Raw genomic sequence first — 70000 nt, 5'->3', positions numbered from 1 at the left:
CTCTCCTTTTATCTTTAAATGCTGGCTTCGATGATCCCTTGTTGAAGTGCCTTTTTGTGAAGTAGGCGTGAAGTAGATCTTCTTTTCCTCTTCCAAAAGAGTTGCAGTGATGTTAGAAGCTAGTGTTGGAGAAAAGTTGGTGAGGGTATGTTGCCATAGTCCTCATGGGGCAAACTTTTTAACAATAATGTGATCCCTGCAAGCTGTGTGGTTAGGCTTCTCATCAGAGTCTAGGTGAGAAGCAAGAGGTTGTGCCCTGTTTAACTTAAGTTCAAAGAATTGAATTAGAAGGCTAATCTTGGAGCTTCTCATCAGAGTCTAGGTGAGAAGCAAGAGGTTGTGCCCTGTTTAACTTAAGTTCAAAGAATTGAATTAGAAGGCTAATCTTGGAGCTTATTTAAGTTAATCCTTGCTACAAGCTGTGTGGTTAGGCTTCTCATTGGAGTCTAGGTGAGAGGCAAGAATTGAATTAGAAGGCTAATCTTGGAGCTTATTTAAGTTAATCCCTGCTGCAAGCTGTGTGGTTAGGCTTCTCATCGGAGTCTAGGTGAGAGGCAAGAGGCTCTTTCCTGTTTAACTTTAGCAAAATTTTGCTACTAGGTAGTAAAATTTTGCTGCTCTAAAAATGCCTAGGTAGCAAAATTTTGCAGCTAAAAATGCTTTTGAGCAATGCTCCTGCTCAATAGCAAATATAGTAGCATTTCTAGTAGCAAAATGACCCCAACATTTTCCAAGGCTTGTAGCTATAAAAACCTTCTAGAAACGCTACTATACTCTCATATTATTATAGTGTGCATGGATGTTTTATTCCTCTTTCAATCATATATACATGAAACTCCTTTGGCATATACTCCCCCCCTCAAACTTTACAAAGGCTGCTGACTTTACATGTAAAGACATTTTTGGCCATAGAAATAAAGTGTCTAAAGTATGTAAAAACCTCTGACTTTTCCTACAATGGAGACACTAAAAATGTTGTTGAGCGGTGATAAGAGACCTATATATAAAAAATTTGGGAAAGACTGTAGAGTTTCATAGAACTCCCCAGTCTACCCCAGTTTTTTTAAAAAAAAGCTATTTGTTTGAGTTTTTTTAAAATAAAGAGAGTGTGCTTAAGATCTTCAAGCTCTTATGCATAAACCATAAGATCTTTAAGCTGCATGAGATCTTATGTATAAAGATCTTATGCATAAGAGCTTATTTAAGCTCTTATGCATGAGAAGTTATGAATAAAGAGCTTGCATGCATAGCTACAATGAAAGAAAAGTAGAACTTCCATAACACCCGAGGGTGTATAATTAGAAAGGAGAGTTTATAGTTTATAGTTTATAGCTTACCATTAAGGAGATGGATAATATGTCGGTAAAAAAAGGCCCAGAGAGAACCTACATATAAGGAGAACCTTTGGGCTATCAACACATTAAAGGAGAACCTTTGATCCATACCATATGCTTAAGTATTAAGCCATATGTCTCCTTGTACCCTGCAAGACAAACTCCTAAGCACTCTATGGCACTATATACCAAGGTACTCAAGGGCACTATATAAATAGAAGAATGAAAGTGAAAGGAAAAGGAAAAGAAGCATCAACCTATATGTAGACTGAGAAGAGGGCTCCTCTGGGCTAGTGTGTTGAGAAGATCTCTTAGGAGAGTTAACGTACAATACATTTTCAAAAAAAAAAAGAAAAGATAAATTTTGAGATATTTTATTTATATAGACAAAATGATATGGATTAACAAGCTGACATGCACTTCCACCTATACAAGAAAGAGAAAGAGGATATATTACACCTAAAGGGCCACAGTGCATGTTAACCTTCTAATCCATCCTTCACACAAAGCGATAAATCTCTTCAAAGCATTAGAAAAATTTTGGACTCAAAAGAGAGCTGTTTCAATAATAATATAATAATAGACACATAGATTGAGTGACATGAAATCTACCACCGATATTCACCGGTGGTGGGACCTCTGTACAAACCCACCTAAAATGTGGAGAAACTCTTATCTTCATGAAATATTAAAAAAACCATCACCTTGTTTTAAAATATTTTAAATCGTTTTTTCGTCAGCACCCAACACAATAAAAGAATGTTTTCCACATTCCTGTGTGTTAGACGTGGAGCACTAAAAAATTCTTTCCACCACCCCTAGAACTAATGATTTTGAATGCTTGGAATAGATAAATACACAATCTCCTGTTATTCCCTCAACTTGGTTCCACTTTTGAAACTCGAAACATCTTTGGCGCCCAAAAGAACACACCGTCCCTCATTTCTTCTTCCCTCCTTGATCCACAAAAGTGGTTAGCTCAGTCATCCACTTTTTGCTACTTCTTCTTTCTCATACGTCTGTTAATCTCTCATGGCACCCGAAAGTGGACTGAAACGAGCAAGGAGCAGTATCTCATCTGTTTTGTTGTATAACATAAAAGACGAGAACGAAGAATAGATTCCCCAAGTATACAGGAAGTACTCTTGGGTCACTATGCAGCCAGGAAAACGTGGCCACTACCGAGTGAAGGGAAAGGCATCTAAAGACTTGGCCAAACATTGGAAAGGAAGGATCCTTGACTTCAAGATGGCACTAGGAGGGAAAACTGTCAAAGAAGTGTTGATCCAGCATGTATTCATGCAAAAAGAGATCAACGTGGGACCATTGGAAGGACTTCCAAGACACAGACCACATTGTAAGTGCTTGTGTTTTGTATTCCAATGTTGCAAATAAGGTGATTGATATACATTTTTTTGCCTTGCACAGATTTGTACCCATCCAATCTTCAGGAGTGGGAGCCTACACAATGCTTGACGGGATTCTTGAATGTTGTACATGGTGAGGTGGGGGAACTTCAATATGAAGGTCGTGCACCAAGTGATCTCGCAAGAAGCAGAACATATTTCTATGACTCATTTTATACCTTGCCCACTCAATCGAGTTGACATGGAAAGTTGGAACGTATTCCTTTGCCTGCACTTGATAGTCCTGAGTGGCCATTGCTTGATACAGAAGTGATAGAGTCATACAGGACCAAAATGTTTAATGATATTAAATGTGCTATGAAGCCTAGCATTGGTGCAAGAAATGTCCACTTAAGTTTGTTTGTTCCAATTGCATGCTTTGTTGATTTATTTTCTAATTGTAAACAATTAAGAAAAACTAGAACAACTTTTATGTGTAAAGATGGCTTGATCATTTGTTTGACAAAGGTTGGAGAGTGAAATCATTAAAGGGAGATGATTTGATCGAATGTCGATTGAACACCTCCGACATTGCATTTCGGTTGAGTGTTATAACATTCAAATGTCTTTTTGTGAAACAGTTACAAAGCTTATTTGATTATACTCAAGAAATTATCCTAACGATATTTTGGAATCAGATACTATATTGCCAGGCAACATCTATGCATGTCATTTACTTATAGAAGGTGGCGATGGATCAACAACAACTGGGAAAGCATGGACCAAGACACAAGAGATGGTAGCCACTCTTGCTTGATAGATATAGTTATGATTCGACAGGGTCACCCATCATTGACATTAGAAGTGGAAGAGAATTGGACTCTCGAATATGTTAGGAAGGAATTAGAAGTAGCTATTCAGAATCCTCCAGATCAATTTTGCTTCAAGCTCAATGGTCGGAAGGGAAGTAGAAGAAGAGAGCATGAGATCATTTGTAAAGATGTTGCAGCCCCACATGAATTGGGGGCACTAGAAGATATATGATGTGACCATGTATATGTATACGGTGACAATGTATTTTCCATATGCAATAAACTTATCTATTCAGAACATTGCTTTTGTAATGCTTTATTGTTTAAAACAATGTATTGAAGGCAAAAATTCCCCAATTGAATTTTTATGTACACAAAAAGGCCTAAAGTAAGAAAACAAGAAGTGAAGGAACACAGTAGCAAATTTGATCCTCTGATTTTCAAATTAAAAGTGCATTTACAATTGATGTTCTCTCTCCAATAACACTAAATATGTGCAAAAGAATATAAATGTACATGTGTAGTTACATATTTACAAAGAGCATGTTACAGAGTGGAGTACATTTGTTGGAAGAAGCAATCCAACAACACATCCATAAGGAAAAAACTATTTATTACTGGAACCCATAGGACTGGGCTTCAGGATGGAGCCATGGCTCTTCTCTCAAGTACGGAGCCCATGTAAGAGGCTCAGGGGGGCCTATCCCCCCTCGTGGATTGGGCGGGGATGAAGTCGGCCGTCTGAAGGCATTACTTCTGCGACCTCGATCATTTTTGCAATCGTTTCCTCCCTAAACGTTTGGATGTCTAGGTCCACGTAACGAGACATGGATGGAAACTGCCATCACAATTCATCAAGGCATAAGATCAACATGACAATATACAAGAAGATAAACAAGAGTACGCATGCATATGGGAGCTGAAAAATGCTTACATCCTCTGAAGGGAGCTGAAAAATGCTCCATAGCAGCAATAATGCATTCAGAGCAACCCTCCACCCACAGCTATAACCATCATCTTGTTTGGGCACACTAACCCTTCGAATGGTCACTCGCTCCAGGGTGTCGATCTCCATGCTCAGGCTCTCATAAGCGGCCATTAGTTTCCTGAAACCACTGCAAACAAAGACCAATCAATATCCTGATCAATCCGGACTTCTAACTTAAACAATAATATGCATCGTAATGATTTTAACTTACAGCAAAACATTGCCATGGACACCAGATGTCGAATTTGCAAAGGTAAATAACATTGTCTTGCACATCGACTAGAACAAGACTCCAATGGGCACTGCATCACATCCAAATAGATTTCTATTAGTTTCAAGCCATATGAAAAACAAAATGCCTCCTCGCATTGTGGTGAATCGATTCACTGTGAAGCGAGAGCACGTGCCAAAGGAAGCACTATATAACTCGTGTATGGTGATTCGTATAAACATCATGCAAGAGAGATACACAAACAAACTCACTTTTCATGATATGCCAAAAAAATTACTCGAGCATCATCCAGCTGGACCTCCCGAAACCAGTTCAGCACATCAAGGTAGGAAACTGACTCTACTAGCAAAAGTGTTGACACTAGCGAATCAATCTGGAACACCCGATGCTGTACATCCTCGGGCAATTGCGAAATAACAAAACTTCACAAGAAAACATATCAAGAGTTAGGCATAAAATTTTAAGAGCCAAGAATGAAAGTGGGAGGACAGAGAAAAGAGTATACCTTAAAACACATCTGAGCACTTTGTCGTTGACTTCAGTTCTAGGATCAAACAAAATGTTTATCTCCTCAGCATGAATCGGGAAATAACATCTTTGCTCTCTCTAATATGATAGGGTACATAGAACTCCGCGTTGACTTCAGTTCTAGGATCAAACAAAATGTTTATCTCCTCAGTATGAATCGGGAAATAACATCTTTGCTCTCTAATATGATAGGGTACATAGAACTCCGGCAACAAAAATTGAAGCGCCTCCTGATTCATAGCGTGGAGTGCGTGAATATTTTCTCTTTTTGTTTGCAATGCAAGCATTGCCACATGATGTTCCCTTTGAGCGCTGTCCAAAAATTTGCCCGAGTCTCATGTTCATGTTCTGGAACTCTCTCTGTCACCTCTTCAATTCTCACTTTTTGAACGGGACGGACATCCAAAATTTGCACCATTCGTGCATCAGTAAATGTAACTGGCCTAAGTAACTTATCATATCTAAAACGAAGGGCTACTAGGCTGAAAAAATCTTTGTTCATCACTGTGACCCTGTGTGTGCATGGGCCGCAAGAACGTAACTATCCAAAAAAAATTCAATCATCCAATCCTCTGAGGCCTCTTGCAAAGCAAAACAGGGCCGATGCCTTCCACCTAAACAAAATTCCATTTCGCTCGCAAATTCTCCTGACAAGCCTCTGGAAAGGTAATCTTGGAATAGCAGCAGTCGGGTGCTTCATAAATCGTGTGATTTCTCGCAGCACTGACGAATGCTCTGCGAAACGCCTTTGTCTAGGCTGCAGTTTGGATAATCAGGAAGGACTGCTTGATTTCCTCGATCTTGAGGCATTCAGAGTGCCCATCTTCTTCCCACTAGATGAGAGACCTGCATTGTCCTTGGGTCTAGCTGTATGCCTTACACGAGCCATCTGAAAATGCAAGCAAGTGCAGAAAACTTAGCTATTCAGTAGTACACGATTAACAATTCACCATAACGCGAGAGAGGGTGGCCAAGAAAGCAATATGCACTTTCTTGCGTTATGTTGAATCCATTCACCATAACGCGAGATGAAGGGCCACTGAAAGCACAATAATCCTCCTTGCATTATGGTGAAGTAATTGACACCAATGCGAGGTGGATTATCGTGAATCCTTTGCCCTTTGATCTTGCGTTATAGTGAATTGATTCACCATAATGCGAGACTAAGGGCCAGTTAAAGCAAAACAATCCTCCTCGCGTTATAATGAATCGATTTACTACAACGGGAGGAGGATTATCGCGAATCTCTTACCATTCCATGTAGCTTTTTGGTGATTAGATTCACCATAACACATGGAGCCGTATTGAGATTCTAATGGCCCGTCGTCTGCTTTAAGGTGAATCGAATCACCATAAAGCAAGATTCAATAGCAGAGGGCAAACAGTCGAAGAAAAAACAAAACAATCAAGTAATATATAAAAAACTCACAAAACAATCAAGTAATATACAAAAACTCACATTTCATGCGTGGGAATGGATGGGGACTGTCGTGTAGGAGGTGGAATATCGGTTCAGTAGTGTGGGGGTAGTCGGAAGTTGGAAGGAGGCAAACAGGAGGACAGACAAGGCGAAATCGATAAGAGGACGAAAAGGTGGCATGATTAACGGCTTTGATTAGTCTTTAAAGCGAACACACGTGCTAGGTACATGGCGGGCTGCCACATGGCATTCTTGGAATGGCGGGTGAAAAGGCGACGCTGACGTGTCACATAGCATTAAAAACGGTTTTTAATTGCCTCTCTTGCTTTGATTAGTCTTTATAGCGTGTACACGTGTTAGGTACATGGCGGGCTGCCTGGAATGACGGGTGAAAACGCGGCACTGACGTGTCGCATAGCATTAAAATCGGTTTTTAATTGCCTCTCTTGGATACCCATCCGGTCCTATTACCAACGGCCTTCATCTCCATCAACGACTATCTCCTCCAACCCTCCTTCATCAATCATCCTCCTTCATCGTCCTGTATCAAACGACAAAGACAAACCTCCAACCTCCTTCATCTCCATCAAAGATAACTCCAACCTCCTTCATCTCCATCTCCTGCGACGTTTGTATACGATTCGTTTTCGTGGTATTTTTATCTCTTTTGTGCTTCCTTCTTCTTTTGTTATTTCGTTCTTTTGGTTTCATTCGTGCAGAACTCCTTGCTTTGTTTTTTCATGATAGAAACATTATGGGTGAATTGAAAACCTATGACTCCTCGCATTATGGTGAATTGACTCACCACAATGCGAGGAAGACTTTAATTTGTTTGGCACCTCCTCTCTTAGTATGGGTACTTGAGAAGTATCTTTATTTGTAATTCACCATAACATGAGAGGCGGCGCCAAAGGATGAAAAAGTTCTCATGTAGCGGTGAATCAATTCACCATAACGCGAGCGAAGGTCCCATAGGAAGCACAATATTCCTCCTCGCATTATGGTGAATCGATTCACCATAACGCGAGAAGAGGTCCTTGATGAAGCTATAATTTTATTTGCGTTAGGGAAAATAGATTCACTACTACAACCGCGAGGAGGAATACCTGGCTTCCTCTGGCATCTCCTCTTGCATTATGTTGAATCCATTCACCACACAGAGATTTGGTGTTTAAGACCGACTGTCTCTTGATTCATTGCTTGAACTAATAATTTCCATGTCTTATCTACACCCTTGAATTTAGCCATGGTGCAAGTTCAAGTCGAGTTTGATGTGGATGAAGAGATTAAAGAAACACCTGCAACTCTGTTGTATGACTTCCTCTACAAATGTGGACGTCATGATTTGCACCCTTCGATTTCGTTGATGTTCAATTGTAATTTTTCTTTGGAGGAGGATACATTTTCTAGCCATCCCGAATACTTTGAAGAGGCAAAGCAAGAGTTTGATGAGCTCACAAATGAAGATACAGTGATGATTGATGGGAAAAACCACATTCATTTTAATCTCAAGGTGTCGCTGGAGAAGAAGCAGAGGTTAAATAGGGATTGGCACAAGGTACCATGTGATAAGAAGAGAGCTTTGCCATGTCCTTTTCACAAAAGAAAATGCCTCTTTTGATGGAATACTCTTATGCCTTCTTATGCTTCTTGCACATGAATGTGCAATTAACAGATGAAGAATGTACAGAGCCGCATGCGACAAATGAAAGTGAAGACACGGTTTCTCGTCAGGCTAGTCCCACCATTGAGGATGTTGCTGAAGAGGAGGACACTCCTCATGTGATTGAGGAGTTCAATGTTGAAGAAGAGAGGAAGCTCAGTGCGGCAGTTGATATTGAGGCAGTGAGAGAACAAAACACTGAAGTAGGCCAGCATGTGATTGAATCAGATGAGTTCTCCCCCATTCCAACGCCATTGCTACCCTCCTACCAAGTAGGAGATTCAGAGTATATATTGCTGACAGACATACAACATGTATTTAACTTAACGGAGGACCATTGCATAGCTTTCATAGCCCAAAATATGGAGGTTGATGACAATTTTGTAGATGATGATGGGATAGATAAGTACTTACTAGTGGATAGCCATGTGAAAGACACCGAGCTCCTATCTGCTCTGTAGCAACACTAAAGATGATCTATGCTAATGCCCTTAAATATGAAGGAAAAGATGCCACAGAGGAAGAGCTACAAGAAGCAAGGGAAAGACTGAATATTACCAACATGGGAGAGTTTAGGGGTGTGCCAAGTAAGACAGCGGAAATCGTTCCTAGTTCGAGCACTAATTTATGGCAAGACGCCTTGCTTGAAGTAGATGAGAACCAAGAGGTTATTTTCTTTTGTTGTGTTTTCGTACTTTTGTTGCAGATTTGGCTTTATCAACTTTGTCCTGAATTGTTTGGTGATGTTGTTTCTGGGCTAATGCTCCTTTATTTTTTCAGTTGGAAATATACGAAGACACATTCCTCAAACGTGCTTCAGGCAAGTGTATGGCGGGATTGGGCCACGATTCGACACTAGGAACATATATACATCGCCTAAAATTTCCTCAAATTGTGATATTTCACGCTAGCTTCTCCAAGGACAATGCAAGTTTTCCTCTGATGGCAATAAAGACTCTATCCAGGTATTTAGGTGGCTATCACTTAAGGCTGAATGCAAACAAGGCAATACCTCTGGAGCGGCAAGCAGTTGTTCGAATTTTTGGGGAGGGACCAGGAGTATATTCATTGAGATGTAAATATTATTTAAAATATGCTGCTTACGGCTTGGCATGTGGAATCACAGATCCTAATCTGTTGAGTGATTTGTGGGAAGAAGCATCTTCTTAGAACAACAAGGCCAATGGTCCCTGTTGTGCCATTGATAGAGATGAAGAGATGTTGTAGAAACTTCATCAAAAAGGGCTCGACTGGGGGATGTCTCTGCTCCACAACAATAGATTTAGATTGTTAAGAAGTTTCTTCAAATTTCTCGATACTCTTCTTGCTTACCATTAAAAACTATGAAATGTATATGGGACATAGATGAAAGCTCTTGTTCTTTTAAAATCTTTTAAAGTTACATCATTGTTTTATGATATGTATTTCAATGATCAATTTTCTTCCACACTCTGCCCTGTCTTTGTCATTGTCTTAGCCATTCAGCATGATTCTGCCTCCCCTGTGAGGAGACATATATTGATCGTCTCCGTTCAGCCTCCATCTCTCTTATTGCACATGACACAGCTGATTTAGACTGTTTGATCTTCACACGAGCCCTCACTTGAATCCGCCTATACCACCACTGACATAGTTGCTTCATGGGATTACTTTTCTTCACTCCTCCTCCATGTTGATAGGCACAACGTGCTTGCCAATGAGATCTTTCCATGCCTTGGGTAGACCAAATCCCAAGGCTTCCACACTCTTCTGCAAAAAAGGGTCCATGTGCATGCAAAATGTGCTACAAATGCTCAACAACAACAAGACATTTAGTATCATACAATATATTTTGAACAACAATAAAAACTCAAAGCTGTAGGCATTCAAGTAATAACCATGTATTGTGTCAAGTTTGTCGCACCCCATGCCTTTTCATAGCTAGTGTAGAACTCTGTCTCACAACTGCCTCAAATTTCTCAACATCCCCATCTTCAAACCTTGCTTTTTGCAACAAAGGTGCTAGGCGATCAAGTGCCAACCACGCTTTGGCCTTTGCCACCCTTGCTTGTCCTGAAGAGCCTCGATCAGGTATAGTTGCATGAAGCTTCCTCCACACCTCAAAATCTGTACCCAGGTGACCTCTCTGGGTATGATTAGATAAGAACTTTGTGGCTTTTGCACCTCCAAAACATGGTTTGCAGGAACATTTTCTGTCTTCCCTGATCTTCTCAAGTCCTTCTCAATCTTCACTTGACCACAATGTAAACCTACATCTGAAAGCACTTGCTCTATTTTTTAATAGTTCTTTCACTCTCTAATGTTGGTTTCATAATCCATGCAAATTACACCTCGTTCGGCCATGCAATACAGGCAAGGATACTTGGTCATTGCTCCTTTTTGGGAAATACCAAACATGCATTTCAAAGTTTTAAGATCTGTAGCTAGGTGCCATTCAACCTCATATTCACCATATCCTTCTACATAAAGCTTTTCGCCATAGTGGAAGGAAGCTCAGTCTGGTTAAAGTACCACTTTAGAATTTCATGGGTCTCTGTTGGAACCTATTAACAAGAGGCCAGTTAAATCGTCTACAGCATGTAATGGATAGCAACATAATATACTTTTTTCAAAAATGGATAGCACGTCACCTCAAATGTAGCCAACCACCAAATCTCATTTTCGGATTGTACACTAAAGTGCCTCTCATCAGCATTACTGATACTTGCATCATCCAAAGCTCTATTCATTAAAGTCAAGCTAACCCTTTCTAGCTTACGTCCTTTGATCACCTCACTCTCATCAAGTTTTAAAACAAATTTCAGCCTTCCATTGCACTCATGTGATGCCATAAAATTTCACCATAGTCATTTGTAATTTTCGAACATCCATAATGAAATTGTTGTACTCTGTAAGCTCTATGATTTTTCGTTCCCCGCTCTTTTTAGTCACTGTCAATGTACTAGACACATGACAAGGCTCTCCAACAAGTTCGACCATTCCCAAGTTGAGAATATTTCGAGCTTTGTTCACGTGAAATGGTTTTGGAATGGGAATTACTGTTTTTTTCCCAAGCTTAGAATTGAAACCTTCTTTTACTTTATTAAACTACATCCTGTAAGACTTTGTGCTTATGCCAGCCATGTCACATATACCTTGTGCATCTGCAGGAGTGAATGCTTCACCTTCCTTCTGCAAGGATTGCTTTGCTATGTTTGATCAAAGTCTTGCAAACTTAGGATGATGTATTGCTGACTCCACGATGTCTTTTGTCAGAACTTTGCCAAATATATCAGAACCTTGCTCTTTTGGACCCACAACATCTGTGACCATCTTGAAGAAACAACGATAGCTATTTCAGTCCATCATTCATCTAACTATACCACCCCCACACCCAATCCCCCATCTCCAAAAAAGGAACTAAAGATGAAAATGAAAAGTGAGTGCTCAAAGAAATTATAGATCCCAATACCTGCAAGCTTTTACACGACGCTTCCATTGGCCACCTCCAACATTGAGTTCTTCCAATGGTTTGAACTGTCTCTTGAGTAATCGAGCACCCAATGGCGTGTCTTTCAAATATTGTAATTTTTTGTTGAACTTTTCAAGTTGTTTTCTAAGGTGTGCATTCTCACTCTTCAAAGTGAAATTATTGATTTCTCGAACTGCCAAAATTTCATTCTTCTCTTTAATAGTGGCCTGCATCTTACGAATAGTCTGCTCTGTAAATGATCGATCTCTTTTTGTAACCCAGAACAAACTTTTGCTTTGTCCTCATATGAAGCTTGCAAAGCTGTTGTGATCGATGCCAAGTAAAAATTCGCACCTTCAAGCATTTTTATTCTGGCATCTCTATCACTCAAATGTCTTTCAAAGATACTTTGACATTGGCCAAACAATCTTTTGCAATATCCAAGCAATCCATTTTCACCCTAACACAAAAACTTGAAGAAACTTGTCAACCCAAAGAATGATGGAGATTGAGAGGAGGTTGGATCTGGTGGGTAAATACTACCATCCAACCATAGGTCCATATTTTTCTTCATTTCGAAGCTCAATAATGTGGGCACACTTTAACCAAAAGAAACCAAAGATATTACACTTATCTCCCTTGAAGAAGATTGCTTCATTAAAAACAAAAGACAACATCACTAAATAATACCTCCTTGTCCATCAAACAAACTTGTTGGTATCCTGGATGCACCAAAATGTACACAAATACTTGTAAGCACAACCCTCACTTGAAAAAGGTAAGAAATGGGATTGTTATTCATGTACAAGTAGGTATGGTGCATGAAGAACAAATTCTTTTCCATCCTTTTTCAAAACTTGCCACCTCAATCTCTCCTCAAACCTTGATGTATGATGAATCAATGTTCCATTGAATGTGCCACGAACTTGGAGGTAGGCAGGCACTCATGAGATGGAGAGGAAGATTGTGGCGTCAGAAAGACGCGGGAGGCTATGAGCTTCCAAAATGGAAGGAATGTGAATGAGAAGAAGAGAAAATCAAAAACTTGCCACCTCAATCTCTCCTCAAACCTTGATGTATGATGAATCAATGTTCCATTGAATGTGCCACGAACTTGGAGGTAGGCAGGCACTCATGAGATGGAGAGGAAGATTGTGGCGTCAGAAAGACGCGGGAGGCTATGAGCTTCCAAAATGGAAGGAATGTGAATGAGAAGAAGAGAAAATCAAAAACTTCCCGCTCAAAACAATTCGGATTTGGAGTTGTTGTGGAGTCGGGAAGACAATGAGGGAGACAATGCAAGATGATGGGTTGCAGGGACGAAGTTTGGTTCAAGTTTGGTAAGCAAAGTTGGCTTGGTTCCATTCAAAAGTGTAATGAAGAAAGAGAGTGGTGACTTTTTTCAATAAAATAAGGCACCATAGTGGGAATAAAAAACTATACTTAAGAGGCATTGTTTTGAATTAAAAAACACCCCACATGTTAGTTAATGGAATAAAGAACTCAAAAATGATGCACCTACCCTCCAATATTATATGTGGGTTTATTGGCTTGATTTGTCCACATCACCATCCCAAGGGATCTCTTACAAGGCCCCTTTTTGAGTCCAAATTTTCCCTAATGAGTCATGTGACCAGTAAGAACCTCACCACCTAAGCAAAGTGAACACTCACTACAACCTAGCACAATGTAGAGCATCTTAAAACTTTGAGAAGGAAATGATGTGATGCAAGCTCTATGTATACACATAGATAGAGATATGGATGCTCTATGCATGGTCTATGTATGCATACATAGCTCTATGCATGTATACATAGAGCATGCAAGATTTATGTATGCATAGAAGCTCATGCATAAAAGGCTTCTATGTATAGAAGCTTATGCATACGCATCCATAAAGTCTATCTATAGCCTTATGCAAAGCCTTTATGTATAGAAGCTTATGCACTTAGGAGGTGCACAACTAAGAAACCCTATGTATCATGACATTGTGCGTTCAATGGGTATTTAAAAAATCCCTTAACTATGATTTTTTCATGAATTAAATGACCCCTTTTTATTTATGTACTTATGGCCTTTTTTCAAAATCAATTAAAAAAACCCCTTCTGTAAATGTATTTTTGTAAATTTTGCTTAAAATTTTGAATTAAAAACCCCTTCATTTGAACTCATGTGCTATACTTACATATTTCGAGGGGTGAATCCCCCCCCCCCCCCCCCGAGCTCATCCATAAGCTTCTATGCATAGAAGCTCATGCAAATACCTCTATGCATAGAAGCTCATGCAAATACCTCTATGCATAGAGGCCTCAATGCATAGCAGCTCACACATAGAGGCTTATGCATGGAGACTCATGAGTTTATATGCATAGAGGCTTATGCATGAGCTTCTATGCATATAGGAAAGCATTAGCCTCATGCATTATGTATGAGCCTCATGTATGCATGAATCTCATGCCTAGTGCATGAGCCTAATGCATGAGGCTCATGAATTATATGCCTTATGCATTATGTATGACCGTAATTCATAAGGCTAATGCATAAGCCTCATGCATGAGGCTTATACATAAGCCATATTCTTAGGCTCATGCATGAATATAAGGCTCATGCATTAGCGTAATCTCATTAGCCTCATTATATGCATGCATTAGGCCTAAGTATGAGGCTTATGCATTAGGCTAATGCATGAGGCCATATGCATTAGGCTCATGTATAATGCATAAGCCTCAGGCATGAGACTCATGCATGCATGATGCATGAGGCTAATGCTTGCCTATATGCATAGAAGCTTATGCAAATGCCTCTACATAGAAACTCATGGAAAGTTTGGAGAGGGAGATAAAGAGCACATACCTTACTTAAGCATAGGATGGGAGAGGTGGAAGAGATAGAATAGATACCTGTCTACATAAAATCTCAAAGAGGTTGAAAGACATTTTGAATGACATTGTCTTTTAGCGACGTGACAAAATAGGTAGGAGTACACTCTTCGCACGTCACTAGTGGGGACATTTTGAATGACATTATCTTTTAGCGACGTGACAAAATAGGTAGGAGTACACTCTTCGCACGTCACTAGTGGGGGGACATTGAAATTTCTCTGCTATTTTTGTTGTTGAACAATGATTATCACTACTGAGCAATATGCTCATCATAGCAAAAATAGCAAAAAAAAAAAACCAATGCTCAATAGCGTTAAAAGGCCCGATATCCCCTTGGGGGTTCACTTAAAAATATATGTCTAGTATATGTGCGATCATTAGGAGAGGGGTTTGTTAAACCAAGATTTTGAGAAAAATTTACAAAAATCTACTTTCATAAGGCGGTTTAAAATGTCATTAAAAAAAAGCCCATAAGTTTATAAAGAAAAAGGGGTCATTTTATGAAGTCAAAATTCATAAAAATGATATTTTTTAATATCCTTTGAATGCATGTTATATGTAGGTCTTCCTAAAAGTACACCCCTTGCTATTGTGCCCCTTGAAAAGATGTAGAGGGGAGAAGAGAGCTTGAGCTCTTGCAAGCACACACTCACACTCACAAAACCCTAAAAGAGAACACACAAGGTGAGAGGCTGAAAATCTTCTTCTTCTTCACACAACACTCAACACACCATATACAAAGATAAGAGTACACACTATATGAAAAGGTACTCAACATACTAGGGTTCTCTATAGTGTGAACCCAACTAAATGAGCTGGCACTATAACTATGCTAGTCTCTAGAATGGCTGTCACACAGCCTGTCATCCCATTGGCCGCATATCACCCATGATCTCACTAACCATGCCAGTGGTGTAAGTGTGGGGCCTATCCCCCAGGCGGGTCATCAGTGTCCACCGCCTCACTAGATGAGCTCGATATCTCAACACTCCCCCTCGAGCTCAACTCCATCTCATGTGCACTAAGCGAAGCCCTGAATCTGCGGAGCTTCTCTATACCCAATGCTTTGGTAGACTCTACCATTCAACCACAAAGGTGGTAAAATGTATTTTTGTGGGATATAACTCAGAAAAAGCAAAGGACATAGACTGTACCATTCAACCACAAAGTGTATTTTTGTGAGTAGAGATGTTATCTTTGTTGAGGACTAAGTTCATCCCATGCTTTTATGTAAAAAAAAAACAAAATGTATGCTCACACAAGACATCTTTGATGGACTTCTACCTTTGTTGTACAATGCCAGGCACTCATATGTGGAGAAAATGAATTCTCAAAAAGGTGCCGCAAGACATCCCATACTGGGCTAAAAATCATCTCAAATTTTAGCCCACAGATCAACCTATTGGTGAGGCAATTATGGATGATACAATGGATGAGAAAAGAGTAGCCATACATGCATCCAAGAGAATGTCAAAATGACTAGTGCAGACATTGCAAGATAGCAAATTATCTACTCCTTTATAGTTTTTGAGATATCTTTAACCTTTGTGGTGGGTGCTTTTACAAGGTGTAAAAGGACTAGATAAGCTAGTCAATTTTAGGAGTCTAGGTGGCAAGGGAGTCACATGGAGGTCACATGGCATGGGTCAAGTTGGCATCCTATTTGAGGGGAGTTAGGAGGTGGCCTTAGATGCTCTCAAGGGGCATTATACATCATTGGTGATGTCATTCATTTGGGCTCCTTCCATGATGTCCAAAGAAGAGAAGAAAAAAAAGAAGAAGGGACCCAAACCTTGCTTTTACTGCGAAGAAAGGTCATATGATCAAAGACTGTTTCCAAAAGAAGGCTGGTGGAAGAGAAGCTGAAGGGACTCAATGACAAGGAAGAGGCAAATATTGTCTCTACATCAATGGACACTGTTGACTCAGACTATGCATTCTAGTAAAGCGTCGAGTAACATGGTAAATATTTTTAGCCAGTGGGTATTTTTTGTGTGTATGTGTGTGTTTTTCAACAACTTGAACTTGGTGAGAGCTTACCCTGTGAGGTGAAGCTAAACCAAGAGGGAGTATTGGAAATATGGTTTGGCTTTTGATATATCTATAACCTTTATGGTGGGTGCTTTTACAAGGTGTAAAAGGACTAGATAAGCTAGTCAATTTTAGGAGTCTAGGTGGCAAGGGAGTCACATGGAGGTCACATGGCATGGGTCAAGTTGGCATCCTATTTGAGGGGAGTTAGGAGGTGACCTTAAATGCTCTCAAGGGGCATTATACATCATTGGTGATGTCATTCATTTGGGCTCCCTCTTCTCATCTTCCCTATATAATGAGAGGTCACAAAGAGCTCTATAACAACCTTGTATAACTCTTGTATTAGCACTTGAATAATAGGATTATGTGCCTAGTCTTTTGTGGACTATATCTTGTGTCTATTTGGGGTGTTATGTTGCTTAACATGTTCATAAAGTGGGTATTGATTCTTGTTGAATCTCCAATATGGTATTAGAGCCATCCTTCTTGGGAGCTCTCTCTATGTGAGGAGTTAATTTTAGCTAAGGTAGTCAATTTTAGGAGTCTAGGTGGCAAGGGAATCACATGGCATGGGTCAAGTTGGCATCCTATTTGAGGGGAGTTAGGAGGTGGCCTTAGATCCTCTGAAGGGGCATTATACATCATTGGTGGTATCATTCATTTCGGTGTCCTCTTCTCATCTTCCCTATATAACGGTCACAAAGAGCTCTATAATGAAGAGGAAAGTGTTTCCTTTGAGGAATCACATGAAAATGATCATTAGTAGATGTATGCCATGCAGGATGAGTATGACTCAATCCTAAAAAATGACACTTAGTATTTAACAAATTTGCCTTATGGTAAAAAGGCTATTAGTACAAAGTGTAAAGCCAATGGTAGCGTTGGATCGCAAAGGCAAGGCTTATTGCAAAGTTATGCTCAATACAAGGGCATAGATTATGATGAGACCTTTGCACCCATGTCTTGTATGACTATGCAACACATCATGGTTGGAATGTACATCAAGTCTACCTTCTTAAATGGTGACTTGCATGAGGAGATTTATGTATCTCAACTTCATGGTTTTGTTGAGAAGGGATAGGAATCTAAAGTATGCAGGTTAAGAAAAGCTTTATATGGTCTTATGCGCACTCTCAGAGCATGGTATGAGATGAGAAGGTAAATGTATACTTAACTGTAAATACTGTTGTAATATTCTAGCTGAGAGTACTATCTATTGTAAATGTTTTTGCAATAGTCCAACTGAGAGTACTCTCTATTGCAAATGTTTTTGCAATCATCTCCCTATGTAAAGAGGAGTAAAGATTACTTTTTTATCATTTTTTATATATTGATGACATTTTCATTTCACAAGGAGGAGAAGATTCCAATCTTCAAGGCTAAATTAAAATTTTCATTTGAGATGATAGATTTAGTCTCGTTGCATTATTAATTAGGCATACAATTATTTATGTAACATCATGATGGTATTATGATGTTGCAGTCAAAGTACATAAAAAGACTAATTACATGGTTTGGTCTTAAAGATTGTAAGCCTTTTTACTAAGTCTTGATGATATTGTGATGTTGTAGTCAAAGTATATACAAAGGCTGTTTACACGATTTGGTCTAAAAAAGACTGTGAGCACCAGTAGGCTTAGTCTCCAGGATCCTAGAGACATATGCTAGGCTTAGTCTCCAGGATGTAGGTGAACCATTTAATGCATCACTTTATCAGCAAGGTGTTGGTTGTCTCATTTATCCATATAATACGAGGCCAGACATTCAATTTGGGGTCTCCTAGTTGAGCAGGTTTATGTACAGTCTCGAAAGTAAGCATTGGCAAGCTACCAAGAAAGTATTCAAATACTTACAGGGTAGTCACTTCCTTTTCTTATTTTATGCTAAGGGGGGAAATGTTTAGCTTCATGCTTTTAGTGATTCTGATTGGGCTAGATGTTATGACACACAAGCTAACAATGGCTTTTGCTTTAACCTTGGCAATTCATATAATATCATCACTAAACAAGAGGCACCCACCAATAGTGAGCTTTGAAACTAAGCATAGGGTAGCTTTCATAGCAACAATTGTGGAGTGTGTGGCTCAAATTCCTTTTAGCAGATCTTGGTGTTGGACCACCCCCCTGCCTCCATCTTCATAGCCAGAGTGCATTAGCCAGAGTGAGGAACTCAGTGTTTCATGCTTGCACAAAGCACATTGAGTTGCATTATCATTATGCCAGGGAGAGGCTCATTTCGCGCAGGAGAGGTTAGCTTGGCTTATGTCTCTATACAAGACAATGTGGCAACTATGTTAACAAAGGCTCTCTTAAAGGGAACTTGTAAAGCTTATTACCATTTGAGGATTGATCAGACACATGCTCCCTCTACATAATCACATCATCATTAGAGGGTGAATTTGTAGTATTTCTATGGTAGTGATGTGTATACGTAGGCTAATAATGGGCCAGGGAACCGTTTCTCTCTTTAGGAGGTTTTTTCCCCCGAGCACATGTACACACTCTTATGAGTGTGCAAGTGACCTTATCATGTCACTTTACTTGTACTTCACTCATTTTCATCAATCTACTTTGAGTGTTTTACTTCCATCTATCTCTCCTTGCTTGCTACACTATGTGTGTATTGCTACATTGATCTCCATTCCAAAACAAGCCTCGTGAGGTCCATCAGTATATATACTATTAACATACTAGTGGAATTCACAAATGAAATTGTAATTGAATGACTATGTAGATACAAAAAAAAAGCCTAAATAATCTTCTAAATCACTTGCATATAATGTATTAGAACATGCATTCTATCCTCCATGTGGAGCCCTAGATACAATTAAAAGAGAGATCTAGGGCATTATAAACAAGAGGTTTTGCTAAAATTATAAAGCCTAATGGTATTCTTTAGCATCGAAAACCATTAGGTGTTTTTCTATTTTTAAACAAGAGGTTTTGCTAAAATTATAAAGCTTAATTGTATTATTTAACATGGAAGACCATTAGGTGAATATGTTTTTCTACTTTTAAACTTCCTATATGCAAACTATAAATGATAATGTTTAGAAGGTAATAATTGAAATATACCTTCTCACTATTTATTTCTTAGTTTATATATCTTTCCTTAGTACTTTGTTCTCTATGTTGCACCTCCCTTACATATAACTTTCAGAACTCCCAAAAGTAGAGTCTATGATGAAAAGAATAGACTCTTAAGAAGTAAAGAAATTGGGAGCCATAGTATCTTCAATGTTTTCAAACTAGAAGTGACCACATGATTATACCTATTAAAGCATGACCCACTTGTAAGAAGCTACACAAGAAGTGCAAAATCTTTAAAAGGTATTTGAGAATGATATGAAGTGATGTTGAAAGAGGAAAAATGATGTGAAATTTCCTTTTTCATTACACACACCACTAAATATAGAGTTCACATAGTCACTCCACTAAAACAATAAAAATAGAAATAATACTTTTTATTGTTCAATACAAAAAACTAAATATATATCATGAGTCTTCTAATCATTCCGATACATCATCATAAAATGTTGTTGTTCAATGTGAAACCACCAAGGAATATCCTCGCACCACAATCATGATCCTCAGATTGGACAATACGTGCCACTGAGCTCGATGAACACTCCTAGACCATTGTGGTGAAGGAGCCCTCACAAGTATCACATCTAACTCAAATAAATGTGTACCCATCCAAAGGAGCCACTTTTCTACTAGTCAATCACCACTCCCAAATGTACAAACACTCCAAGAATCAACGCCATAGAATCCGCGTTATTGATGCTCATGTGTCTAAGTCACCCTAGACACTACCCTGCCTGCCCTCTCCGATACACACTAGAGCTGTTTCATGTCCCTCACACCAATTGTGCCAGGAGTGCTCGATACACACTGGATTTCCTATCCAATCCTATCAGCATGGCAAGGTCTTCTCAAATTCATGGGCTGATTAAGACTTGGATTCATCCCACATATTTTGATCCTTTATGTAATCATAGAGTCTTGGAATAACGTCTAAGGGTCTTTATTACTACTTAAAGATTTATAAGGGTATATTCGTAAGGGTATGATGATATATCAGAATGATTAGAAGACCCATAAATAATCTTGAATTATGACTTTTAATTTTGTGATTGAAGATCCTAGAATGATTTAGAATAGATGGGATTCTCTTCCTACCATGTTGGCTACTCATGTTTCTAACATGCCTAGGTGACTGTTCCACCTTTACACAACGGGCGCATTTGGTAGATGATCTGATGGATCTTCGCTAGTGATTTTACAACTGGACTACACCTACCTAGTCTAACTGAGTATGGCATACTTATCTTACCAGCTCACCTATTTAGCATGTTTATATTATGATTTGTTGTACATAGTACTCTAGTACTTATGTTGGTTTTCACTTATCTTTTGTAGACCTCTTTTGAGAGGAGGAAGAAGAAGAAGTTTTCAACCTTCCATCTCTGTGTGTGTTTTATCCATTGTTGTGTGTGTGTATGTGCTTTGCAAGATTTCAAACTCTCTCTCCTCCCCCAATCGTTTCATGGTATGAGATCTTGGTTCAGGCTAAGGAGTTGAGCCACAAGAAAAGACAGCTACCAAGGCAAAGGAAGCGGTACATAGGTAAGAGCATCATCATCTCTTCCCCTTCTTGTTTTAGTATGACACCCCTCGTGGGAGCCACATGTCTTCAATAGAGGTGCTATCATTTTGCAGGTGTGAAGGTATCTATATTATGTGTAGTACTTTGTACTGTAAGTTTTACGACCAAATTTGCCTTTTAGGTGTGTTTGAGCCTCTGTTTGGCCACTACAGGGTGTTTTCGGGCACTTCTCTATGAAGTTCTAGTTTGGAACTATCTCTATCCAAACTCTAGTTTTTGTAGTGCAGCATTGCATTTTGGGTGTGCAAACAGTGACTGCACATGTATTACTGATCGTGGGTATATGTATGTATACTCTGAGCACTTTTTGTGACATATAAATTAAGCAAAAGTACCACTATAGGAGTAACAATACATACTATTGTGTTGCAAGTTGCATACAAAAATTGCCTATTTGTAGATTTCTAACTATTTGCAAATAAAGATGTCTAACAACATCTACCAAATTGTCAGTGAGAAGCTTGACAAGAACAACTTCCACATGCATGGAAGTGCAAAATGACTAATTTCTTGATGGACTATGTTGAAGGAGACAATAAGGAGCCTCCATAATTGCCTAAAGAGAATGTTACTTGAGAAGAAATTGATTGACTACGAAAACCTTCCAAAGAAACTCGAGGAGTACCCCAACCATGTGTTGGAGAAAGAGCTATTAAGCAAGCCCAAGAGCTATTAAGCAAGCCCAAGAGCTTGTGAGGAAGGTGCAGGCTGAACTAGAGCTAGTACTTGAGCAAGTGGTCGAGTACAAACCATTGACACTGCCTAAGCCAATCTTCGACCCCATCACAGAGCCAATTATGGAACCAATGAGAGCTAGTACTTGAGCAAGTGTTGGAGAAAGGGCTATTAAGCAAGCCCAAGAGCTTGTGAGGAAGGTGCAGGCTGAACTAGAGCTTGTACTTGAGCAAGTGGTCGAGTACAAACCATTGACACTGCCTAAGCCAATCTCCGATCCCATCATAGAGCCAATTATGGAACCAATGAGAGCTAGTACTTGAGCAAGTGGTCGAGTACAAACCATTGACACTGCCTAAGCCAATCTCCGACCCCATCACTCACAGAGCCAATTATGGAACCAATGAGGGTACTCAGTGCCATTCAAAGGCCTTAACCAAGACCCTAACCATTCTCAGGAGGTCACCAAAAAGAGCCAATTTCGGATCCTCTGTCTCTAAAACCAATCCAACTAGATTTTGTATTGCTAGATGCAATGAAGGAAGACTCAGTGAGAAGTAAAAGTTGGCCTTACATAGGTCATCACATTCACCATAATATTTTCTTCGATGTGAGGTAATGACTTCATTTCGGCCCCATCAGAGGCACCACCTCATAGGGAAGGGGAGACAGAGAAAAAAATTTGTTGCCTTTTGTGCCCCAAAAAAAAAACTAGTTCCCTTCACTCACGGCCCCCTACATCTGCACCCATTCTCCACCTGCCTGCACCCTTTGCCCCTGCACCCCCCCCAAAAAAACCCTAGCCCTATGGAGTCTGTTGCTCCTTCTGGTCTTGTGGAGTCTACAGTTGAGGGGTGTCTTTGGACATGCTCTTGCATACGCATGTAGCTTCGGTGCGTGTAGCAAAGTTAAGGGCTCAAGTTGCTCAAGAAGGGTTTTGGGAAGAATACCTTATCGTGGGTATGCCATTACATGTGTGCCAAATGTGGCACACAAACTAAAGCATGGCAAGTACTTTACAAGTTTCATTTTCAAGACATGGATGCGGTTGGGAAACAGTCTAAGATGGACATTGGCTTGGGAGATACGCAACTTGAGGGAGTCTTTGAAGCTTGAGGATTCTGGCAACATAAGAGTTACAGACAAGGGCCATGAAGTACAACAAGTGATCTCTTAAGATTACCCATATATTTTATGCAATTGGAGGAGGCACTGCATGATGTTGGGACTAGGAGCTGGAGTGCTTATGACTGGATAAGAGATAGTGTGACATGATTGGAGTAGCAGTAGAGGCACTGTATGATGTTGGGGCTAGGAGTTGGAGTGCTTATGACTGGATAGCAGAGGTATGCTCGTTCTCGAGAGTTCATGGAAGCCACCATATAATTTCAACTTTTAGTGGCAAAGACTTTGCTAAAGCACTACAGTAGCTCACAGAGAGAGCAAGAGCTCAAGAAGGGGATGTAGCTCTATCTCATATCCAAAGCCACCATGGGGATGCTCCACAAGGAGAAAGAACATGCAGACCCCACACCCAAGAATCCCTGATTGCAGGGACTAGTTGGAGCTTAACAATGCTTGGTAGCATCTAAGTTGGAGCAGAGGTATCAGTAGGAGATTGATGCTTTTGAAAGGAAGATGACAACAAGAAATCAAAGAATGGAGGCTTTCCAATGGTACACATGGAAGATGAAGCCCAAAGCAAGGTTCACCAAATCAAGACTTTCCACAAAAGACTAGAGAAGTTCCTCACACACAAGGAGGAGGAGCTCAGCGCTTACAAAGGCAAGGTGTTTATGAGCTTTATTGGATGTGCATATGCGAGAAGGACCGGTCATGCAAGAGCGATTCACAATTTCCTTTGAGATAGTTTCTACTTTTCAAAGTTTTCTCACAAAGAAGGAGATGGAATATGAATATGAGGTAACTCTGATAAAAGTATCTTTTAGGGCTGACTCTGAATTACAAGAATGGGAAGTTTGGGGATGAGTCTCCCCCGTCGGCCATGATCAGCACCTTTCTTGCCAATGCACAAATCTTCATCCACTACCTTCTCTCTAGCTAGCAAAGTTGCACGCCTACACTTATCGGTTTGTTGAGAAAAACAAGGATGTCACCGTTGCTTTTTTCGTCCCAGGTGTGGTTTTTGTCACTCCATGGGATAAAACACTTCTCACCCTTCTTTTACTGCTTACATTGGCTGCCCACCACTATAAGTGGGTAGAGTGCTCCCCACAAATTAGTAAGTGCAGGTAAAACACTTCTCAACCTCCTTTTATTGCTTACTTTGGCTGCCCACGAAGGGTAGAGCTCGTAACAGCTAGGATTGTTTGCAAGTACATTGTTAGATAGCCTAATCACCAAACCACCTACAAACCTAAAAGAACATCTGCTAAAACCAAACCTAAATCAACTTCCACTTACAACCAAACCTTATAACTAAACCTTGGCAAGTTTTTGGTGTGCAATCAACTTTCTTGCTCACATCTATTTGTCGCCACCACTGGAACTTAGGAACTTCAACTCATGTCCTCCTTTCTACCTTGTGGTCCATCCGCAAACCCATCCATACACCCATGCCTTCTGGTATAGACCCATACCTTGTGAAGATGTCACTAGCCTCCATCTTGCCCAATCACATGGACATCCCATTCGTGATCTATGGAGCCATCGAATCCATGCACCCAAGCAGAGGTCTCCACACAACAACGGTGACTCCATCAAGCCCAGCCCTGTATCTCCATCATCCCAGGCACGAAACTTGCTTATATGTGTGCTAATTAAGCGAGGTGGAGTTGCCCAAAAGGTTAAAGCAATGCTACAAATTACCATACTTCAAGTAGGCAGACTGAATAACCACCAACAATTTAAAAAGAGGCTCAAGAAGTGCCCAGGATCTATGTGGCCATGTTCGGTAAGCCACCCATTGTTCACAGCTTACCAAAGTTCTAGCCAACTAAGGTGTCTTAAAATTCTTCCATTCTCACCACACCTACCTTATCCGCCAACCTCATTACACATCAACTATCAATTTTCTATCTCAAACCATGTGTAAGAGTCAAAGAAAGCTAACAAAAAAGCGTCAAAGAAAGTAGTGTGTTGGAGTTTTCATCGAAAGAAGCTTCTACATGGGCCCACGTTTTGGCTAATGCCCATGCATGCTATGTGTAATATATCCACGAGCTCTGTATGTAATACACACATGGCCATTGTTCTTTCATGGATTTGCGACGATGAGCCTCATCATGCATGGGCCAATTCCCATGCATGCCACCTGTAATATATCCACGGGCTCTATATGTAAGACACATAAGCATTGTTCTTTAATAGACCTGCGATGAGTCTCATCATCGACAATAGCCATCCAAGTACATTTTTAGATGGGGGAACCATGGCGAGCACAAGCTTGGCCCATGGTACAACCCATCACTTGGACCTTCCCTAAATCAGTAGGAACCTTCCATGTCCTCATCTTTGACCACACCATCCATTCGACCCACCCCCATCTCTAGCCCAAGTGCTGGACACTACCGAATCCCTCAAGTCGCCATCTCCCTTGCAGAGCTATGGGGCATATAGATTATCGATGTAGACGAAGTCCAAGTAGTGGTGAAAGTGGACACAGGTATAAGTCAAAATGGAAGGATCTAGTAGGAGTGTAATAAAAGGACCTAAATGGTAAAGGAAAGGTAAATATGACTTGATCCAATAGGTATGGGTGGAGTGATAAAGTTATGGATTTGATGTACAAAAGTAGGAAACCGCATCAAGTAATTCATTATTCTCCATGGGGAAAACAAGTGAGCCATTAGAGAGTATCCATCTCTCGACATGCCATTGTAGATGATCAGGCTATGCATAACACTCATTTCCAAAAGGGATCTATGTTGTAAAGTGATGCAAATTCTATCCTTGGATGTCCTATGCATCCCTAAATCTGATTAGGTTTGTGCCAAAGTTTTACTTTGGGACCCCAAAATGCGAATGTTTCCTTATTGGGAAAACTCCAATATGTGTGCAAAAAGAGAGACATATGGTGAAAGACCATCTTGCAATAACCCCTGAAGGTCTCAAATGGAAACATCAAAATTGTAATGTGTATCAACTAGAAAGCTAAGGCAAGCACACATGAATTTGGTCTCTTCATCCAACCTGACCATTGAGAGGAAGTTGCATAGGTGCAGGGTTTGGATATAAGACTACTACTTTGCTAGACCCTAGTAGAGATTCTAGTCACTCCTCTCACTAGGTTAATCTTAAATGTAACTAGACAACTTCAATAATCCTCTCTGTGGACTATGATCCTTGCTTGCCCTCCAAGCATCAATCAAAGAGGACTTCTAAATTTCTAGCAAGTGGTTAGTATAACCTCATCTTAGTTTTCAAGGATTTCTACCTCCCTACAACATATTCCCATTTACAGGTCTCACTACTAATGCTTGGGATTTAGTGTTAATGTCCTAAATATTTTGCATTTCATAACTGGGAGTTGCATTTCCCTCCCATAGCTTCTTCATCTTGAGTCTTGCCAAGTTGAAGAACCTGAATGATGTTGACCATTTTAATCCCCTGATTCTTCACCTTTCCACTCTCCTCTCTTAGGGATATAGGTTGTATAAATTCATAAAGGCAATCACTCTTAAATAAGTTGGACTAAGATTGATGTAATCAAATAAAGATGCTACCAACATGTTCATTTGTTTTATGTTTCCTCGATCTTTGCATGCCACCTATTCTATTTTGTTAAGCAAGACATGGTGGCACCCTTAACAAAATAGAATACGTGACATATATACATATATATACACACACACACACACACACACACATATGAAATTATTAATTACTAAGAGCATATCTTGTTGGTAGCCAAATGAAGTTCATTTTGTAGTGTGCCAAAGCTACCAACATCAACCTTAGACTCTAGGATTGATGATATCAAATCAAGAGTTCATCTTTTTCAATGAGATGGTCATCTTTTTTAATGTTTCCTCGATCTTTGCATGCAAGTAATTTCATTTTGTTGAGCGAGGCACTTTAGGGGGGGGAAGAGAGAGAGAGAGAGAGAGAGAGAGAGAGAGCATGTGCATGATGTGTGTGTGTGTGTGTGTTTTCAGTCTTCTACATTAGCAGAGTCAAAAAAATCCAAGAACCTTATCCAACTTGACTAATGAAGACGTTAAACATGATTATATAACATGTTACAAGTAAGTGGAGCCAACGACTCCATTATTTGGAAACTTCTGGTGTAGAGCATAAACCCAAAGATATTTTAAGAGAATAGATCTTGTTATCTGCATCCATCCAATTAGACAAACAAAGAGTTAGCCCGTGTGTCTTACAGGCGTCATAGGATCTACCACGTGTTATAGATGTCACCCAAAATAGCTTATGATTTATGCAATGATGGGATCAACTCCCTTGATATGTCAAAGGTATGTAGTCATAGTATCATCCCAAAGTAAAGGGATCAATCATTATAAAGTATCAAAGATAATTGGCTTCCTAATGATTCCTTTAAAGAGATCAATCATTGTTTCCTCTTATAAGTATGAAAGACAATTAGCTTCTTAGTAATTCCAAATAACCTAGTAGATATCTCCTATCAAATTAACAAAAGCTAGAAAATATTGAATTTATCTGTTTAAACTTATCTAGGTATAAACACTCAAGTATCAATAGATATTCCTTAGAAAGATCATAACTATTCAGAAAATTGGTAGTCGTGTCAGTATCATAGAATTAAAACTTTTGAAAAAATCAAAATGCTCAATTAGTCTATATCAAACCTATATTAAACAACCACCGAGCATCGTAACATGATTTTCAAAGGAAAAAATTATTATGCGAAGCTTTGTATCCTCGATGTGTGTGTAGGGGTTTAGGGCATCTAAAGATTAGATTTCATGATGTGCCCATAAGTGCAATGCCAAGATCATCTTAGCCAAAAAGACTCTATAGTAGGTGTAGCATAAAGACTGAGAGAACTTCTCAACCAAAATCCTAAAGAATATATTATCAGTATTCGGATATTAATCCACGGATAGGATTCCACCAAAGGTCATTATCCGTTCATGCATCATAAGGTAAAATTTCCATGAGCAATTTGAAGCATACGTAATATGGATAGAGCATAATATGGATTTCAACCTATTCATTAACGCATTATTTTATACAAAGCAAAGAGATTCCCATTGACAGCCATCATGGGACTCAATAGTCTATGTACCATCACTAGTATATAAGAGGAAAATCCATATGAGTTACGTGAGAGAAAGAACTCCTGGCTGATGCAAGCACAAGAGACGAGGCGAAAGAACCCTAAGACATGGGCTAAGTGATTGTATAAGCACTCACCTTGCACAAGTTTATATAGGTAGAGCCGCATGAAGCTGCCAGTTGTCACCATGAAAGCTCCTCTCCTGCACGCTTGCAATACGCAGAGTCAAGCCACAAACATTCATAGCCGGCTCAGCAAGAATGAATACCAAGTCAAGTGAGTAGATCTCGCATGCAATAGGTTAGGATTTGTTTATTATTAGGAGGTGATCCTTACGTGAATAGACCCAAAATATTAGGTGGATATGTGAATCCAATCCTAAAGCTTTCACATCCCTAATAAGAGATTTACCAAAATGAGAACTGTGTATGTGAGTGTGTGTGTGTGTGGGAAAGAGAGAGAGAGAGAGAGAGAGGCATCCACTTTCGTGTGAGTTTTATGATAGATGAAAAGCACGCGCGCGCGCGCGTGTGTGTGTGTGTGTTACTTTTTAAAAAAGTGTGGTGTATGTTGTGCGTGCACGTATGAAAAAAAAGTTTCTTGGTAGCCATGTGAAGTTGCTCCATTGGCATGAGTGGCACCAAAGCATTACTAGTGAAACCAACACTAGCCTTATAACCCCTAACAACAACTTTTTGTTCTAAAATTCCTTTAAAACTAACCTCACTATCAGGGAGCCAAAGTGGTTGTCCATATGATGCTCTAGCTTTCCCCATGATTTACACTAGTATTTGGTAAACATGGAAGCATAAAGGAGAAAAAATCAATTAAAATGAAATTCAAGAGATCATGCATGGAGAGCGAAAGCAAAAAAGTTATATATAGACCAGAAGAGATTGGGGTAAGTCCATGAAATGACGGAGTTACAGAAAAAAAGTTAAAAATTTGCCTACACATAAGTAGACGACGTGAAACTGAAGCATGTGGTGTTGTAGTCCATACTATGTATCTCAAATATAAGTTCCCCAGACAATAAAGGGGAGAGAGGCAACACTCAATCAGGGCTTCATCTATAACTCATGCATGCTCTCTACATCCACTCCCCAAGGGGAGTCATTCGTCTGTCTATTGAGAATTTCTCGGATCTTAAGTTGCTGGATGGTGGCCCTTGGATGTTTGCTGCCGTGTAGATTGAGTGCTCTATCCTAGAAGTCAAGTGGCTCTGATACCGCCTGTATATGCAGCCTAATCTGTCTGTTAAGGTCCTCTAGCTCCAGGACTCTTTATGGTCGTCACTTGGTCGTTTCCTTCTGTGGCACAGGAAAGATGCTATCGATAGGAGGTTGAAAAGTATGAATGGCCTCTCAGACTATGCCGAGGTGGTTCCATCAGGTAGAGACCTAGGCAATGCTAGTCTTGGAAGTCAATGACCGATAACATGAATATAAGCTGCTACCTATGGTATGATCACCGTACGGTGGGCATCAACTACAACCTCACATAGACACTCTATGTCCGCCTGAAGTGGTAAGGCCTCCCCATCCCTCCAAAAGGATCTCACAAATCTAGAGCTGTAGCATGGAGATGGTCACCTAGGGCTCGTAGGATGGGGACGTCAGCTGTGCTGCAGCTAATGTCAACCCCAGACAGGTGAGATGCCAATGGTGTCGAGCATAATGGCTTGTAACCAAAGGTCACAAGTTCGCTGGTTTCTAATGCAATTTCCTTCCTGCATTTGACTTTGTTTACCTGGGCAAACCAGCTATAAACAACAAGAGGAGGGGGAAGGGTGGGGGGGAGGGGAAGAAGCCAAACACAAATTGACAACTTACCCATATGGGGAACCAGATAGCAAAATAAACGAGTATATTCCAGATACTCCAAAATAATTATCGATGGCACATCTCATTGATTATTGTTTACGAAGCAAGTCACGAGAAACCACAGCTAAAGTAAACTCCAAATACCCACTCATGTACATTAGGGGATAGGACACAACAAATGGGTTTGCACACCAGTGCCCCACTTGAGAGGCTGGGAGGGCAGTGAGATTCTTTGAATACCTAAACTTTCCGAGCATATGCACAAGCACTTTGGCTCGCCAAGAGAATTAAAAGCTCGACGCAAATGGTACAAGTGCCTGAGAATGGAAGCCTTCAATTTGCAAAGACCCCCTGCAGATAAAACTAGAGAAACAAAAGCAAACCAAGACGAATAAACCTCAGGAAATGACGCTTAGCTTCACAACCACTGAACTATTACTCATTTGAGGGACGCCTCGCCCCCATTGAGTAGTGTGTACCCATGTTCAACAGAGGAGTTTCAGCTGGTGGCATCGGAGCCACAGCGGAGCACACAAAGGCATCTTGTGCTGAGAAGCTCTTGTTCAACAATACTAATGCCATTTCTGCTGCTGCCACGCCACCTTTATCCACCTCCCTCTTTATCTTTTTCTTCAAGGGCAGGCTTGCATCAGTGGTTTTGCTCTTTCTCTCAACACTGCCAGGTTTGCTGGCGTATTTCTTCTTCTCTTCCATAGCCAGTTTCACTTCATGTCCGTGACTAAGGTGGACTTCATGTTCGAAAGTACTACTAATTTTGTCAAATGAAGACTGGTCATTGCTGCCGGGTGTAATCAACTGCAGAATGGTCTCCCCGTCCCCACCCAAATCCTCCATTTTTGGCTTCACCACTGGCCGCCGTCTCTTTTTTGCATCTGCGCTCTACATGAATTGTGCAAAATAATAATTTAAAATCCACTGGCATCTCAATGCAATGGGACAAAAAAAGAAATCCCAATTGAGAACCACATATCTTACATTGCTAGCTTTACTGTGCTGTTTTTTCCGTTCCTTAGCCCTATGCACAGCAAGCTTAATGCCGATGTTGTCCATCCATCCATCTGGCCAAAGCTCCGCAAGCTGAGAAAAGGGACATTATATCAAACAGTTCCATACAGACCAGAAATAGGCCAAAGAAAAGTCGGGCTTTGCCACCCATTGCATCAATTTTGACACTTAAAAATGTACCTCTGCATAAAGCTTCCTCAAATGTGGACCTTTATTCTCATCCATCCCCTGTTGACAGTTGCAAACATATTTGAGAACACCGGATTATCCAATGAAAGGAAATGTTCAAAAACCATGGGAGCAAACTACAGCCGATCTCACAACCTCAATGTATTGCTCATATAAATCACAGATTTTATCTTCAGTTGCATGATCCCACTGATACCGTCCTTCTCCACTTGCTTTCTCAGGGGAGGCACCCAGCAGTTGGAAATCGTCAGGCAGGCGGGCATCCTGAAGTCATGAAAGTAGGTGTATCAGTACATGTTGACTGACCAGAATTATTTCACAAACCCATGAACATGACCTGCGCTTGAAGCTTATGAACCCTGGATTTGATCATTTCCGTAACCTCCTTCTTGATGCCTTGCAAGCGGCCTTCCTTCTCTTGCATGGCAGACAAACCCATTTCTATCATTGCTTTCAAATTCCTCTGCAAAGTTATCATATGGCCAAGTCATTAGCTTTGCTACTTGAAAACACAGAAAGTGTGTAGCAATTTGGTAAGTGCAGTACGTTGTCATTTTTAGACATAGTACGTTACATACACACAGTACATACACACATGGGTGCACTTGCACATGCACACACACAGGCGCACACGACATAGGGTGAAAAAAACAAGCTGGAGGGGGGGGGGGGGGGCAGAGGGGTGGTGGTGGGTGGGGGTGTTGAGGTAGCTGGTCAACCAGCCAAGGCTCAATTCTGCCTAGTCCATAATGGCCACACCTTCAACGTCTTCACTCTCATCACATGGCCCAGAATCCCCATGAGGCGCTCGATCAACTCATCCGTGATTCTACCTTGTTTGGCCTGTAGCAATGACCACATTCCATAAGCAACTAGAGATGCCAACAACACTTTTCCCCGTATGTCTAGAACATTGATATTAGTCGTACCGCTAATCTAGCAACTTTTGCCAACTTCTGTTTTATATCTCGAGGAAGACGATTCCTCTTGCCTTGCTCAGGTTCCCGAACAATAAGTGAAGGTGGACACACTGCAACCACCATCTAAAACATAAAAAATCTGTTCAAAATGATTATGCAGGAGGGGAAAAAAAGAAGACGAGATCAAAATTAACTCACATTCAGCCACTCCCTTTTCCAAGTCCAGAAACGCTCTCTCTAAAACAGTCCCTTTGGCACGCCCCGGACTAACTTCTTTACCAGCAAGGGGAGGCGGCTTCTGCAGCTCAGCAGTCCAAAATACTAAAAAAAAGCTGCCAACTAAGGCTAAGCTATTACATAGTTACTGAAAAATTTAAATCCCCTATATTTTTACCCCTACCTTTGCACCCACTAGTGTCTCCTTTAGATCCTCTTTTGCAGCTTTCTGTACAGCTTTTGCTTTGGATCCATTTGTTGTCGAGGTCTCTCTCTGCTCCACGGGGACAGTGGCATCCCTCTCCAAAGGTTCATTTACATCAAACAATCCTGTGGCTTGCTCTCTTGCATTTACACTGAATATATGATCCACCATCAGCCTGTCTACAGCAACACCTTCTAATAACTCTTTGCCATCTATCTTATCTCTGACTATGTCCTGCAAACACCCAGATACAACCATGCTGTTTGCCCCAGCATTGATAAGCTCACTCTCAACCACCGTTGCAGTTGTACCTATTCCCATCTCCCGAACAGACAAAGGGTCCTGAACCTCTTTCCTCTCCATTTGAATTGAAGTGTTCACATCAAAGGAAGTGGGTAAGCCAGCTGATGGAGGGACCTTTCTGGCAGCAGCCTTCAATCTAACTCCAGACTTTAACTTCTTGGACTCGTCTTCATTGGATTCTGTGCTTGTCTTCTTGATATCCTTCCTTTTCCTCTTCTTGGGACCAGCTACAGTAGAAGGAGATGGTTCAGTTCTGCCAGCAAAGTCAGGGAAAAGAAATGTTGAGATTCTCTCTCTCTCTCTCTCTCTCTCTCTCTCTCTCTCTCTCATTGCACTCACATGTTGATGTATCTATATCTTGTATTCACATGTTATCAAGGCATAGATGGATAATTTTCTTTTAAGTTTTCCATTATTCAGTATTCTCATAGATTCACTGTACTACTTTTGGTCTCATAGACCCATTGCGTTTTTTGAAGTTGTTAATATTACTCTCTCTCTCTCTCTCTCTCTCTCTCTCTCTGTGACCATTTCAGCTCTACAGAGAGCCAATTGGAACTGATATGGCACCCTTATGGTCCGATCCAGGAGGATTTTCCAAGACCTTTACTGGGCGGGACATCATCTTCAACGCAGACACATCGGAGCCCCAAGAAAGCTTTGCCACAGGTTCATAGTTGCCAAACGTTTCTAAAACGGCGAGTTTTAAACGGGTTTTAATTTTTTTTTAATGTTTTTTAAAAATGAGGAAGTTTTTAAAAAACGTTTTTTATTCATCAATTTTTTGATATAATTTTGGCTTGGATATAAGATTTTTTATAGGTCTTTTAAGCCTAGAGGCTAGGAAGAAGAGTAAAATCCTGCAATAAAGAGTGAAGTTTCAACACAATTCGTAGCCTATTATGAAAACGCTGCATATTGAGGAGCAAAAGTTCCTTTTTTTTAAATGACATTAAAAAAACGCGTTCCAAATTTGGGGACGTTTTGAAACGTACACGTTTTTTATTTTTTCAAAAAAACATGTTTTATTTTAACTATGCACAGGTTGCAAGGTATGTATGGGAGTCGGTATACAGGGGGAGTTCAGGACGTGTGGAGGAGTGTCATGTGCAAGACATGTGCTGGCTAATCCAAGGGATAGTCCTGAAGAGGCAACAAAGATGAAGAACTAGTTTAGAACCACATTTTGGACTTGATTCAGGAGCTCTGCAAAACAGCATGGGCAAGGAAGAGATGATGGAATGGACCATGAAGGGTTGTCAGCTAGCAATGATGGAGAGGATCTAGTGTCGGCTACAACTAATATGTTTTATGGGTCCAGGGATCTGGCCAACAAAGTCATAGATATAGGTATAGATTAGGTTTACACCTTTTCAAGAAGGCAGCCAAGGGCTGCAAGATTGTATACCTTTTTGTACCATATGAATATATTGAATACTCAGCTATATCTCTCTTCTCTCTCTCTCTCTATGCGTTTTGCATCAGCATGTTCCAAGATGGTGTTTAGGGCTGAAAGAAGACTCCCAGCGCTTCCACATGTGAAATTGGTATCAGAGCTTCAACCTGATCCTGAGATATTGTTGCAACTAATGTTCCACCCACACTTACTACATCACGCATGGATGAAACCATTGCCCGTGTCTTGATCATTGGTGGTGTGGGGACCAGGCAACATTGTTTTAGCATCAAGCTCAGCAAGGCTAAACACTGATTTAGTCCCAGATGAAGGTGCGCATATCCAACGTACAGGAGAGTGCATAGGTACGAGGCCCAAGGAAAGAAACACAAGCCATGGAAGAATTCCCAAGAGGTTGGTTAGTGGTGTTCCACAAAACCTAAGGGAATGGCAATCATGTGAGTCGGGTGCCACTTAGGGCAAACTAGGAAAGGCTTTTAGGCAACGGTTCCAAAGGAGGATGATCCTCCAAGGGATGATGACAGTCATCCAAGAACACAGATTGGAATTCCGTCATCACTTCATCTACTCTTCCCTATTTGTGTTGGCGAACTACACCCTTGTGTCGGGAGCTCTATGGGAGGCACTGACAAACGATCTCTGATTGAGGAGCTTTCTTCGTGGGAGTAAAGCTATAGGGCAACTATATTGTCCTATCAGACTGTCGACGAAAATGCGTTTTGGGCGCGTTGGACCTCCGTTTTTTGGAAAGCATGCGATTTCAAGCATTACGGGCAAGTCATTGATTCTATGTGCGCAGAACTCTGTTTTAAGAACTGCGGGAAGATAGATTGGTTGTGCCGACATTGTGCGTGCTGCAAGGAGGTCAAACAGTTGCCATTGGGTGTATGTATGCATGTTGAGATCACTGGTTGTTTAGCAAAGGGGGATGTCATGTGCAAGACATGCACTATCTAATCCCAAGGATAGTCCTAAAGAGGCAACAAGATAAAGAACCAGTTTAGAACCAGATTTTGGACTTGATTCAAGAGCTCTGCAACAACATGGGCAAGGAAGAGATGGTGGAATGGACCGCTTTCGGCCAGCAATGATGGAGAGAAATATGGTGTCGCAGCTAATATGTTTTATGGGCCTAGGGATATGGTTGACAGCAAATCGGCCAGTCCACTGAATCTTCCAAAGCCTATTTAAGGCTTTTGCATAGTTCATTGTGATTCATTCAGTCCAGCATTGGGCTGAGTCATAGATTAGGTTTACACCTTTTCAAGAAGGCAGCCAAGGGCTGCAAGATTGTATACCTTTTTGTACCATATGAATATACTAAATAGTCAGCTTTCTCTCTCTCTTCTCTCTCTTCTCTATGCGTTTTGCATCAGCATGTTCCAAGATGGTGTTTAGGGCTGAAAGAAGACTCCCAGAGCTTCCGCATGCGAAAAGGAGTCTGGGGGGTTTGTAGCCCCCTTCAGAGCACATCTCCGCACCATACTTATAGTTATCCAGAAGGATGATGTAACCAATAGGCACCTAGACTAGAAGAGAAACACTTCAAATACAAACAGAGAATAACAACATAAAGCCACAAAATATGAATATAGACAGCACACTGAGTCGGAATGGTGGGGCCCCCCTACTTCTTTATTACGAAGAAGCTTTTACAAAGAATCCAAGGTAAGGGTGCAATCAGCAGCACCACCACTTCTTCACAAAGCACACACGTGACTGACAAAGCCCTCTTCATAAAAGCCAAGCCAAATCAATCTCACAAATCAGCCCAAACAGTATCCAAATCTGTCCCAAAACAGCCCTCCTCTTCACAGCCTGTTCCGTGAGAGAGAACCCATAGGACACTGTCTAAGACCTATTCACAGGCGACCAGAAAAGGGAAAACAACACATTGTTGTTGGCCTGCGCGTACTATCCGTTCGAGAGCAACCAACAAATAGCAAAGCTGAATATTGCAATCAGCCTGTACAAAGCCGGAAGATAAAGAGAGAGATGGCTGTTGTACGGCCAATCCCTTGAGAGGGGTGCTGTTGTACGGCCAGCACCTCTGTAGCACCCAATCGAACAAGAGAGAGAGAGGTCGGCCAGTTATGAAGGCATCCCTTGAGAGGGGTGCTGTTGTACGGCCAGCACCTCTGTAGCACCCAATCGAACAAGAGAGAGAGAGAGAGAGAGAGAGAGGTCGGCCAGTTATGAAGGCATCCCGCAAAAAAGGAAACACAGCTGTACAACCATCTGTTGTCGGCCAGTCTGAGGGCAACCAGCAGAAGCAAAACGCAGCCCTGCTGCCGGCTTGTATATCTTCAGCGCATCTCCCACAAGCGAACAGCCCACATGCCCTCTAAGGATTCACCTCATCCCCTCTTTAGACAGAGTCGGCCAGCCTAAAAACACCTGGAAAGTCATTTTTAGCTTCCTCTAACTTGATGCCCAAATTTTGTACGCCAAATTTGGCCCTCAACCATAGGCGCCCTGTTGTGTGCATGAATCCATGCCCAAACAATAAGATGTCGAGCCAAACTTTAATGATATCTGAACACATTGACTCATAAACCTTATAAGTCACATAAATGATTAAAATCCCGTGATACTCATGCTTTGTGACCATCTTTTAGGCCTATCCATGCCAGTGAATCCTTCAGCTTAACCCCTTCTATGGAAAATCCTCGTTCTCACCTTGGTTCCGTTTGTGTGTGGGCTTTCCCCAAAACACTGATCAAAGCTGGTAAAGGGACCAAATGGTGACATCCCCTCCACCTTACAAGCAATTGTCCACAACTCTATAAGTCTAGTACCACCACCATACTCGTCAGTGTAGCAGATCCCCTACCAATCTATAGTATCCAACCACAGCCATACCAAAGAATACTTCCACCACAAGTTTGTGTAGCCAACAAGCACCATTCATACATGATATTGGGAAATGTCCAAGCTGCTGACATCCTGTCCAGCTTCGTAAAAGTTGTCCACAACTTTAAGCTTGATAAAGCTGTATCTTGCAACAACAAACAAACTTTTGCCAACGCTTCAAGAGTCCACAACTCTGCAAAAGTAAACGCAAAAATCTAGACACACGCACAAGAGCCAACTGTGTCCCAAACATCCATAAACCCATAAGTAGCTATGAGTACCTGCAAAAAGAAAATAGATAGAATAAATAGCCACAAAACATCTTGCCATGCCATCGGACTGCATAAAGGCACCACCCCTATGATCCATACGAATGCCCAAGCCTAACATGCTCCACATGTCTATCTCTTCACAGGTATCTCCGCCCTGTACAAGAGTACAACTGCTTCACCAAGGAAACTATCCTCCCATGAAGCCAAACATGCTCACCATGGTTTCCCCTTCCAAGAGACTTTGCTCACTACGGCTACCACCCTTCCATGAGTTCATGTAAGACTCACCAGGGCTACCACCCTTCCATAAGTTCATGCAACACTCACCTGTCCATTGGCATAGAAGTCCCCTGCCAACGAGACGTCATGTCCACTCTTACCACATGCTCTTCGTGTCAGTACTCCGAACATACATTTTAAAGGAGAGATGGTTCACTCTAGCACGTGCACTCCGTGTTGGTACCCTGACCTGGAGGAGAGGTGGGCTCAAGTTCACTCTACGACATGCACTCCGTGGTGGTATCCTGATCACAAACCTGGAAGGAGAGGTGGACTCAAGTGTATAACATAAGATAAAAAATGAGTCACATGCATAGAGATCCTGGTGCTCCATAAAAAATTCTGCTACACAATTTGAAAGGCCAAATAAAGGGAGACAAAACATACTCCATCCCAATAAAGGGTGCCATAGAGCTATATATAAAGTCCAAAAATCTCTTAGCCAATGATAACTATATAGATGTGCCAAACCATCATATATGTATAAATCCTCGAGCAAAGATATGCCATAAGTTTAGTCCATAGTCCTTGGACATATCCATATGAAAAACCATATAAGCCACGCTTTTCAACCATTAGCAGTATTTACCTGAAACAGTTCAAGGCAAACAACACAAAATTCTCCTTGTACAGACATACAAGGATTAAGTGTCTAAAAACACTTACAATAAATCGCAACAGCTTTTCAAAACTCGAAGTATCCTTAGCTTTTCTTTGCCAAGTTCGTCATGAGGGCAAAAGAAATATCTCCTCACCATATCCATAAGATATCCTGAGATATATCTCCATGTAGCTTGCCTGTAAGCTTGATTTATAATCCACAATAATCCATAAGGAAAGAGTGCTAAACATGGGCACATAAAGCCAACTCTGTACTTCGAGGATAAATTATGTGAATCCATAAATGCTTAGTCCAAGTTGTCTACTGCTCATGCTCTTGGTGCATGACTGCTTCAATAAAGCTGTTCTATCCATAAGATAGATGTATGAGAAAAGTATAACAATATCCGGGTCCTTCCAAGATCTTTGCTCCTCTCCAATCACTCAAAGAAGCTCAGCTCTGATACCACTATAACCGATAGGCACCCAGACTAGAAGAGAAACACTTCAAATACAAACAAAGAATAACCACAAAAAGCCACAGAATATGAATAAAGACAACACACTGAGCCAGAACGGCTGGCCCCCCTAGGTATTCTTTATTACGAAGAAGCTTTAACAAAGAATCCAAGGTGAGGGTGCAATCAGCACCACATTTTCCACCACGTGTCCTGGGTAGCTTTCTTCACAAAGCGCACACATGACTCTGACAAAGCCCTCCTCGTAAAAGCGAAGCCAAATCAATCTCACAAATCAGCCCAAACAGTCTCCAAACCTGTCCCAAAGCAGCCCCTCTCTTCACAACCTGTTCCGTGCGAGAGAACCAAGAGGACACTGTCTATGACCTGTTCACAAGCGACTAGAAAAGGGAAAACAACACACTATTGTTGGCGTGCCTCTGTACTACCAGTTCGAGAGCAGCCAACAAATAGCAAAGCTGAATACTGCAATCAGCACTGGAAGATAAGAGAGAGAGATGGCTGTTGTACGGCCAATCCCTTCCGAGGGGTGCTGTTGTACGGCCAGCACCTCTGTAGCACCCAATCGAACGAGAGAGAGAGAGAGAGAGAGAGAGAGAGAGAGAGAACCTGCTCTCGGCCAGTTATGAAGGCATCCAACCAAAAAGGAAACACACAGCTATACGACCAGCTATTGTCAACCAGTCTGAGGGCGACCAGCAGAAGCAAAACACAGCACTGCTGCTAGCCTATATCTCTTCAGCACCTCTCCCACAAGTGAACAGCCCCACATTCCCTCTTACAATTCAGCTCATCTCCTCTTTATATGGAGTCAACCAGCCTAAAAATACCTGGAAAGTCACTTTTAGCTTCCTCTAACTTGATGCCCAAGTTTTGTACGCCAAATTTGGCCCTCAATCATAGGCGCCCTCTTTTGTCCATGAATCCATGCCCAAACAATAAGATGTCCAGCCAAACTTTAATGATATCTGAACACATTGACTCGTAAACCTTGTAAGTCACATAAATGATTAAAATCCCATGATACTCATCTGAGGGCAAAAGGACGAAAGGACAATGTGCGAGAGATCACAGCACATCAACACAGCATGAAATGGATAAATGAGTGTATGTATAATGCTGAATGTAATGCAATACAAGAGGCCCTCTAATGTGAGGTGACTCTTCGTAGTAGACCATCGAAGAAGCAAAGACAAGATCGGAGTTGAAGCATGGTCGGTGATGAAGGCTCGAGTCGAGGACAGCTGTGTCTATAGTGGGCAGCGGAAATGTAGTGGTGCAGGCTCTGGTGTGGTACCTTAGGGGTGCAGGGCTGGACAACTGCTAGAGGATTGCAGAGGAGCAAAACACAGAAGGTATCCAGATACAATATGTCTCAGATGCAAAAGAAAACAGATGTGTGGAGCAGAGAGGGCTGTTGTCCCGAGCTGTAGTAGCTAAGAGCGGAGAGGCCGCGATCCCGAGCAAATGGCGGGTTACTATCCCAAGGTAGGTAGTAGCAGAGAATGGGATGTTGTCTCGAGGTGTGATGATGAGCAGAAAGGGCTGTTGTCCTGAGGAAGGAGCCGACGACAGCAACTGCAGATGAGAACGATGAAGATCTAGGCTACTGTAGGGGTAGGCCGACAGCAGCAGTTATGTTTATGATGTGGTTAGTTTTCCATATTCATGAGATGTTGCTTATATATGTGGAAGGGTTGCTGGTCGGCCAGAAGCACAACATCAAAAAATCCAGGGCTGGTTGTCACACAACTCATGCTTTGTGACCATCTTTCAGGCCTATCCATGCTAGTGAATCCTTCAGCTTAACCCCTTCTTGATGTTTATGATGTGGTTAGTTTTCCATATTTATGAGATGTTGCTTATATATGTGGAAGGGCTATTGGTCGGCCCAGAGAAGGGTTGTCGGCCAGAAGCACAAGACCAAAAATTCCAATAAAATACCCTTTTAGGACTGGTTGTCACACAACTCATGCTTTGTGACCATCTTTCAGGCCTATCCATGCTAGTGAATCCTTCAGCTCAACCCCTTCTTCTGTGGAAAATCCCCGTTCTCACCTTGGTTCCGTTCTGCGTGTGGGCTTTCCCCAAAACACTGCTCAAAGCTTGTAACAGGACCAAATGGTGACAAATGAGGAGGCCCGATATATGTGGATGCATCTATGCTTGCCAGGAGATCGGGTGGTACACACAACGGTATGCTATTTTCCACCGGATACATCTCGCTATGCCCAGAGTTCTCTAATGGATGGGCGTCACCATACTTGACACTATATACTGATATTACAGAGTTTTCCAGGTCGGGGACCTTGGGGACTTCGATGAGCACAGTTTGGGAGCGATCAGGTCAGGGTCTCCGACTTTGAGAGGGATCCCATCATTTTGCATGACTTGAATCCTAGGGACATGGGTATTCAAAGGATATCACAAGACTCCGTTAATATTGCCTTCTTTGGTAGGTCTTTCTTAGAGATGGGCACCACACATGGGCTCATCATATATTACAGCATAAGCAATTGGCCCACCTCAGGAGGTCTCTCATGCTTTCCCCATAAAGGGGGCTCTAGTACAGTTGACTATTTGCATGAATGCAGATCACACTTGGCCTTTCCATATCTCTTGCATCTTTCCCACACTTGGTCTTTCGACATCTCTTGCATCTTTCCCAAACAGCCGCCTCACATACCCACTTCCACCATGACCTAGATAATGATTATCAATGTCATCTCGAGCCCCAACTCTCCACGATTGATCTTTCTACTTTACTATCCACCATCACAGCCCAGCACACCACCTTTTTGCATGATACAACCCACCTCCACACTGTTAGCACATTCATCCCCAGTTTTCGCCCATATCTGGTGTCCCTTTTGGTCCCTTTTCATTGCCCTTGATTGTCGGCTGGCCACCCCTTTTATTATATATTTTTCTGGATTTTTCCCAGCCTGGATGTATTTTCCGCAGTCGGCCAGCTACATCATGTCCAGTCGGCCAGTTTATGATGTCCAGTCGGCCAGCCCCTCTTACCTATAAAAAGGTGGGCTGGCCTCTCACTTTTCCATCTTGCCTAGTCTTTCTTTTGCTCCCTCACTTATGAGACACTTTTTGTCTCTTGCTTGGGACTGTATCACTTCAGTATATTCAGCATAGTTGCTCCATCTCTCTCTCTCTCTTGCACTCTTTGCTCAGCACACTCTAGTGCTTATTTGCTTCCGCTCTATGCACTCATTCATGGTATCAGAGCTCCCGGTTCAGCGATTCCCTCTGCTGCCCCAGATTGTGTCCTATCTACAGCCCCTTCAGCTCTGCGTTTTTCTCAGATTTGCAGCCCTCTGGATGCTGCGTTTTCTGGACAGTTGCTGCTGATTGCTTTCCTTTCACTTTGGCTTCATCACTTACAGCCTGAAAGTATTTTCTCATCAGCGTTTTCTTCCTTCTTGGAGTTTGGAACTAGGCGGCCTGTTTTTTCAGGACTGCAGCCCCTCTTTGGCTGCGTTTTCCTCTCCAATGGACATTCCCTTTTGCAGAGGGGGTCTTGTGGTGGTTCTGGCTTTGGTGGCAACCTTGGTACCTGTGGTGGATACTCCTTCCAAGATTGTGCATATTTTTGAGATTGAGCCCAAGCTTTTGTGATGGCTCCCCCAACTACACTTCATATGTTCTCTGAGTCTACAAAGTTGGATGGTTCCAACTACACTTTGTGGAAGGTGAAGGTGAAATCAGTTGCGTGGCATGGATCTCTGGGATTGGCTTGTTACACCTGCCAATGCCACCCCTCCCACCCTTGCTTCCGGTGGTGTGACTCACGCATAGATTGATATTTGGCAGGCGAATGATCGTCGTGTTTTCTCTTTTCTGATGTTGAATTGTCAAGATTCTGTTCTCTCTCATGTGCATACAATAGATGTTGCACATGAAGTTTGGAAGGCATTTGCAGATCTCTCCGAGATTAAGTCTCCGGGTCAGATTTTGGCGTTGGAAAAGCAGCTTATGAACTTGTCAGTTTCTGCCTTTCCATCTTTATTTGCTTTCATCTCGAAGATGAAAGATCTCCGAGACGAGCTTGCTGTTTGTGGCAAGGATATCTCTATAGAGGATATGGCTATTCGGCTTCTCTCCAAGCTTCCAGAGAGGTTTGATGCTTATTTTCAGTCTCTTGTTTCTTCTCCTCGTCCTGTTCCAGTTACTTGGGAGGAAGTTCTCCCCTCCATTATGCAGATTGAGTCTCGCTTTGAGGAGCGGAATGGCACCTCTGGTGGTTCTAATGGAGCTTTGGCTGCACGAGATAAAGGGAAGAATCAACAGAAGAAAGGGAAAGGGGGTTCTGATTAGAACTCCAAGGATAACGACAAGGATAAAGACAAAAGAAAATCTTCTAAAAACAAGGACATTGAGTATCATTATTGTGGCAAGAAGGGTCATAAATCGCCCCAATGTCACAAGAATAAGCGGGATGAAGAAGCAAAGAACTCTTCCTCTACAGCCGTGTCTTAGACCAAGAAGGATGATGGTATTCTTCTATTAGCAGGTACTCGTCATGTACTTGCTCTTGTGACTTCTCAGTCGCGGTCGTGGATTGTGGATAGCGGTGCTACTGCTCACATGACACCCCATCGAGATTGGTTCGAGGACTTCACTGCCAGGACAGGGGAGATCACTTTGGGTGATTCTTCTTCCGTGCCAGTGCATGGACATGGCACCATCCCCATCTTCCGCTCCTCCGAGGACAAGAGGTACTTTTCTGACATTCTGTACATTCCAGATTTGGCATTTAACCTTTTGTCAGTGAGTGCTCTTACAGCTCAGGGTGCAGAGGTGATCTTCTCTCGTTATGAGATCACCATTCGTGATAAGGAGACTGGTAGCATCTTGTCTCAGGAAGTCCAAGATAGTGGTCTGTACAAGTTGACCACTTTGCTTTCTTCTGGTTCTTCTTCTGCTCTTTGGCATGCTCAGTTTGGCCATTTGAGCTATCAGCTTCTACAGCGAGCTTCGAAGGATTGGTTGATTGAGGGTTTACTGACCATCAAGGCTCCATCTACTGTTTGTTCCTCTTGATTACAAGGAAAGCAACACCAAGCCGCCTTTCCGAAGGAGGCGACACACAGATCTTCAACATCACTTGCTCTTGTTCATGCAGACTTATGTGGTCCTATGAGTACCGCATCTTTGAGTAAGGCGGTGTACATGCTAGTGATGGTGGATGACTTCTCCAGATATACTTGGGTCTTCTTTCTGAAGTCCAAGGATGAGGCTTTTCAACACTTTTGTGATTGGAGAGTTGAGGTGGAAAAAGAGACCGGTTTCTCGGTCAAGGCTCTCAGGACCGACAGAGGGGGTGAGTTTACATCCCAGGAGTTTCAGCAATATTGCAGGACCCATGGCATTCGGAGACAACTTACTACAGCATATACTCCATCACAGAATGGAGTTGCAAAGAGGAAGAATAGGAACATTATGGAGATGGCCCGTGCTATGCTTGAGCATTCTTCATTACCTTGACGTTTCTGGGTTGAGGCGGCTTCCACTGCTGTCTACATTCAGAACAGGTCTCCTACTGCTGCTCTTCCAAATAAAACTCCATATGAGGCTTTCCATGGTGAGAAGCCCTCTGTTGTTCATTTCCGTGTTTTTGGCTGTTCGGCGTATGTACATGTGCCTAAGGAGCATCGCTCCAAGTTGGACTCAAAGTCTCGGCGCATGACTTTTCTCGGATAGAGCACTGTGTCCAAGGCATATCGTCTTTATGATCAACAGGTCAGCGAAGTTGTTGTGAGCCGTGATGTGGTGTTCAACGAGTCTCCTACATCTTCAGAGGGGGGTGGTGAGCTTCTTCTTCCTCCGCCTCCTCCTCCTCCCTCTGCTTCTGTTACACCTCCAGCTGTGGATTCTTAGTCGGATGATGATGACTCTACCCCTCCAGCGAGTTCGAGCAGATCTATGCCTGGATGGTACTTTCAGACACCTCGTGATTCTGGGTTACGTGAGCTTCCTTTTACTCCTCCGCCTGGTTCTCTCAGGCGATCTTCCAGAGTTTCAGGGAACCAAATTCATGAGGGCAACATGTTTGTTAACTATGCTCTTATGTCCTCTATCATTCATGGTCCTTCTGTTCCCTCTTCTGTGGTGGACGAGGCTCTTTCACATGAGCCTTGGCGTCGTGCTATGTTACGACCCTGTGTCTTTCTCTTGATAGTTTGCAAGTGTGCACAGGGACATGGTGGACAATGTGAATGGCACCAGTTTGGGGGCCAAATGATTAAAGTCCCTTCTCATAGCCCATGGGGACAAAGGTTAGAGGTGACAAAAGGTTTAAAACCTTTAAAAACAAAAGAACACCCCTTTTTGAAAGGAATCGTGGCCCATATGCTATTATTGGGGCCTATGCTCTTTTTCGGGGAGTGGGTTGCATCTGCACGCAAGAGTGTGCTTTTTCGAGAGGAGGAGGCTAGCGACCTGGACACTCACATTTGCTCTTTCTCTTTGGGCGACTAGCGGGCTGCAGGAAGCGCAGGTTGGACTGCCTCTATCTCTCTCATGCAAACAGCGGGCCAGCACACGTGGGCGTTTTGCTTTTTAGCGACTGGGGCTTGCAAGCACAAGGTGGGACTGCTCTCTCTCTCCCACGCGTGGAAAGCAGCACAGTGCTGGACTGTGCGCCCACTCTGGCTGGCTAGGAATCAGGCAGCATATACATGTGCTTTAGCTCTCTTAGAAAAGGGGGCTGGACAGCAGGTTGGAAGGTTGGCAGGCTGGTCGGGCTGCAGCTACACGCCTCTGGGACTGGTGGAAAAACAGTCAGGCTACAGCACAGCTGATATCTCTCTCTATCTCTCTCTCCCAAGGGAAGGAGCGGGCTGAAGGAGGCGCACAGCCAGGACTGTTTTGAGACTGGTTATGGGATGTTTTGGTTGGCTGCAAGTGCAAGTCACTTGGATGTGTTTCCTGGCATAGAAGTGATGCAAGCTCACATGGGTGCATGTTCATAGACCAGATTGCTTTCTGCCTGGTTGAAAGGAACACAGGGACCTACAGTTGTGGGCATACCTATGTTTCCAGATGTTTCATGAGGAAATAGGTCACTGGATGTATGCCGTTGTTGGCACTGTCTTTGAATGGTGCTATGTATGGTTGTGGAAAAAGGACAAAGGTTTCAAGAAGAAACAGGCCTAAGGGTTTCATGTGGAAACAGGTCGTAGGTTTCTCGAGGAAACATGTTTTTGGTTTCTCCACGAGATAGGTCACATGCAGGCAATGGGTACAGGATTGACACATGTTTTGTACAGCCTTGCTGCTGATTGGACAGGGGTTCGGGAATCCATGACTGAGATGGATAGTACCCTTGGAAGGCAGAGAGGGTTTGTCCAGGTGTGTGGACTGTATAGCATGCTGTGCTGTGATGCGAGTTCTCTTTTGGAAAATAGTTTGGAGTCTTTGTTGTGATACAGGAGCACTGGATGTGTTAGGGTGTGATGTTGTTCATAGGGTGAGAGCCTATGGATGGTTGTAGAAAGCTTCTGTATGCAAGACTCAATATGAAAGAGTCTTTTGATGTGAACGATAGCTAGAATTGTTTGTGGATGCCAAGTGAACAAGAAGCCATGATGCAGGATCTTTGCAGGCTTCAGGAGTTCTACCGGGACGGCTGAGTTTCCAGCCTTATTGTAATCAAAGCTCTTACAATCAATTAAAGAAATACCGCAAGGGGCGCCACTACGTTTTGGGGCCAATTGGTGTTCGTGTACTGTTTGCAAGAGCACTCTAGCTCCCCCTGTTTGTTTTCCTTTTCTTGGTCCTCAAAGGTGTTGAAGTGTTTTGTGTGCAAGTTTGTTTTTGCACCGCCCTTTGGTTTCGTCTGAAGACCAAGGCCGGTTTACATGCTATGCAGGCAAAGCTAGATGCTATTGAACGGAATGGCACTTGGAATTTGGTGCCTAGGCCATTGCAAGGTAAGGTGATTGGTGTGCGCTGGATCTTCAAATCGAAGTTTCGAGCTGATGGCAGCTTGGACAAGCACAAGGCGAGGTTGGTAGCCAAGGGTTATGCTCAACGCCCTGGAGTCGACTTCGATGAGACCTTCGCTCCGACGGCCTGGATGACTACCATTCGCACCGTTCTTGCTCTTGCAGGACATCATAGATGGCCTGTATTCCAGATGGACGTCAAGTCAGCTTTCCTGAATGGAGAGCTTACACAAAAGGTTATGTTGATCAGCCGCCGTCGAGATTTGTTGTTCCAAGCAAACAGGATCAGGTGTACCAACTGAAGAAAGCTTTATATGGTTTGAAGCAAGCTCCGCGGGCTTGGTACCAGCGGATTGATGAGTTCTTTCAGAAGCAAGGTTGTTAGAGGTGTCAGAGGCGTTTGGTACGAGGTGGGTATGGTACGTGCCTTCAAAGACTCGTATTTTTTAGAGACGTTAGAGGCGTGTTAGAGGCGCCTGTTTATAGTGAAAGTTGAGAGAGAGAGAGAGAGAGAGAGAGAGAGAGAGAGAGAGAGACTAGAGTGTATGTATGAGCCTTGGGGGAGGGAGAGAGAGGGTGTGTATGAGAGGGAGAGAGAGTGTGTGTGTGAAAGAAAGCTGTATTAAACGTCTGCAAAAGGCCAAAATGACCTATGAGACCAAAATAGTCCATCATCATCATCTGGATACATCATCAAGATTCAAGGGTACAAAGTAAAATGAAATGAACCGGTAGTATGAGAGAGCTCCAAAAGTGGGTATTAAAAACATCATCATCCTCGTGTGTTTGAACTTTGAACTTTGGGTCTCGAGAAAGGCTTAAGGGAGGAAGGGAGAGAATGAGCGAGAGAGAGAGTGTGTGTGAGAGGGGCTGCCTTGGGCCCTTTTTGCCCCCGTCTAAAGACTCAAACCAGCAAAAAAAAAAAAAAGAGTAAAGTTGACGCCTCGATCAGGCAGTCGTACGCCTCAAACGCTTATAACCATTAGAGGCGCGCGCCTCATAACAACTATGTTCAGAAGCTCGGCCTGTGCCATTCTCATGCAGATTCGAACCTTTATATCCTCCTTGAGAGGGGGTTGATTGTTATCATTGTGGTCTATGTCGATGACCTCATCTTTACAGGTTCTTATTCTATGAGGATCCGTTCAGTCATGGATGCTTTGGAGACAGAGTTTGAGATGACGGATCTTGGCCTTCTACATTATTTTCTTGGCTTTGAGATTTGGCATACCCCGAAGGGCATTTTCTTCTCTCAACAGAAGTACACATGGGAGATTCTTGACAGATTTCAGATGACTGGATGCAAACCAATATCTTCTCCTATGGATACTAGTGAGAAGCTTTCTCTTCTTGATGCTTTTCCAGGGACAATATCGGGTTCTCGTCGGTTGTTTGGTCTAGTTGACCTACTCCCAATTGGACGTATGTTTCGCAGTCAGCTTATTGAGTTCTTTCTCATCCAAACCCCGTCAGCAACATTGGCGGTGTGCTCTCAGAGTTCTTTGGTACTTGCGTGGCATTCTGGACTTTGGCATCTTCTATGGCCAAGGATGCACTCTTCTTGGATGGTCTGATTCAGATTGGGCTTGAGATCCATATACTCGGCGTTCGACCACTGGTTGTGTTTTTTCACTTGGGTCTGGAGCCATTTCATGATGCAGTAAAAAGTAGCCTACTATGGCGCTTTCCTCTACAGAGGCAGAGTATCGTGTGGTTTGTTATGCTGCATGTGAGGCGATTTGGTTGCGGAGATTATTGGAGGAGCTTGGCTGTCCTCCTACCAGATATACTCTTCTTTGGTGTGACAATCAAAGTTGCATCGCCATTGCCAAGAACCCTATGTTTCATGCTCGTACGAAACACATTGAGATACAGTATCACTATGTTCGTGAACGGGTTCTTACTGGAAATTTGCATTTGGAGTATTGTCCTTCAGCGGAGAATGCTACAGATTTGTTCACCAAGCCGGTTTCTCAGGCTTCCTTGGCTCCTCATCTTTGGCTCCTCGGAGTATGTTCAGCATCTAGTACTGAGAGGGGGTGTTAGCACATTCATCCCCAGTTTTTGCCCATATCTGGTGTCCCTTTTGGTCCCTTTTCATGGCCCTTGATTGTGGGCTGGCCACCCCTTTTATTATATATTTTTCTAGGATTTTTCCCAGCCTGGATGTATTTTCCTCAATCGGCCAGCTACATCATGTCCAGTCGGCCAACCCCTCTTACCTATAAATAGGTGGGATGGCCTTTCACTTTTCCATCTTGCCTAGTCTTTCTTTTGCTCCCTCACTTATGAGACACTTTCTATCTCTTGCATGGGACTATATCACTTCAGTATATTCAGCATAGTTGCTCCATCTCTCTCTCTCTCTCTCTCTCTTGCACTCTCTGCTCAGCACACTCTAGTGCTTAGTTGCTTCCGCTCTGTGCACTCATTCACACACCACTCTACCACCAATCCTCCTTGTGGATCCTTGCCTCAACATAGTTGGTATGATGACGAGCGCGAGACCAGATGCCTACACATCTTACGCCATAATGCAAGGGCTTGATTCTTCACAGAAAACACCAGCAACAAGTACAAGACTTGTTCTTCTTCACCTCGAGGCTTCGATAATACCCTTCTCTTGTGGTTTCATGCCAGAAAGGGGCACAAAAAGTTCGGCGGCAGTTTGGCAACAATAGAGAGCTCCCAAGCATAGCATGTAGAGAAATGGCTGGAATCGCTGGTTGTACAGCTCTAATGCTGCCATAACAGCTTTGGGCTGCCTGAAGGGCTGAAAACAGGTCGTATAGCAGTAGCTATGCCAGGAGAGGGGCTGAAATCAGGTTGTACAGCTATTGGGGTGCCAGAAGGGGGCTGAAAACAGGGCACCTAGCTGAAAGGAGTGCCAGGAGGGGGCTGAAGTAGGGTGCCCAGCTCTAGGCATCAGGTAGACGTGAGGAAAAATGGAATGAGACAGCTTCTCTTCGCTCTCGTAGGTGATCTTTTATAGACTTAGATGGGGTAGGTAGCTTTACATGCTAGTGGATGAGATTACATGCAAAAAGGTGAGGTTGCATGAGCTTGCATTCCTTGTATAGTTGCATGGGCTTGCATGAACTTGCATGGTTGCATGGGCTTACATGTGGCATGCATGCAGGTAGGTAGGCTTGCATGTGACATGCATGCATGTAGGTAACTTTGCATGTAGCGTGCATGCATGTAGATAACTTTGCATGTAGCATGTAGGTGGGCTTGCATGTGGCATGCATGCATGTAAGTAGCTTTGCATGTGGCATGCATGCATATAGATAACTTTGCATGTAGCATGCATGCATGTAGGTGGGATTGCATGTGACATGATGCATGTAAGTAGCTTTTCATGTGGATAACTTTGCATGTAGGTGGGCTTGCATGTGACATGTATGGGAGAATGGATAGCCCCTCCTCCTCTAGTCTCCACAAGTTCTTCTGACGGCTCATATGCTTCATAGAAGAGGGCAACCAGCCCCATGAAGAGCCCCACACTTCAACTATGGCATTTGGCTCTCCAAGATCCCTCAAATGCCCATAGCCGCTTTCACATGCACCTTTGTGGCCAGGGTCTCCAAGATGCAATTGGCAATCACTCAGGTGGCCATGTTCACATGCTTCTTCATGGCGAGGGTCTTCAACTAAGATGCAACTAGCACTCTCTATGGAAGCATGGCCATGACATGCCATGGCTGCATGCAGTGTCATACACCCATGTCCATGCATGTAAAAAGATTAGTGACAATCCCAAAAAATTAGGAGGTAGTTATATCTCCCCCGGCTTCTAAATAGATCAAGATATTCTTTTAGGTCTTGCTCTTCCATCCACCTAGAATCCATAGGAGAAAAGTTCTTGTACTTAACCAAGTACTTATGGATCAGTTTTCCTCCTCTGATTTTGCACTCTTGGTGAAAAAGAGAATATGTTATGGTTGAAGCACCTCCTACAATTCATGCACTTCCGGTGGATCTTCTGTAACTGGTTCAGAGGGTGGTGTTCCAACATAGGGCTTTAATAAATTGATATGGAAAGCATTGTGCATCTTTCAATGGTTGGGTAAAGCAAACCAAAAAGCCACATCATTAATCTTTTGAGTAACTTGAAATGGACCATAATACCTATTAGCAAGCTTGATAGCCTTGCCTTCTTGCCCTGGTCTCTTGAGGAGACGTGCCTTTTCAAATTTAAGGAGGACCCAATCCCTCTCAGAGGCAACTCATATTGGAATCATTGTATTTTGTTCCATATTAAGTTTGGAAGCTGTATTTGGAAAGTCCAGCAATTCTTAGTGGGGAAGTCCTCAAAGCTTGTAATAAAGTACTCCCCTTGGATAGTCAAGCGTATCTCAAGAGGAGGGTGAGTGTCTGTCCATTCCAGTCCAGTGCTGTGTTAATTATTTCATTGTGGTGTATTGTGCGTGGTTGTTTTAAGTCATAATGGTATAAGTGGTTCCTAGATCCACACTCTTAAACCCAAGCACATTTCACTTCACCTCCAGGTCCATGCATGGGATTGATTGAATATAATATCTACCCTGGCAAGGCATTAGTATCAGTCTTCCCTAATTCACATGATTGCATCTCCATCACTGTGTGCAGGCTGTTATCTGTCCAATGAGAAATAGGCTGCAACGTGCGTTTCAATTCTCTGGTCTCCAAATGAAACCATCAAGGGTTTATACAGGATGAACGAATGTGCAAAGAAATGTAAAGGAATGGAAGCTTATTTTGCTAAGGTTTTGTGGTGGCAAATGAGAATTCTGAACACCAACCAAAATGCCAACCTTGAAGGAGAGTGAACTTCTCAACCAAAGGACATTACAAAAGGAGGTTAGGTGCAAGTATTTTGCCCTTCTCATTTATGGGGATTGTTGCACAATCCGTGAGACTTCAGCACCACTTATGTATTTGAGAACGATTTTATTTTTCCTAGTGTATTCCATAGGACAGACCAACCTTCTCAGCCTAGCATGGAGATGGTTTTGGAGATCCATTTGAGCAGTTGCCCTAGTGGATGGCATACTTCAATGAACTTTAGAGTCAAGGTTAGCTATCGTAGGAGTCCTCAACAGGGTAAAGTTCTCAACCACAGATGCTTCATCATGAAGTGCTTGAACAAGTACTATGTTACTAAGTGCCTTTGCAGGTCTGCATGAGGAGGCAAGAATGGAGTGTGTGTTTTGGGAAGTAGAGTTAAAGCTTCAGTGGAGAGCTAAAGGCATTCAATTTATTTCAAGTCATGAGAAATCAACTCATTTGTTGTGTGCTTGTCAGGAGGCTGAGGACAACTGCAGAAAATGCAGCACACCTGTCACTAGCCACTATGGAAACTAGGCAGCTTTAAGGCGATGCAGGACCAGCAGAACCTTTTTACGCACCTCGATCCCCCCTGGGCTTTCAAGGTTTTTGTCCAGAGGTGCATAGCAAGACCAGTGGGCAGCCTTTTCACACATCTCAATCCCCAGGGGTTTCTTGTCCAGAGGCGAGGATGGGGTAACTGGACACTACAGGGCCCAGGATTACCAAGAACCAATGCTCAATGCATTTTTATGAAACCCACGGGAACAGTCTTACGACAAGGAGAAGCAGCAACAGGCAGGGATAGAGGGCAAAGCAAATGGCAATGAGCCAGGGACTGAAAGCCAGAGAAACAGTCCATCAGCACAAGGACCGCCTGACATTGGGTAGGCAAAAAAGGTTTATGAAGAGCAAACCCATCTTCAACCACCTGCTATCTCGGCCGATCAATGGGTCTGATAAGTCGCGGTTCGACAAGCCAAAGTCCCGGTCTCACAAGCTGAAGTCCCTTTTATTCGGACTTCGAAACAGCTCAAACCACCAATGCCCTGTGCAAGTGCACAAGGTCGGATGGACCAGTGTGGCATCCCCACATATGTAGAAAGAAGGTATAAAATGTGCTCCAGCCTCCTATGGCTGAGGTATACCATAACACAAACTGCCTAGATACGATTCGTATGAATTTCCTCAGAAAGCAACAAGACTAGCATTACGTCAGCAAAGAAAAACCAGGAATATATATATAAACTTACTCTTGTTCTAGCTTTCCCCTATTCACAAAGAAACCCTTGTGCTTCAGCTTCGCATCCTCCACTGAAAAGTAGTCATCCTGCCATACGTCCAAGAAATCTACACAATCAAAAAGAGCCAGGCAACCACATCGCTATTGCTCATGAAACTGAAAAAATGATACCAGTTCTGCGTCATCTATGAAAGAATCTCGTGTGTCGTACTTGTCATCGTCCAAATAATCGCTCAGCTCATTGTCACTGTTACCTCCCTGAAGCAGCCAGCACGTAAGCCACCATAGCCAGTACATAAGCCAGCATGAGTATGCTAGCCATAACCAGCACATATGAGCAGGCTCTCACATGATATCATTGTGACACTGACCTGGTATAGCCTCTCGATCCTTTCTATTACAGAGTTGAAGCGGTTGGGAGGAGGCGGAAGAGGGTCTTTCTCTTTTACAACCTGGAGCAGCATCACAACCATCAGTATATCAAGAGAGCCACAGAAAAAGCAAATGCCCTTATCTAAGGCTGGATATATATAAGGGACCGTCCATTAGGGTCCCAAAAGGAGAGAAGGGGGGGATCATATCGTTTTATCAAATAGCCCAACCCCATCACTTCCCGTTCAAGCCTAATAACCAAAGTTCCTCATGACTAGGCTAGTCACATGCGATCATATCAATGTCACATATAATCCCCCATATGTGATTAGCATGTAATATTTTATTAGGATATACAAGGACACATATAGAGTCATGTGGTCAATGGCATTTCGCATTCAATTTTCTGTCTAACCTTAAATATATACAGAAGGACCCATGTGACCGATATTCAATTTGCTGTAAAACCCTGAAAACATGATAACGAAGGGCTCTTACCTCAGGAGCAATGCGAGCTTCAAGGGCAGGGTGGGCGCCAGCAGGAGCTTCAGAGGAAAGGGAGGCGGCCCGTGCTGTCTTCTGAGAGTCCTTCAGAAGCTTTTTCCATGAGATAAAGGTTGTCTCTCCGGGTTTTAACTCCACATAGAAACGCTCCCTTGAAGGCATGGCTATGGCTGCTGCTGATGCCTGGTGGAAAGAGGGCAGGCCTGCACCCCCTCCTGCTTTATTACTGTCGAGCATCTTTCCTTGCTTATGTTGATGTGGGCATTCTTGAGTAAAACCCTTCTTCTTAAGACAACCCAAAGGTCCCCTTTAAGATCTTGCCGTCAAGAATGTAGCTGAAAAAGCACTCGGAAAAAGCCGGCATACCGGATTGGGCGAAGGCAAACCCCATCGGCTGGGGCCGAAAGGCTGCATTTCTCGCAGAGATTGAGAGGAAAACCGCCGGAAAAGCAGACAAATAATGCAATCCGGAGGTTGGATGGTGGAGTCTGGACCATCAGAAAAGCAAATTGGACACTGGCAAAAGAGCAAAGAAAGCAAAATCTACATCGCCCAGATGAAGGGAGGGAGAGAAAAGCGACGATTCTCAAGTGGGCCTTGTTCTGTTTCTCTGTTTTCGCGAGAGTGAGAGAGATCCTACGAATACCAATAACGATACGAATACGAATATGAACGCAAATACGATCTCGACATTACCTGCAAATACGGTATTTTTCTGACCCTTAGTATTCGTAAACGTATAGGTGCCGCTTCTTTGCTGCACAACTTGTCCACGTGCGCAAGGTTTGCCACGTCATCCCGACTCCAAGAAAACCTGCTGAGGCCTTTTGAGTTTCTAAAACCAGCTTTTTACAATTACCCCATTGTCGATTGTTTTTAGTAATATATGAATACTATATAGGGAATATATTAATAAACGGCTATGGAGCTGGATATATATATTTTATATCATATTAGTACTTATAAATTATATCCGTACATGTAATATCTTATATAAATTAGTACTTATAAATTATATCCATATATGTGTACATATTTATATATACCCCCCTCTCTCTCTCTCTCTCTCTCTCTCTCTCTCTCTCTCTCTCATAATGTGAAAAAATTGGGGGGTCAAGACTTCAAGGACTACATTGAGGAGCTAAAGAAATTAACACCAATGCTGACTCAGAACACAGGTGCATTGGACAAAGTTACAAAGATTGTAAAGAGCCATGTCAGTACAAAGATTGGAGGCAGTTATGAAGATTGTAAAGAGCCATTGTGGTGCAAAAAATTATGATTACTCCCCCTCTCTCTCTCTCTACGTGTGTGTGTGTGTGTGCACGCGCGCGTTGAGAGCATGAACTTTAAAATGATGAGTATAAATATAGAAATTAACTTAGAGAGAGCTTTTTGTTTCTTAAACAATATTTGTTGAGTTTTAATATTTTGGTAGCTCATATTTGAAATCCTTGAGTTTCTAAAACCAACTTTTTACAACTACCCCATGATCGATTGTTTTTAGCAATATATGAATACTGTATAGGGAATATAGTAATAAACGGCTATGGAGCTGGATATATATCTTATATCATATCTTATTTGAATTAAATTATATCCATACATGTAAATATATTAGTACTTATAGATTATATCCATATATGTGTACATATTTATATATACATATAAATTAGTACTTATAAATTATATCCATATAAGTGTACATATTTATATATACACCTCTCTCTCTCTCTCTCTCTCTCTCTCTCTCTCTCTCTCTCTCTCTCTCTCTCTCTTTGTGCAAAGTGGGGGCTTGTTGAAAGTGGAGGAAAAAGGAGGGTCAAGACTTCGAGGACGACATTGAGGAGCTAAAGAAATTAACACCAATGTTGACGTGGAACACAAGTGCATTGGAGAAAGTTACAAAGATTGTTAAGAGCCATGTTAGTACAAAGATTGGAGGCAGTTACAACCATGGTGGTGCAAAAAACTTATGATTACTACCCCTCAGCGTGTGTGTGCACGCGTGCACGTGGGTGCGTATGTGCGTGCATGCGTGTGTGTGTGTGTGTGTGTGTGTGTGTGTGTGTGTGTGTGTGTGTGTGTAAATACACAACATGTATGCCAAGAGCATGAACTTTAAAATGATGAAGAAATTAACTTAGAATAGCATGGAGAGCTTTTTGTTTCTTTAACAGTATTGTTGAGTTTTTATATTTTTGGTATCTCAAATTTTAAATCCTAAATAATATTAAATGTTATAATGAGCTAATGTTACACAATTCACTTCCCCCAAAAAAAAAGCATGGTTTACAAATGATTGTGCTCTATCCATTAGTGCCTCTACTAGAAGCATTGGAGTTGGCAAGTTCAAGTTTATACATCAATCCCCACATTTTTTTTATATAAGAAAAATGTTATGGCTCTTGTGTATCAACCATAGCATAGCAATGTATGAAGTCGTTATAAGAGGAAATCCCACCCAAAATCTAGCCAGTTCTATGGCTTCCAATTCATCTTAAGTTTTTGTCAAAGCAGCTGGTTTTGACCCAAGATCGTCTGAATCTAGCTTTTGCTTCACATTACAATATGTTCAACCTCTTGTTTTTTGGCTTCCAATTCATCTTAAGTTTTTGTCAAAGCAGCTGGTTTTGACCCAAGATCATCTGAATCTAGCTTTTGCTTCACATTACAATATGTTCAGCCTCTTGTTTTTTGGCAAACTTTGTATGAATCTAACACATCATGTATGTAAAACTTCTTCAACTTGTTGCCTTTGAAATGCCCTAGCATTTATACCGCGTCTAAGGTTTTAATTTTGGCTGAGATTTGTGAAGTAAGCTTGATGAATCTGAAGGGTCCAAGTCCCTTTGTACTTTAACTTGCACTCTATGCCTTCACACACCATACATAAGAACCACATCTCCTTCTCTTATGTCTTTGTCAAACCATTACTTTGTCGCACACCATACATGAGGACTAGATCTCCTTCTGTTATGTCTTTGTCCTTGAAATTATTGTCAAACCACTACTGCCTCTTCAACCATCATCCCATGGACTACTCTCACTTTAGTTTCATTAAGTTTTTCCAAATCTAAAGATTCTTTCTCTACTCATGCATTTTTTCATCATTCTTTCCTCCTTAGCATCCACATGTAGGCTTGGTACTAAATACTCCAGTGGCATCATCATTTTGAGACTAAAGGCAAATCAAAATGGTGTTTCGGTTAACAACCTTGCAGGGTTACAATAAGCTCATACATCAAGTAAGAGCATATCTACTTACTTCCACTATTTTTATCAAGATGGTACATAATGTTTTATTGGTACTCAACCTCATCATTTGTTTGTGGGTAGTAAAGTGATGATTTCCTATGTATCACTATAAATTCCAATAGTAAGTGACAAACTATTTCATTCACAAAATGAGATCTCCGATCACTAATGGACAACCAAACCTCGAAATGATGTTCTTATACATATAAGAACTTCGTTGTTGTCTTGGCATCATCTTTTCTTGTCAACAATTTACCTCTACCCACTTGGTGAATCAATCCATTGCTACAGTGATGTAGCAAGCTTGTGAATTTATTTATTTTTAATCGGACTCTAAAATCTATTCCCCATTTTTTGAAAGGTTGTTAAACCATGATAGTGTAAATGGCATCCTATCTTTTTACTTGGGTACTTGGCCCCACAAAATCTATTCCCCATTTTTCAAAAGGTTCCTAAATCATGATAGGTGTAAATGGCATCCTATCTTTTTATCGAGGTACTACAAATTGTTGACACTCATCATAGCCCTTAACAAATTCAGTTGCATCACCAAATAATTTTCCCCACCATAATTCTCCTTGCAAAACCTTTTATATATTAGTTTCTGCTACATAATGTCCTCAAGCTAAAACATTAATAAATTCATCTTCACACACAAATTAACATTAGAATTTGTCTTTTTTCTAACTTGTACAGATACCCATGCAATCAATCGATATGAAACAACTTGCTTGATCAAGCACCTCATGTGGTCTCTATTGATGAAGAATATGCATTAGGAAATCCATAAGCTAGGAAATGGAGATCTCCTCGCTCCATTCAGGAACCACATCAAGTTTTAATAAAGGAGCATCAAGAATATCATCCACTTAAATGGTAAAGTTCACCATTTGGGATTTTGAATAAAGGAACATCGAGAATATCATCATCCACTTCAATGGGGACTGGTTCACCATTTGGATTTTGAATAAAGGAGCATTGAGAATATCATCATCCACTTCAATGCAATGGGACTAGTTTACCGTTTGGGATTTTTGACCATATGGTTGTGGTAAGTACAGGTTGTGAACCTTCTCTCAACTCATGAAAGGGAAATCAAATTCCAAAAGAAAGAGCAACCAACACATGCTTTCATCCAATTGCGCATGTTTTGTTCACAAGGTATAACAATGTGATGGTCAACGAAGAACACAAATTTGGTAGCTAGAGCTAGAAGCTCTGTTGATATTTCTTTACCACATAAATTATGGCTAACTCTTCCCTTTACGTTATTATATATGTAGTTCAATTTTGCATTTCATTCAATTGTCTATTTGCAAACCACATTGGATACCAATTTGTATTCTCTAGGTTGTGCCAACTCACACCCAATGGCAAAGTTTGATGCAAAAATGTGCAAATGGAAAATCAAATCCCAATCGGGTGCTCTTAGGATATGCACGGGCTACTGCCCTTTTTAATTTATTATCTAATTTTTGACATTCCTCTATTCACTTAAAAAATCTATGTGAGTAGTTTATATAGTGATCTAGTAATTTTCGCACAATGAATCTTTGGTAGGGAATCTTTAGTGGTATCCTTCAGATCCCATAAAGTGTTGTAGCCCCTGTAATTTGTTAGATGTAACCCCTTGTAATTTGTTGAAGGTGGCAATTCCAAAATTAGTTTAACCTTGCTTTCATCAATAGAGATGCCATTCTTGGACACAATGTGACCAATAATTACTCCATGCTTAATCTAAAACTAGCACTTAAGAGGATTCAATATATGATCTACAACATGATTTTTCGCGTAGCCTGTAAAATAGGTTATGTAGGGCTCGACCAGACATGGACTCGATCACCGAAGAGCGATTGGCAAGAGTGTCCGGCGTTCAGGAGTGAGGCGCTCGGGTCAGAGGCCGTCGGAAAACCAGGCAAGTTGTGTGGATAACATTTACACAGGAGGAAGGAAGGGAGCATGTTTTGATTTTTCTCTCAAGCAGTTGGAAGCAAAAAAAGTGCTTCTCTTCTCGGAGTAGCATGGAGGAGGCAAACAAGCAAGCTTAGCACGACAACACATACAAAGTTGCAACACAGTCCGGTGTTGGAGCCCGGCACCTCCCGTCAAAGACCCAGCAGAGATGCGCCCAACCTGGCGCAGAGAGGCAAAGCAAACAGCTGCCACCTGGCCTACTTAACTCAACACTAAGGCTTAAAAACTTTCAAGTTTTAGCCTAAGGCTTATTAAAGCCTTTAATCAACTCTATAGACGAGTTGCTGCCCATCAGCATACATCCAGCCAGTAAACAATGGGAAAGAGAGTGGCAGCACTGTATTTCAGCACAAAGTTTGCCAAAGACCCGGAAGAGAGGCTACCCCCATGACGATGTAGCTCGTCAAAGACCCGGAAGAGAGGCTACCCCCATGACGATGTAGCTCGTCAAAGACCCGGAAGAGAGGCTACCCCCATGACGATGTAGCTCGTCAAGACCCGTGCACCTAGTAATCTGGCACTTGTGTTCATTTTTGCGTCGTTCTTTTTGCATAATTTATTATTTGCACTCATGGCATCGAGTGATAGCCCAACCCTGACCTATGTGGGTGCCTTAGCATGTTTGGTCTCATAACCTTGGAACGACATAGGCACTCCTAAAACCATCATGTCCCAAAGGGTCTTATCAAAGCCATTTGCCAATGAGACCATGTACTTAAGATCGCCTATGGGTTTTATGTAATTTCAATTTCTTAACCAACTTATAGTTAAGAAAATTATGTGTGACACTATTGTCAATCATTATGATGACTTTAAAGTCTTTGATTGAACCATGCATTGGGATCAAATCATATGGCCCAAACGTCGGCTACCACATTGCCTGCGTAACACTACAGGCGTGTGATAGACGGTCACCTCCCTAAACTTTGTGGCCTGCACCATGTGCACTTGCCTAGAAGGCTTCACATTGTTCTTAGCCTTATTGGAATTCTGTCCAGCATCCACTTAGGACAAGCTGCCTTACTATGTTCGGGTTCAAAGCAGTGAAAGCATAAATTATCCTTTTTTGCTTTCTCATTGCTCTTTCTTTTGCATGTGTGGGGTTCCTTTCTTTGTGAGATTTTTTATGTCTCTTGGTCCAATGGCCCCCTTGTCCCCCTTTGCTGTCTTACCCTCCATGACCCCCTTGTCTCTTCCGAAAAAAAATTCTTTTAAATTTTGATGTCCCACCCTCCCTAGACTGCTGTTTGAAAACTGACTATGCTCTATGAGATATATCATCATATATTTGAGTGCACTTGATTACTTTGTCGAGGTCTTTAGGTTCTTTGGGTTGCACATAGCTTTCGTACTCGGGTTCTAAACACACAAATCCGTGTAAAATTTGGAATGTATCGATTCCCTTCAATTTCAAAACTATCTTACAATAGTTTGAAACATACTACGTGAGCGTTATACCCCTCGTGGAGCATCTATTCCATTCATGCCATGACCTCTGAAGCTCATTCACAGGTAAAATTTCCTTTGTACGCCTTGCCTAACAATGTCAGGCTGGTCTCAACCGCTCTATATTCCTTAGGTGTATACCTAAGGTTATGTAGGTTAAACCATTTTTGTGAAAATATATTGGCTACGTCCTTGTGGCCTTCTTTTTACTTCCACCCAAAGACTGGTGCTTTGAGAACTTTGCTTGGTTGAGGGAACTCAATAGGAAATGGTGGGGCTGCTGAGACTGCCCCCCCCAAATGATGGGGTATGTCCCGAAGGACTTTTAAGATATCTTTTGGTTTTGCTCTAAAGTATAGGTTCTCTTAAATAACTCCAAGAGGGTCTCATGCGAAACCTCATGTGTAGGAACCTCATCGAGTTGCACATCTACGGGCTCCTCCTCCTCAATGTCTAAGAGGTCCTCATCCATGTCTAAGTTCATTTGGGTAGTGTTTAGATCTACGTCGTCTACTCCCAAATGTGGGTCATCTTCAGCCGCCGCTCTACGGACTCATCTATGGGGTCGTCAAAGGATAGTGGTAAGGTTTGGGTTGCACCATGAGAACTATTGGTCTCGTGTGTGTCAAGTCGGGTTATCAGCAAAGGACGAATGGCCTTCATGCATGTATTTCTTGACGCATACGAGCAAACCGAAGAAAGGTGACAAGACCCTGGAAACACCCCACTTTCAAGTGATGCACTTGACTAGAGCTGATGTGATACTAGGGAGAGAGTGGTTATTCCACTTGGGCCCTAGCCTATGTCATAGTTACCAGCACAATAGCTTTGAGTTTATGTATGAGGGTAGAATCATTACAATGCATGGTGAGCATGATGTACCAGTGTCACTGTTGATTTCTTCCATGGAGTTATACCATGCCATCATCGCGCTTGACTAGGTTGATTAGGTATATTCTTGTACTCTTTGTTTTGATGATGTTATTGTTTCCATAGTTGAAAATAGAACACATTAATGACTTTGGTAGAGACCCACTGTTTGTAGACCCTATTTTATCTACTTGCAATCAAAACATAAAATAGTCAAAAGTTGGAAATGAAAATTTTAAAAATCAAAAGTATGTGATTACTTTAAACTTGTTGATACAAGAATATATGGATATTTTCCCCGAAGACCTTCCACATGAAACCAATAAGTAAACCTGTGTATAGGCTTAGGAGGAGGAGTAGCAGTTCACCAACTATTTGAAGAGGGGTTTTATTAAACCTAGTTCTTCGCCTTGGGCATCACCCATTCTTTTGGTAAAGAAGAAATATGGATCTATGTGGATGTTCATAGACTATTGTGCTCTTAATCAGATAACGATCAAGAATAAATATACAATTCCCTGGAGCCCGATATTTTACTAAGATAGATCTTAGGTCGGTTACCATATCAGGTCTGTAAACGAGAGAAGGATGTTCCCAAGACTGCGTTTAGGACTCACTTGGGCATTTCAAGTTCTTGGTTATGCCATTTGGCCTAACGAACGCACCATCAACCTTTATGACATTCATGGACAACCATACTTGGGAAAATTTTCCTAGATGACATACTTGTTTACAGTAAGTCAGAGAAAGAACACTTATAACATTTGTATCTAGTGTTTTAATTGTGATTTTTTTATTAAGGAGATTCACTATCAAGGCCATATTGAGTCTGCCAAGGGAATTCGGGATGGACCGAAAGAAGGTTGAATCTATCTTAAATGGCCAGAGCCTAAAAACCTAGAAGAACTATATATATATTTTTTGGTTTGTTGAGATTTTACTGACATTATATAAAGAACTATGTGAAGATCACAGTCCCATTGACTAACCAGTTAAAAACAAAAGGTAAATCAAATTGTTGTGAAGAACTCCAATGAAAGGTTGCGATTGGAGTTACACTTCTCTTAAAAAATAGTCACCCCTAATGAGTCGTTTATCATAGAAACAAACGCTAGTGGGGAAGCCATTGGGGTAGTTTTAATGCACGGGAGACACCCAATAGCATTTGAAAGCAAAAAGCTTGACCGTGCCTAGCGTAACTACTTGGCCTATGAGCGAGAGCAGTTCATGCTTTTAAAAAGTGGCGACATTATTTATATGGTGCTACTTTTGAGTTTTGTATGGACCACGAAAGCTTGAAATGTCTTTCAAGTCAGTTGAAAGGTAGAAAAGGTAGGGGGCAGCGATCCTACAAGAGTGTGACCTTCAACTTTATTACCAAAGAGGTAAATTTAACATAGTAGTGGATGCACTGAGTCACATGCCAATGGTGAATGAGTTGAGCTTCACCATATTCAAGAACAAGTTCTTGGATTCACTACGTGGTTTATGTGAGCATGATCCATCTTATTCAGAGGTTTGGCTTGTTGTACACGTGTGCATTTGCTTGCCATTCTTGTAAAAAAGGAGTGCTAATCCGGAGTGATTAGCCGAGGTTTCTACAAGAAGAAGAAGGATTTCTAGTCCGAAGAGACTAGATGAGTCTCTTAATTTATGTATGAGATAGACAGCTCAGGGGTGGACCCTTCACTACCATTTGACATTGTTTCAAATGGAGGTGATAAAGCTCATTGGGGGGAAAGGTTTAGGAACTTCTCTATTGATGTGAGAAGTTCCTGAACCTTGTTTGTGTACCATCTATTGGTGATTTTCGATTCATCTTCATGCTCTTGCACTAAGTTTACATGATCCTTTTATTACTCTTTGGCCATCTTCTTCAAACACCTATATTCTATACGTTTAATATTTTTACAATAGATGCATTTGATGGTCCTTTTCTGTTTGCCTTTCATGTTGAAGGCTTTCTCAGACTCAAGTGTTTCTTCAGTCAATTCTCTAAGACAATGATATTCATCAATAAGAATTGCTATCAGCTCAGCATATTCCATCTCATGAGACATCCTTAGTACTGTAGGATCTCATTGTACTTTGAAATCCCTTCTATGATGGTAAATAGGATGGCTTTCATATCATCTTCATCAACTTGTGCTTTGGTGGCAGCAAGTTATTGAATAATTATGGATCCTAAGTTTCTCAAATGTTCACCCAGGAGTTTGATTCACAGTCCACATGGTGGATGAGGTTGTCGAAGCAAATCAGTGCCATTACTTTATCATTCCTATCTTCCCATATTAGGGTTTTCTAGGCATCTACTTTGATGATGTTCCATACTCCTTCTTGCATTCAGCTTCTTCTACATTCTTTTACACCTCGCATTAAGAGAAGTCGAATCTTAGACTGTCATGTGGGGAGGTTTGCCCTATAAAATTATCAATAGGACATGTTGCTCCTAGACAATGAGCTACAGGGGCAATCAATGCCATTGCTTTATTATTCTTGTCCTCCCATATCAGGGCATTAGATTTGACAATTGTCCATACTCCTTCTCGCATTCAGGCTTCTTCTCCATTCCTTTAACGATGTTCCATACTCCTTCTCGCATTAAGAGAAGTCAAATCTCAGTCTGCCATGTTAGGAAGTTTTCCCTAGTAAAATTCAAATGAACATGTTGCTCCCGGATAGCGGTCCACAAGGTAACCCATTACCCCCATCTCACCATACAACTCCGCTCTATTGGCCTGTCAAGAGCACGTATCTGTGTGTTTTTCCTTGTTGGGTCACACCTGTATCATGTGTCCCCAACGGTCTGGCTCTATAGCCAAGTTAGGCTTAGGTTATTTCCTCTATCTTGGTTCCATAATCCCGTTGGCCTAGCCTCGTTTGGGGCCCTATGGCTTGGCACAACTTATCGTCCCATCAAACACAACAGTGCCATTTCCACCATTTTCCTTCTCGGTCTCGTTTTTACATTGACACTTACCCGGTGCATGAGTGCATTATACATGTGTACCTAAAGGTATGAGTTTGTGATACACCTCCCCATATAGATGCATGAAGCTCGGTGTGCGAGCTTGCATATCTCTAAAGCCCCAAGGGTCTTGGATAAAAATCCTCTATGCCTCCATGCTATAGGAAGCTATCAAGTGATGGTATGGCTAACATAGGAAGAAACACGAGATTGCTAGCTTCTTTTAGTGAAGATAGAATCCTATTAGGGTGGTGTTGATATGCTAAAAACGCAAGCTAGAGACAATAGGGGACAACCCATGATGAAGAGGTAGCTTGTATGGCTAGTAGGGGATAGCCCATGATGATGAAGAGGTGGCAAAGAAAAGTGCTTAGTTGTGTACGGAAACACAACCAAAAATCGCAAAGCTTCATCATGTGTGCAGTAGAAAAACGCATCATGTGACGGGTAGCAAAATGGATGGCAGTGAGCAAAAAAAAAAGCATCATTGAATGAGAAAAAAATGCAAAGTATAAGAAGTTTAAGTGATGGCAATTTGTAGAAAAAAAGACATCATAGATGGATAGAACAAAACACAAGGTTGAGTGATGGTGGTGAGTTGTAGAAAAAAAGACATCATAGATGAATAGAACAAAACACAAGGTTGAATAGTTGGTGAGTGATGCAAAGATTAACATAGCAAAGAGCTCATATTAGCATCAGAAAAACACTAGGTTGAATGGCAAACAATAGATGCAGTCCCCACCCATGAGACATTAGATAACTTACCGCTCATTGATCTTCGTCTCAAGAGGAAGATGCTTCATGACCATCTCTACAAGTTTAGACACTACATCTTCGATGAGTGTTACCCACCGCGCGAGGAAATAGACCAAGGATGTAGAAGTCATCCCACCTAAACCAAGAGATAAGGGATGCATCATCCAAAGCCTAAATGGCTAAGGGTGCCCTACAAGCACAGTGACTTGCATGCCGAACCCACCAAGTCCATGCGCAGTGGTCGCACCACTATGAAATCAAATCTCAAAAAGCCACCCTAGGTACCAAGTAATCTAATGAGCCGTATACATACTCCCTTGGCATCTCCAAATGTTCCCCAGGACCAAAGGGATCACCTCGGTCCCATAACACCCTCATGCGTACCATGCCACAACATCAACTTATTAGCTAGAAGGCCAAAGTTTAAAACAAGCACACTAACAAAGCTGATGGTGGTAGCATCCAAGCTTTCATCATGGATGGGCATGGGGTTCTCCACCAAGTCCATGCATGGGTGTAATAGAAATCCCAAGAGTGCCGAGAGCACAAACAAGAATATGGAATATCTAGCCCAAAGGTTTCCCAAAATGAGGCACCTAGAATTAGGTGAGAAAAGGCCCCAAGAGGGTGCTCAACTTCAAGGGAAGTGGTCCTAATCTAGGTAAGATTAGGGGATGGATTAATCAATTTTATGAGACATAGTTAGTGGCTTATGGAGATGTACTCAAGCCTATATATAAAGGCCCCCTATCTAACGGAATGTCATATGAGCTTTTCATTGAATCTCTTATCTTGTTATGGCATAATTTTATCATTAGCTCTAATCATTTCCTTTCATTCTTATCATGTCAAAATGTTGATGTTAATCCATTTCTACACACCTACTAATCCTCTCTAGACATGAAATTCAATAGACCTCTCAGACTGCCAATCCTCCTCTCCCTTTGACCGTCAGACCTCTATCTGATGAGCACAGTGTGTACTCACATTATACATGGCCACCATGGGCTATGTGACACTCATGGAACTCACATCATTCTCCCTTTCCCAAGGTGATCATAGTTTTTCCTTGAGCACATCATTCTCCCTTTCCCAAGGTGATCACAATTTTTCCTTGAGCATAAACTCCCCCTCCTTAATGGATTCTAGATCTAGAGCATATCATTCTTATAACAATGATGATAGTTTGGTATTATTGTGAGTAGCCTTTGAAAGGGAGAGAAGCCAAAGTGTAGGAATTTGAACTTGGGAGATTGTAACCACTTGGAGGCTTTGTAACTGTGTGGGTGGTTAGAGTATTCTAGGGTGTATTGTGCATTGTGTAGGTGGTACCCTCTCCTCTTTAAGTTGTGACAGCGAGATAGTCTATGGATTATATAAGCTCACGGTGTAATGGAGATTACAACTTGGTGATATGCTCTCTTATCTGATGTGGTGAATTATGGTGACTTGGTGATATGTTTGTCTCTTATCTCTATGTGGTGAATTGTGGTGTGGTGTAAGTGTGATTGTGGCTAAATGCTGTGAGAGGTTCCATGTGATGCAAAGATTTGGTGTAGCACAATAGATAGACATAATAGACCATGTTAAGCGTAGGGCTTGAAGGTCTAGCTAGTGAGTGTGCCAACTATTCTATTCATAAGCATTGAGAGGGGAAATCCTTAACATGAGATTTTCACAAAGAGATATATGCTCAGAGGTCCACTAACCATTGTATTGCGTGATGAGATGTAATAGTGTGTGTGGGAGATAAAGGTTGTGCTCCCAAGAGGCACATATGAATGGGTGCCATTACCTAAGGTTAAATGACCTTATAAATATGAACACCTAGCACACCCAATGGATTGGATTCTCAATCCAAAGATCAAACCCACATAGATGATAAATGTATGCCAGAAATGAAATTCCATGAGGTAAATGCAATACCATGCTATATCATACAATATGAATATATAGAAATATGAATCAATAATGAGATCCACACTCCAAGAGCATGGAATGGAACATGTAATACTGCCACAAAAATTTGCATGAAGCTCCATCTGCATCATATGCCAAAAATAGCCTATCACCACCATAAACCCTGGAACATGAGCACAAGATGGCACAACATTAAGATCAACCAATGAAGCATACAGTGAAAAAGAATCACCAAAGAAATTAGCCAAGTAGGCTAAACGTAGCTCCATCAATAAATCACATATACGACTGGATCATCCGCCAAAGAAATCACCATGGAACTATCATGATCCGCCATAGGTATTAGATCAAGAGTATGCTCCTCCACTAGGATATCATCTAGAGCATCATAATACTCTTACTCAGAAACATCATCATAATAGATATCATCATAATAGATATCATCATCAAAAGAATGATCATCATGACTATGATCCAAATAAATATTGTCATAAAGAACATGTGTGTCACCAATCAAAGTGGTACCATAATAATCTGCTCCTTCCTCCCTAGTGATGTATAGCATAAGAAGTACCCTCAAGAAACATATGTGCTCAAAACATGAGATCATCCTCATCAAAGAAAATGAACACATAGAATTATAAATGAATGATATATGCATGCTAATAGCATATAAAAGTCCATACTCTCCTACTACAACATATAATCCATAAGCATATGCCTGAATAACCATCATATGAAAGAGCATAGAAAAATCTCCATGAATAACCGCATGCCTTATTACCCATCATAGGCAGCAAGTGAATATATCTCCTATGAATATTTGTAGACCCACTTCTATATGGATAGGCAAATCAGCCCCATCAAGCCTCACAAAATAATGGAATAAACCATCCATCACATGGAAACATCCATCAACATGGATCCCATCATGCATGGAACACATATCATGAATAACATTATCAAGAATAATATCATGAGAAACAACATCATCATGGACATCATCATCATCATGATCAAGAGAAAGCAAAAACTACATAATCACTGCATCATCAACATGATTGGCATGAAGATCAATATCATGTGAACCTAGAGAACCATCAAATAAGATCGCATCAATGTGACCATGACAATTATGCATAATAGAACCTCCAAATCTGGATCATGTGTAGTAGACTCAATGTGAGTCTCCACACCCGCATGAAGAACTCAATGTGAGGCTCAATAGTAGATAGAACCTCCAAATATGGATCATGTGTAGTAGACTCAATGTGAGTCTCCACACCCGCATCATGAAGAACTCGATCACCATAAATAGAGTGAAAGATACTCGTCATATTTGGATCAAGGCTAGCAAGAAATAGCTCCTCTGGATACTATTTCTATCCTCCTCAAACTCGAACCAAGACTTACATCTACCCCTCTTACGATAATCATATGCATCATCTAAGGTATCAAAAAAATCACAAAGTTTGCTCATGGCTTTCTCCAATCTCCTAGATAATGATACTTTCTTCAATGCTTTAATGATTCCATACAACTTCCCAACCAAATCAACCATGCAATAATATTTGCATTTATCCCCTTTATGACAAGGTGTACACGATAAGGAGCAAGCATGTCTTATGATCCCTCTCTAAGCAAGCAAATATCTTATGACAAGGTGTACATGATATGGAGCAAGCAAATGTCTTATGATCCCTCTCTAAGAAAATTCCACACTGTTTTTTCTTTTTCTTCTCCCCCATCACATTATCTAGGACACAACGATGAGAAATTAAGGCCCTTGCAAAAGTGCACCATGCTAATGAAAGACTAAGCATGCACACAGCAAGGAGATCTTGGTGTTATACCAAGATCCAATCACTGCACAACACTCAGATACCTAGACTTCTCAACATTACAACTAAATAATCATGTATTAAATTTGTATTATCAATTATCTCTCCTCCCCATTGTAAAAAAGATTAATGAATATTATGCTTAAATTTGATCATTATTATTCATGATGTACCATTAATGAAATGAATTAGAAGAACCTCTTTGCTCCAAACTCGGATCTCCAATCTCAAGAAGCACCATGAAATCGTGATTCTACAGGAGGTCAACGTCAAAGGCCCACCATCCGGATTATCCGCTTCCCTCCTCACTTGCCACCGTAGACTTGGATTTGAACTTTGTCATTTAATTTCATTGAATTCATTGCGCTTTGGTCATGGCAGATTATTTTCCAAGCGTCCTTTGATTGCATGCCCTTGCCCTTGCCCTTGGTGATTGAGAAAATAAAGGTTTGAAAACTGGGCGTGCCAAAGTGTTCGTTGTTGAAAATCTCTATTAACGAGCATAAACAAGGAAGATTGCCATTTGAATTTCATGTATTCGTTGCTTATGTTCCTCATGCTCCGTACAAGAAGGTGTATAATCCATGCATGAGAGGGAAGAGGTGGGAATCGAGAGGGCACAACCACCCACACACCTCCACATATGAATGTGCCCTTAAAGTGCTAAAGGTGAGTGCACATGTGTCAACATAGTCGTTGGTGGGTATATTTGTAAGAGAAGAACCCTAACTCCTTATTCCCTTCCCTTCCCTTCCTCCAAATAGATGTGGTTGAGTCAAGTCTGGGTGGATGCCAGGCAGAGTCATCTACCACCACTTGAGGTGGTGCAACATACAACATATACCTATTATTAATGGATCAATTCTACAACATCATTACCCGATTAATCCAAAATATTTTTAGGGATAAAACTTAAAGATGCAAGATTTATCAATGAAATTGAGCACCCATTGTTGTGTTGCCCAAAAAGAATGGAAATATTAGAGTGCGAGTGGATCTAAAGAAAGTTAATGCTTCTACATGTGAAGAGATAAGTATCCACTTCCAAAAGAACATGTTTTGGAAAGAGTAATAGAAAAATAAGTGTAGAACTTATTTGGTGACTTCTAGAAACAACCAAGTATCCATAGAAAAATAAGTGTAGAATTTTTTTTGATGACTTCTTAGAAACAACCAAGTATCCATAGCTTTAGAAGACCAATAGAGTATTGGCTTTTACCATAGAATGGAAATTTGA

General features: G+C 41.6%; 1 protein-coding gene across 2 annotated transcripts; it reads right to left on the bottom strand.

Annotated features, from left to right (window-relative positions):
* Positions 1-30102: 30102 nt before the first annotated feature.
* Positions 30103-54454, bottom strand: LOC147623302 (ubinuclein-1-like). Of its 2 annotated transcripts, none has more exons than XM_086821413.1 (13): positions 53722-54454; positions 53223-53303; positions 53023-53109; positions 52862-52938; positions 32612-33188; positions 32410-32509; positions 32221-32321; positions 32051-32134; positions 31629-31754; positions 31427-31555; positions 31283-31330; positions 31073-31174; positions 30103-30976 (listed from the first exon to the last, which is right to left on the bottom strand). In XM_086821413.1, the coding sequence occupies exons 1-13, from the start codon at positions 53962-53964 to the stop codon at positions 30512-30514; spliced, it is 2220 nt and encodes a 739-aa protein (XP_086677539.1). In that variant the 5' UTR covers positions 53965-54454; the 3' UTR covers positions 30103-30511. The 2 variants fall into 2 exon arrangements, with proteins under 2 accessions (XP_086677539.1, XP_086677540.1); XM_086821414.1 differs by having other exon boundaries at positions 30801-30969.
* Positions 54455-70000: the final 15546 nt, after the last annotated feature.

Source organism: Cibotium barometz, chromosome 27, assembly GCF_041138505.1.
Source record: "Cibotium barometz isolate CiBa-2024 chromosome 27, ASM4113850v1, whole genome shotgun sequence".
Classification (NCBI taxonomy): domain Eukaryota; kingdom Viridiplantae; phylum Streptophyta; class Polypodiopsida; order Cyatheales; family Cibotiaceae; genus Cibotium; species Cibotium barometz.
The sequence above is the reverse complement of the archived record's forward strand: the minus strand, read 5'-3'. Positions and strand labels throughout refer to the sequence as shown.

Bases quoted from the DNA above. Each gene is read 5' to 3' on its own strand.
- LOC147623302 (XM_086821413.1), bottom strand. From the start codon at position 53,964: ATGCTCGACAGTAATAAAGCAGGAGGGGGTGCAGGCCTGCCCTCTTTC. The intron at 53,304-53,721 runs GTAAGAGCCCTT...ATGCTGCTCCAG, and splicing joins AAGCTCGCATTGCTCCTGAG to GTTGTAAAAGAGAAAGACCC. The intron at 31,175-31,282 runs GTACATTTTTAA...CCCTTTTCTCAG, and splicing joins TGAGGAAGCTTTATGCAGAG to CTTGCGGAGCTTTGGCCAGA.